The sequence below is a fragment of the Vigna unguiculata genome, chromosome 11 (genome assembly GCF_037176805.1).
Source record: "Vigna unguiculata cultivar grain cowpea cultivar isolate G323 ecotype 2 chromosome 11, ASM3717680v1, whole genome shotgun sequence".
Classification (NCBI taxonomy): Eukaryota; Viridiplantae; Streptophyta; class Magnoliopsida; order Fabales; family Fabaceae; genus Vigna; species Vigna unguiculata.
In genome coordinates this window covers 19,078,512-19,150,600 of record NC_140802.1, presented here as the reverse complement: position 1 = coordinate 19,150,600, position 72,089 = coordinate 19,078,512, and the positions used below count along the sequence as shown (strand labels likewise).

Below are 72,089 nucleotides of genomic sequence, written 5' to 3'. Positions count from 1 at the left end.
TGACATACACAAATACACAAACATGTAGCTATCATGCATTTAAACTCATGGATTTGAGGCTCAAAGACTAAGCATCAAAAGACATGTTATCTAACCACATTTAGGAGGAAAAGAGTCACAAAACCGAAGCCAAAATTGCCACAACAAAACCTGAAAACGTTGTTTTTCGTATTCTCGGCAGCTCTGACCTTTGCTCACTCATTTGATCATCACTCTCTCCACAAAACTCCAAATGCGTTAAATCTATTTTTGTTGGAAACTAGACTCACGGAGCTTTCTTTTGATATAAAGAACGTTACTTTTGGACCACTGAGCTAGCTGTAGTATTGTTTTCAAAAACGCACACGTTGCTGCCAGCACTGTTTTTATGTGGACCATTCAAAGATAGCTACACAAGAAAAGGTTAGAACATGAAAACACCATATTCAAGGACAACCAAAGCTCTAGATACCAAATGATGAAGGATTATGTTGTTTTCTTTTAGATTGTTGAGTATGGTGTGAATTGATTAAGAAAGCTAAGTGAAATCCCCATTGGACATTAATATAGCAAGCTATCTAGATGTGAAGGTTCCTTTCACAAAGCTCTAGAAAAGAAGATGATGGATTGATTCAAAACAAAAAGGAAATGAAAAACACATAAACCATAGAAAACCAAGAACAATTAAACGAAGAAGAAAACATAAAATGGAAAGAAAAGATATGATAAAAAATATGAGAAGCACGCCACTACAAGGCTAGGCTAGAAGCCATGGAAACCTTGAAGATGAGTGGATGTGTGCCGCCACTTGCTATGCAAGATAAGGCTTAAAAGTATCACTCCCAAGGGAGAAAACTCTCACAAATGGTTGAGACACAAGAGTGTTTTTACTTTAAAATGTTCAACCCTTTTACATGTCTAGGAGCACCCCTTATATAGAAGAGCTTAGGGGCCTCTAAGCAAATAAAAGATACCTAAGGATGTCTCTACAAAAACCTAACCCTAGCTTCTAGAAACTAGGTCAAATAAGGTTACAAAAATGAGAGACAAAAGAGCTAACTATGGTGTGTGCAAGGCTAATTTCGTTCTAGAACAAAAGGAGACAAAGAATGTGTCTCATATGTCTCCAAAAAGTGGCCAAAGTGTGCTAAAAACAAAGGAGACCAAAGGTACATAGGTACACTTTCTTCATTCCTTTTACTTTATGATTTATGCCTTTGCTTTACTTTCTCCTCCACATCATTTATGTTCCCCAATCACCATGCGCCACCTAGCATTGCTTTCTTACTCCTAATTAACCTACAAAGCAAATAAACATAGATTAGCATGTTGGCTTAAGTCAAGTCAACTATAGTCAAAAAGTCAAACCTAGTCAAAGGTCAACAAGTCAACTAAAGTTGATTCAACTAAGTCAACTTAGGGAAAAAATAGCAAACACAAATGAAAGGGATGAAGGATTAGTGAACTTCCTTTCTAAACATGCTTAGTCTTCTTAAGCATTTGCCTCCATCCTTGGTTGGGGTCAATCCTTCATCAGTTTGGCCCCTCAAGCCCAGTTTCATCTGGCCACCCCAAGCCTAGCTTTGTCTAGCCTTCAAGCCCACATTGATTGAAAAATAATTCTTCTATTTTTTCATAAAGCTTAAGTTGGAGACAAAAGAATGTGGTTGTAAATGTTGTTACTAAAGAAAAAAAATGATAAAACCTATGGTGTAAAGTCTTCCCATTAGCTTATTAGCAAAATACCCTAGGGCAATCCTTTCCATTTTACCAACGCTCAATAGAACAAATGCACCAAAATCACGTTTTTATACGATGAATCTAGACAAGGGCAATTTTTTTGTCCTCGTATCAAGTTTATCCTCCAACTTCATAAGTCTGCTTGTGTAGAATAATACAATTACATTATGATTTAAGTTATACCATTCATTTTCGGTCTGCTAGGGGATCACATGATGTGTCGAAAGGAAATATTAAGCAAATGGTTTCTTGTGTTGACATTAGGTGTTAGGATTTGTTATGGCCTTCATCTTGTCTTTTAAGATGGCGAAGCAACATTCAGATGGAGTCGATGATCGAGGAAACAAAATGATTATAAATGCTAGTAAAAAATAATAACAAAAATATTAATAATAAAGAGAGGAGGGAAGTAATAGAAATATAAGGAAATGGAAAAGACAAAATTGCCATAGGGAAATTTTGGAAAACAAGGTTAATTGGAATTCATTCATACATTAATGCATCTATGCATTCTTTTTTTCTCAAATATCAACTTGGTTCTCACGGGGTGATAAGTCCTTTTTGGAACCCTCTTCACAAAGTGGTAACAAACTGTTATTCTATATCGGCCCTCTGCGAGGCAATGGTCAAGCCTAGGTTTTCTTTTGGTATCTCGGCCCTCTGCAAGGCAATGGTCGAGCCCAGGTTTTCTTTTGGTATCTCGGCCCTTTACGAGGCAATGGTCGAGCTCAGGTTTTCTTTTGGTATCTCGGCCCTCTACGAGGCAATGGTCGAGCCCAGGTTTTCTTTTGGTATCGCGGCCCTCTATGAGGCAATGGTCGAGCCTAGGTTTTCTTTTGGTATCTCGGCCCTCTACGAAGCAATGGTCGAGCCCAGGTTTTCTTTTGGTATCTCGGCCCTCTGTGAGGCAATGTTCGAGTTCTCTCTTTTTTTTTCATTTTGAAACCCAAACGAAATTAGTGTTTTTATCTTTACTTATCTTTTACTACGATAATATAAAAATTTCACTTTCATATTATCTATTCAAATCTAAGTAAAGAGGGGCAACTGTCAACACCTAATTTCATCCGGATAAATGCATTTGTTTGGTTAAAATAATAATAATAATAAGAATATAAATAATATATAATATAATAATAATAATAAATAAATAATATATATATATATATATATATATATATATTTGGATTGATGGTAGGTTTTTTTAACTTTAATTCTACCACGAGAAAAAAGAAAAAAAAAAGAAAAAAGAAAAAAACCAAGAGAAGGAGAATCTAATTTATTATCACATTCTTTTTGTGAGCCCAAATGTTTTACATATTTTCACACCCACTGTTCGCTATTTACACTCTCCACATGACATGACAGAAGAGGATGTTTCATAATTTCTGTTTTTAGAAAAGGGTATAATATTAGGAGCCATTTTTTATAATAATTTGAATAAATATCTTGTATTTACACTTATGTTTCTTTTTCCGTTGTCAGTCGGAGAAGATATTATTTTCATTAGAAGCAAAAAATATTTCCGATAATAATGCTTTTAGAAAATGGTACGATTTTAATATTTAGAAGAAAGTACTCCTGATAATAATTAGAATCAATTATATGAATAATATGTTATGATTACGATCTTTATGTGACAGAAAATATGATTCTAGTAATTACAGGCAATATTTCGTTAATAATTATAATCAATACAGTGGATATGCAATGATTTAATAAGACCAATTCCTTCCCCATATATTTTTTTATAATTAAAGACTAAGATCTCAATCGTACCACAAGGGACCTATATAAGCACAAAATTTCTCTAATGCAAGGGACAAAAAAAAAAATCTAAAAAACCCTATCTTTTTTTTATTATAGAGCCCACACATAAAAAGGGATCACCTTAAGGTAAATTTTCTTTGCTCCTAATGCTTTTCATGATTCTCTTATAACATCACATATATGATCGTTTGAATTGTTGTATGATTAAATGTGTTCGGGGTCCTCATGTAAGATGATTTTGGGTTTATCATTGATGTGTTCAACCTTTCTCTTTTCCTTTATTTTTTTATCTTGGTACTTAAAAAGGTGTTTTTCGTAGACTTTAGCTCTCTAAAAATAATAATAATAAATAAATAAATATAATAAAAAATTATATTTTCTTTTATATAAGTTGTGAATGTCATGTCAAGTCTCGGACTTGCTTGATAATCAATACACTCTTTTATAGGCTTTTAATTCTTTTTTTGAAAGAAAATTAGAAATAACAAAAAATAAAAAAAATTATAAAATCATCTTAAATATCATGTCAAATCTCATATTTGCTTGATAACTAAATATTTATCATGTAAAATCTTGGGTTCTCTTGATATTATTAATAAAATATACATATACATAAAAATCTAGAAAATTAAAAAAAACAAAATAATAATATCAAACAACAAATTTTTTTATAAAGAACTACGTTATCCCTGATTTTCCAAATGGAAATACGTAGGAGCGAGGTACAATCCTCGTCGGGCCTAAAAAATTAAAAAATTAATTTTGTTTGAATCTTTAATATTTTTGTATGTGTTTTTTTATTTTGTTTGATTTTTTTGGGAATAACAAATATTCTAAACATCAAAATTATACTTTTCACACTTAATTAAAGAGGGAATCGTCTTAAGACGGGTGTTGTGGGGTGCTAATACCTTCCCCACACGTAACCGACTCCCGAACCCAAATTTGGTTTCGAAGACCATTGTTTTAAGGTTTTTCTATACTTTTCCATAATAAACTATGGTGGCGACTCCTCTGTACTATTTAAAATTATTTTCGTCGTCCCGCCGCGATCTTAGTTGCGACATTTAATAACTAGCTTGGAAAAACTAGAAAAATTTGAGAAGCACTCTAGGTCTAAAGATGGAACAATCTCTCCCCAATGTGAACATTGCCTAGGACAGCTAGAAAAGATAGAGTATTTGATGAAAACTCTCTCAAAATTCACTCTAGAAAGATCAAACCTAGATGTTGTGTTAGGATCTGATGAGTTCAAATTTTTGCCCTCATTTAATATTTAAATTTGGGGATTTAATTGAATTTTCTGTGCTTAAAGATTGATTTAATTAGGATTTGTGATTATTGGATTTATTGAGTAAGTTTGGTAAAAGGGGCGTAAAAATTGATTTTAGTTGCATAAAATATTATTGGATATTCTAACGTTTGTTAATGCAGCTGGAATTTATTTTTGGTCAATTAATAGTGTGATTTTAAGTTACAAAATAAGTCCAAAATCAAGAAATTCTGAAAAAGAATAAATCAGGAGCTAAATGCACCCCCAGATTTTATTTGCACACTCCTGCAAAGTGGACCACCAAAAACCCTGTTCTGCACCCCCAGTTTTCACTAAGTTGCACCCCTCCTACCACTTAAACTCCACTCAACCAGATTATGCCATGTGGCAATCCTCACCTTTTAAAATTAGCCAACCATAAGCTGCCACGTGTCATAATCCTCCACTCACCAAATTGACCACTCAGATCTTGCCACGTCATCATCTTCATCTCCCAAAACCCTAACCCTAATTTTCTCCTCTCTTTCCACCCTCCACGGCAGCCGCCGCCGCCAACCTCGCCGACCACCACGCCGCTGCAACAGATCCGCCACTGTTCCGTCACCACCTTCACGCCAAAAAACGCAGGAGCAACAACCAGAACATCAACAATCTTGCCGGCCACCGCACCACCATCTTCGTCCGCGACCACCACGATTCTGCAGCACACACATCTCCTCGCCGCGCCACCACCATCTTCCTCCATTCGCGGCCGTCACAGAACCTCGCGCTCACCACGAATCGCGCACCACCTTCACCTGCAACAACGTCACGCCGCCACCGCAGACGTGCCACAACTTCGCAGCTCCACAACGCCACCTCCATTCTTCATCGCAGATCTGAAACTCCGGCGAGCTCGAACCAACGAAGCTTCCCTGTGACGCACCTGCAACCATCCGCGAACCCAGATTCCGCGAGCAGCGCCGCCTCCATCCTCTCTGCGCAGCCGTGAGCGAGAACGGCCATAACAGTAGCGGAAACCACAACCATTGCGACGTAGCAGCGAACACATCCAGAAGCAACACCACCACGCCGGAAATCTAACCGCCGCGCCGTCAGCCGCGCCGTTGCAGCACCTACAAGCCTTCGTGAAACCCTAAACGCAGCAAACCCTAGTCTGGAGAGAGAAAGTGCACTCTGTGCCACGTGTCAGTCTCTCAATGGACACTGAAATGGTCAAAACTGGTCAACTCTGGTCAACTGGTCAAAGTCAGCAGTCAACTCTGGTCAAAACTGCAAATATGGTTAAATGAGAAGGGCAGAATTGGAAATTTGACAGCAATTAAGTTGCTAATTAATTAAATAAAAATAAAAGATTTTAGCAACTGACAGATAAAGCCCAAAGTCCAGTGGAAGCCTATATAAAGAGACTTAAGGGAGCAGAACGACCGACATTTTACGACTTACAATTTACAGCTGACAACTTAGACACTTAGAACTCTCTGGTTTTGGCAGATACCGTCTCCACCACATCTCTCATTCTTTCTTTTATTTTCTCTTCATCATATTATCATGTATTCCATCAAAGCCATGGAGGGCTAAGCTTTAAGGGTTGATTCCACTGTAATTTCTTAAATGGATTCTGAGGTTAGATGAATTTATATGTTTTGTTATTTTGATTATTGTTGTGGTTTTTGTTTATCTATGTCCTTTGCTTCTTAATCGAATAGAAAATAATGATTTTAAATCTACATGCATGCTAATCATATGAGTTAAAAGGTTTTTAAATAAAATTGAGACTTTACTTTGATTTTGTTTAGAAACTTTCATTTGATTAAATAAGTTTTTGCCAATAATTGAGACTTTAATTTGATTAGAGGTAATTACTTTAACTAAAATTAGTCAAGACTTTACTTTGATTAATTAAGTTTTCTATTTGGTAAAGAAACAAAGGAATAGAGATGATTAGGCATAGTAAAATTAATTGAGACTGTACTTTGATTGAATTTACTATGGACAATCTAATAATTCTCACTTTTAATTGAGACTGTACTTTGATTAAAAGTGAGGATGCCAACAAATGAATTAAGTCTTTACATTGATTTATTTGTAAATCAACAACAATAATTAATTTAACAATAATCTCTAGATAACCAATGAAGAATCTTATTTAGGAAAAAGCAGTGGAATTGACCTATTTACTATTACTGTGTTTACAATCTTCCGTGTCATTTTCTTTGCATATCAAAACCTCCCTATTTTTATAGTTGCTAGTTTTAAATTGCATTTTTGAGAATCAAATATTTGAGATCAATTCCGTATTCGTTGTGAGACGACTCAGGGTTATCTTAACCCTAACTATTTTGTTCACTACTAACTGGCAATACTGAAGTTGCTAAAGTAGTGGTAATTTGATCGCCTAACGACAGCGATATCAAATTTGGCGCCGTTGCCGGGGAGTACGGTTAGTATTTCTTTTATTTTGATTCTGTTTTTATTTATTTATTTATTTATTTATTTATTTATTTTATTTTATTTTTATTTTTTTATTTTATTTTTATTATTTTTATTTATTTTACGCATATACGTTTGATATAGTTTGTTATTTTGTAGTATCTAGTTTTCTGTTAATATATTTCAAGCAAAGTTCTATTTTTGTTTTGATTAAGAATTTCTTTTAAGAAATTTTTGAGACTAGTTTGGAAAACTCTGTCTAGGAAAGACTTGGTATTTAAGTTGTCCACTGTGACGCACCTCTCTTTCCTGGGAGTAGACCAAACGACATCTTAACTCATTTCTTTCTTGAAATCTTTCTCCAAAACAAGAATAGGAAGAAAAAAAAAACACACAAGGAAACACTTTCAGGTGGACTTGCATAGTGCATGACTCGGGCCAATCCGGGTCAATTTTATCAACTTGATTCAGAACTTGAAAGGAACTTGCGTAAATCACGTAGGAGACTTGAACTCAGGTGTTCTACTGAAGGAGCACCATCATCATCTGAACCTACCACTGAAAGTGTACCGCTAGAATCACCACCAGAAATTCAAGAAGATAGAATGGAAGAAAGAACAATAAGAGAGTTGGCTTCACCGGATGCAGCAATTACACAAAACATGTGCATCCAATATCCAGATGGAGAATGTGAGCTTAAGTCTGGGTTAATCTATCTTTTACCCAAATTCCATGGATTAGCAGGAGAAGACCCATCACACACCCACACTTATCCTTTTGCACTCCTGGGCAAAATTGAATAATTTCAAAACTTTTTTCTGAGGTCTTTTATTCCATATTTTCAGTGGATTAAAGAAATGATTACAAATGGAAACAGATCAATCTTCTAGAAATCATGTTGTCATGCACAAACAAATGGATAAAATTCTGTTTTTCACACATGAGTTAATCTTTTGAGTTTACAAGATAATCAACTATGAAAGAGAAACACTCAAGTCAAATGTATATTTTCTCACTAAGATTCGCTCAAGTGTTTTGGCTTGTGTTTTCACTCAAAATACCCATGCAAGTAAATACTCTCAATGCTTAGCAAGACTCTAATATTCACAACGTTCAGAAAACATGCATTCAAAAATCATGAGGACTTTTCACAGGTTATAATGAGGCCAAGGCAAAGGTAGGAAAAACTTTAGGATTTGTGTGTTTTTGAAATAGTAGGGAAGAAAGAATTATGGAGCATAGTTTCAAAATCAATCCTTACTTCTTTTTTTCTCTTTTATCCTTTGTTTCTCTTTTTCAGACAACAATCATTTTTCATTTCAACACTCTGTCATCAACAATTATTTTCCTTTTTGCCATTTTTACAACTTTGTGGGGGAAATACTCACCCCCACACTTTATTCCTCAACCAATCTCAACATAATCCACTAGCTCCTTCTTTCTCCCTAAGGACAAACATGGTCTTTTTCTTTTTAAGGTTTAACAGTATGCTCAAAACAAGAAAAAGAGGTTTAAGCTCAAGGGGCTACCAATGGATCAATGTCATGGTTAGCTTATTTGGCCAAGTAGCTAAAAACAAGAAATGCCTCAGTCATATCAAATCATGCATGTTCACCTAAGATGCAAAACAACAGAATCAAGCTAAACATTTGAGTATCAACAAGACATGAGCAAATCACACAAGAAAAATAGGAATGACACACGGTAGTTCATCCTTACAATAAAGCTCAAAACTCACAAGGTCAAAAACTCTTTCACAAAAGATTTATTCTAGAAACTCTCAAATCAACTCAATCAAGTAAATCACAGAATCAATCCATTCATAGCACATGACTCTTATTTTCCCAGAATTATGACCGTTCCTATTAGTAAATCAAATCCAAAAATCCAATGTCAATATGTTTTATTGAAAACAGAAACTTTTTTTTTTTAAATAAAAACAAGCAGAAAACAAAATTAGAAAAGGAAAAACAAAACAAATAGAAAACGAAAACAGAAAAGGGGGAAAATCTCCCCACACCCCCACACTTTATCCATGCATTGTCCTCAATGTATTCAATATGTATAAAATGCAAAGAAAAAGTATGAAGTGTACTTACCTCCTCAAGGTGGAAGGTATGAGGGAGAAGTCAAGTTCATCCCATCCATCGTCTTGTTCAGCATATCTTGATTTTCATTGAATATCCGAAGACGATGCCCATTAACTTTAAAAGTTCTTGCTGAAGATTCTTCCTTGATCTCCACTGCTCCATAAGGGAAGACTTCTGTAATAATGTATGGTCCTTCCCAAGTAGAACGCAACTTACCACTCATGTGACCAAGCTTGGATTTGTATAGTAACACCTTCTGGCCTACCTTGAAATCCTTTCTAGCCATAAGCTTTTGGTCATGGAACTTCTTGGTCTTCTCTTTGTAGAACTTTGAATTTTCATAGGCTGCAAGCCTAATCTCCTCTAATTCTTGCGACTGAAGTTTTCGCTCATTTCCTGCTTCTTCCAAATCCAAGTTGCATGCTTTCACGGCCCAATAGGCCCGATGTTCAACCTCCACAGGTAGATGACAAGCCTTTCCAAAAACCACCCTGTAAGGTGACATACCTATAGGTGTTTTGTAGGCTGTCCTGTGTGCCCAAAGTGCTTCATCCAATCTTGTGGCCCAATCCTTTCGACTAGGCTTCACTACTTTCTCTAGTATCTTTTTAATCTCTCTGTTAGAGATCTCTGCTTGTCCATTGGTTTGGGGGTGATATGGTGTAGCAATGCGATGTGTCACCCCATACTTCTTCAACATGTTCTCAAGTAGCCTATTACAGAAATGAGTCCCCTGGTCACTGATGATGGCTCGTGGTATCCCAAATCTGCAGAAAATGTTAGACCTGACAAAACTCATAACAACTCGAGAATCATTAGTCCTAGTAGCTATGGCTTCCACCCATTTGGAGACATAGTCTACAGCAAGCAAAATATAAGAAAACCCAAAAGAAGGAGGAAAAGGACCCATAAAATCAATACCCCAAATATCAAATACCTCACAATACAGCATGGGTTGTTGAGGCATTTCATCCCTTCTTGTAATGGATCTGGCTGCCCTTTGGCACTGCTCACAATTTTCATATACCCTCTGTGCATCTTTAAAAATAGTAGGCCAATATAATCCACAATCCAACACCTTCCTACCTGTTCTTTGTGTGCCATAATGTCCACCAAAAGTAGACGAATGACAGAACTCAAGCACATGAGGTATCTCGATATCTGGAACACACCTCCTTATGACTTGGTCACTACCAATGCGCCATAAGATTGGGTCTTCCCAGATGTAGTACTTTGCCTCACTTTTTAGCTTGATTCTTTCATATTTGGAGAAGGAAGGAGGAATAGCAGAAACAACCAAATAATTAACAATGTCAGCAAACCAAGGTTCAGGAAACATACCTTTCACAGAAGTTAATGCTAGGAGGACTTCATCAGGAAAGTCATCCTTAATACGAATGTTATCTTCTCCATTTTCAATCCTGCTAAGATGATCGGCTACTAAGTTATGTGCTCCACTTCTGTCTAGAATCTCAATGTCAAACTCTTGGAGCAGTAGCATCCATCTGATCAACCTTGGTTTCGAATCTGCTTTCTTCAGAAGGAATTTTAATGCTGCATGATCAGTATAAACAATTACCTTGGAACCAAGTATATACGGTCTGAATTTGTCCAAGGCAAACACAACAGCCAATAATTCCTTCTCAGTCGTGGTGTAGTTAGCCTGCGCTGTGTCCAATGTTCTGGAAGCATAATATATCACATGTGATAGCTTCCCATCTTTTTGTGCAAGCACCGCTCCTACTGCAAAGTTTGATGCATTACACATCAACTCGAACGGTAATGTCCAGTCAAGTGGCTGGATGATAGGAGTGGTGGTAAGCGCCTTTTTCAATGTATCAAATGCATCTTTGCACCTCTCTCCAAAGTCAAATACTACATCCTTTTGCAACAAGTTGGAGAGAGGGTTGGCTATCTTGCTGAAGTCCTTGATAAACCTCCTGTAAAATCCTGCATGTCCAAGAAAAGATCGAACCTCTTTCACAGAAGAGGGGTAAGGCAATTGTGAAATAATATCAATTTTAGCAGGATCTACAAATATACCATTCTTAGAAACAACGTGACCTACAACTATACCTTGTTCCACCATAAAATGACATTTTTCAAAATTTAGAACAAGGTTAGTTTCTTCACATCTCTCCAAGACTCTAGCAAGATTAGACAAGCAATGATCAAAAGATGAACCATATACACTAAAATCATCCATAAAAACCTCAATACAATGCTCCAACAAATCTGTAAAAATACTCATCATACATCGCTGAAATGTTCCAGGAGCATTGCAAAGGCCAAATGGCATTTTCCTATAAGCATACGTACCGAATGGACAAGTAAAAGTAGTCTTATGTTGATCCTCTAGGGCAATACAAATCTGAAAATACCCAGAGAATCCATCAAGAAAACAGTAATGAGACTTACCTGCCAATCGATCTAACATCTGGTCCATGAATGGTAAAGGAAAGTGGTCCTTCCTGGTTGCCTGGTTTAGTCTTCTATAATCAATACAGACCCTCCAGCTATTCTGAATACGAGTAGGAATCAACTCGTTCTTCTCATTCTTGACCACGGTGATCCCAGATTTCTTGGGGACCACATGTACAGGACTCACCCAAGTGCTGTCAGAAATGGGATATATAATACCTGCTTGTAGCAACTTGGTGACTTCTTTCTTCACAACCTCCATCAACTGAGGATTCAGTCTCCTCTGAGGTTGCCTCACTGGCTTAGCATCCTCCTCTAAGAGTATTCTGTGCATGCAGAAAGAAGGACTAATACCAGGAATATCTGCCAAAGTCCAGCCTATTGCTCGCTTGTGATCTTTGATAACCTGCAATAGCTTTTGTTCCTGCTCGTTATTAAGCAAGGCAGATATAATAACAGGGAGTTTTCCATCCCTCTCAAGATAAACATATTTCAAATGAGATGGTAAAGGTTTCAACTCCAAAATGGGTGGTTGTTCCACAGATGGCAACATTTTACTGCCTAAGGTAATTTCAGCCACCTCAGCATCACACTTGGACGCCACAGAGGTATCAAATAGTGACACCGCGTCCTCAACATCACCTGTTTTGCAATTTTCTCTTTCGTCTAAAATTGAGCCCGAAACATTCGAAAAAGAAAAATCCAAAGAAGAAGAAAAACCAGATAAAACGTCCAAAAGTCCAAAAGCATAATTGTTCACTACATTACTCAATAAATCAATACAAAACAAAGAATGGTCTTCAATTGGGTGCTTCATGGCTTCTAGCACGTTGAACTGCACCTTCTCATCTCCTATCTCCATAGTCAAGGATCCTGCATGCACGTCTATCTTGGTACGTGCTGTCATCATGAATGGTCTTCCCAAGATGATTGTGGTTGAACTCATTCCTTCATCATCCTTCATATCCAAGATGTAGAAATCTGCAGGAAAAATTAACTTGTCCACACGGACAAGCACATCTTTTAGCACACCTGCAGGGTTAACTGTGCTACGGTTGGCCAACTGAATGACCACACCAGTAGACTTAAGAGGTCCAAGATGAAGTGAAGTAAAAACAGATAAAGGCATTACATTAATGGAAGCTCCTAAATCTAACATAGCATTGTCAAACTTAGTACTACCTATAATGCAGGGAACAGAAAACATACCTGGATCCTTACACTTTTGCGGCATTCTGACTGCAGGCTTCTTAATTAAGCTAGAGACATTTCTTCCCATGTTCACTACCTCTTTGTCCATAATACTCCTTTTATGTGTACATAATTCTTTGAGAAACTTGGCGTATTTAGGAATTTGTCTCACAGCATCCAACAAAGGAATGTTTATCTCCACTTTCTTGAAAGTATTCAGGATTTCTTTGTCTAACTCCTCCATCTTTTTAGTTTTTGGTTTCAAACGGTTTGGATAGGGAGGAGGAGGAGAATAAGGAGAAGGATTTTCAGAGGAAGTATTAGGGGATACCAACCTGGAGTTATCACTGGGTGTAGGCATCTCAGATGTTGCTTGTGTTGCTTCATCTGATCTTCCTCTTTCATCATTAGGTACAACTTCATTGTCCTTATCTTCATCTTCTTGGGCATCCCCAAGACCTTGTATTTGCTTACCCGATCTTAAAGTAATAGCACTTACATTTTGCGGGTTGATTACAGTTTGTGCAGGCAAATTGCTCGAGCCTTGTTGAGACTTCATCTGATTTAACTCATTTGCCATTTGTCCAATCTGATTTTGCAAATTCTGATTGGTTGCTTCCATTGTCTGTTTCAACTCATTGATTTGTCCCTTGATCATGTCAGCCATCATTTTCATCATTGCCTCCATGTTTGAATCACCAGAGGTTGCCGCTGGTTGTGGTTGTTGCCTCTGTTGAGGTGGAACATAGACTTGTTGGTGTTGAGGTTGTTGATTTCCCCATTTCTGGCTGGGATATTCCTTCCAATCTGGGTTGTACTTGTTGGAGGACAAATCATGGTTGTATTGCTGCCGAGGTGGTCTATTATTGCCATAGATGTTTACAGCATATGCCTGAGGTTGTTCATTGTCTAACGTCCCTGTCTCTTTTAACATAGAACAAGCCTTTGTAGGATGATTAGTAGAAGCACAAATTCCACATAAAGTAGAAGGGATAGGCTTTTTCTATAAGTCTGTCAAGGTCCTTACCATGGCTGCTAAGTCATCCAACTTCCCTTCTAATTTCTTGTGATCTGCAACATATGAAGCTTCTACTCCATGGGTTCCTTTCAATAGAGTTATAGAATTACTCCTTGTGGAAAATTGTTGATGGTTCGACGCCATAGTTTCAATCAATTGTCTTGCATTTGTTGGTGTTTTGTCCACCAATGACCCTCCACTTGCAGCATCTATCATTTGTCTATCCATGATACTCAATCCCTCATAAAAGTATTGAATGAGGAGATGCTCGTTTATTTGGTGATGAGGACAGGAAGCACATAACTTTTTGAATCTTTCCCAATACTCGTGAAGACTTTCTCTTTCTTGTTGCCTTATCCCATAAATATCTTTACGAATAGCAGCAACTCTAGATGCTGGAAAAAACTTTTCCAGAAATAATCTTTTCAGAGTCTCCCAGGTATTGATGGATCCTGGCGGAAGGCAGTATAACCAATTCTTAGCGGCATCTTGCAATGAGAATGGAAATGCCTTAAGCTTGATATGTTCCTCTGTCACTATTGTAGGTCTCATGGATGAACAAACAACATGAAATTCCTTCAAGTGATGGTATGGGTCTTCTCCTGCTAATCCATGGAATTTGGGTAAAAGATGGATTAACCCAGACTTAAGCTCACATTCTCCATCTGGATATTGGATGCACATGTTTTGTGTAATTGCTGCATCCGGTGAAGCCAACTCTCTTATTGTTCTTTCTTCCATTCTATCTTCTTGAATTTCTAGTGGTGATTCTAGCGGTACACTTTCAGTGGTAGGTTCAGATGATGATGGTGCTCCTTCAGTAGAACACCTGAGTTCAAGTCTCCTATGTGATTTACGCAAGTTCCTTTCAAGTTCTGAATCAAGTTGATAAAATTGACGTAGATTGGCCCGAGTCATGCACTATGCAAGTCCACCTGAAAGTGTTTCCTTGTGTGTTTTTTTTTTCTTCCTATTCTTGTTTTGGAGAAAGATTTCAAGAAAGAAATGAGTTAAGATGTCGTTTGGTCTACTCCCAGGAAAGAGAGGTGCGTCACAGTGGACAACTTAAATACCAAGTCTTTCCTAGACAGAGTTTTCCAAACTAGTCTCAAAAATTTCTTAAAAGAAATTCTTAATCAAAACAAAAATAGAACTTTGCTTGAAATATATTAACAGAAAACTAGATACTACAAAATAACAAACTATATCAAACGTATATGCGTAAAATAAATAAATAAAATAAAAATAAAATAAAATAAATAAATAAATAAATAAATAAAAACAGAATCAAAATAAAAGAAATACTAACCGTACTCCCCGGCAACGGCGCCAAATTTGATATCGTTGTCGTTAGGCGATCAAATTACCACTACTTTAGCAACTTCAGTATTGCCAGTTAGTAGTGAACAAAATAGTTAGGGTTAACATAACCCTGAGTCGTCTCACAACGAATACGGAATTGATCTCAAATATTTGATTCTCAAAAATGCAATTTAAAACTAGCAACTATAAAAATAGGGAGGTTTTGATATGCAAAGAAAATGACACGGAAGATTGTAAACACAGTAATAGTAAATAGGTCAATTCCACTGCTTTTTCCTAAATAAGATTCTTCATTGGTTATCTAGAGATTATTGTTAAATTAATTATTGTTGTTGATTTACAAATAAATCAATGTAAAGACTCAATTCATTTGTTGGCATCCTCACTTTTAATCAAAGTACAGTCTCAATTAAAAGTGAGAATTATTAGATTGTCCATAGTAAATTCAATCAAAGTACAGTCTCAATTAATTTTCTATTCGATTAAGAAGCAAAGGACATAGACATGATTAGGTATAGTAAAATTAATTGAGACTGTACTTTGATTGAATTTACTATGGACAATCTAATAATTCTCACTTTTAATTGAGACTGTACTTTGATTAAAAGTGAGGATGCCAACAAATGAATTGAGTCTTTACATTGATTTATTTGTAAATCAACAACAATAATTAATTTAACAATAATCTCTAGATAACCAATGAAGAATCTTATTTAGGAAAAAGCAGTGGAATTGACCTATTTACTATTACTGTGTTTACAATCTTCCGTGTCATTTTCTTTGCATATCAAAACCTCCCTATTTTTATAGTTGCTAGTTTTAAATTGCATTTTTGAGAATCAAATATTTGAGATCAATTCCGTATTCGTTGTGAGACGACTCAGGGTTATCTTAACCCTAACTATTTTGTTCACTACTAACTGGCAATACTGAAGTTGCTAAAGTAGTGGTAATTTGATCGCCTAACGACAGCGATATCAGGATCTCAAAGGAGTGTTGATGAGTTCAAATTTTTGCCCTCATTTAATATTTAAATTTGGGGATTTAATTGAATTTTCTGTGCTTAAAGATTGATTTAATTAGGATTTGTGATTATTGGATTTATTGAGTAAGTTTGGTAAAAGTGGCGTAAAAATTGATTTTAGTTGCATAAAATATTATTGGATATTCTAACGTTTGTTAATGCAGCTGGAATTTATTTTTGGTCAATTAATAGTGTGATTTTAAAATATTCAAAGTTACAAAATAAGTCCAAAATCAAGAAATTCTGAAAAAGAATAAATCAGGAGCTAAATGCACCCCCAGTTTTTACTTGCACACTCCTTTTAAAGTGGACCACAAAAACCTGTTCTGCACCCCTAGTTTTCACTAAGTTGCACCCCTCCTACCACTTAAACTCCACTCAACCAGATTATGCCATGTGGCAATCCCCACCTCTTAAAATTAGCCAACCAAAACAAGCCACGTGTCATAATCCTACCCTCACCAAATTAACCAATCAGATCTTGCCACGTCATCATCTCCTCCATCTCACACATGAAACCCTAACCCTAGTTTCCTTTCCACCCTCCACAGCAGCCGCCGCCGCCAACCTCGCCGGTCACCACTGAAACTCGCCGAAAACTGCAGAACCACCGCGACGCAGCACCTCCATTTTCTCTCCATCATCTTCTTCGTTCACGCATCCATCAAAGCACGAGTTCTTCCATCTTCTCGCCACCACCATCTGCACCACTGCACCTGCAAACGCGCGAGCCACCAGCGAGTTCTTCTTCCTCGCGCACAACAATGGCAGCAGCTTCCGCAGCCATCGCACACCACCACGCCTCCGCGAAGCTTGTTCCGCGAAGCTTCTTCATTCGCGCCACCACAGACCGCAATGCGCCACCATTGTTGCACACCGTGTACCAGATCGGAGAAGAAGAGTTCGTCGAAAAACGGCAGCAGCCGCCGTTAGTCGCGCAACCAAGGAGAAGAGTGTGAGAGTGAAACCTTAATTCTGGAGAGAATCTGCACTGCCACGTGTCAGCATCTGATAGGCAGTCAACTGGTCAAACTCTGGTCAAACTGGTCAAACTCTGGTCAAATTCTGGTCAATTTGGTAAAAATGCTTAAATAAGAGGGGCAGAATTGGAAATTGGACAGAAATTAAGTTGCTAATTAATTAAATAAAAATAAAAGATTTTAGCAACTGACAGATAAAGCCCAAAGTCCAGTGGAAGCCTATATAAAGAGACTTAAGGGAGCAGAAACGGGGGACTGACGACTGACAGCTTACAGCTTAGACACTTAGAACTCTCTGGTTTTGGCAGATACCGTCTCCACCACATCTCTCATTCTTTCTTTCATTTTCTTTCTTTCATATCATCATGTATTCCATCAAAGCCATGGAGGGCTAAGCTTTTAGGGTTGATTCCACTGTAATTTCTTAAATGGATTCTGAGGTTAGATGAATTTATATGTTTTGTTATTTTGATTATTGTTGTGGCTTTTGTTTATCTATGTCCTTTGCTTCTTAATCGAATAGAAAATAATGATTTAAAATCTACATGCATGCTAATCATATGAGTTAAAAGGTTTTTAAATTAAATTGAGACTTTACTTTGATTTTGTTTAGAAACTTTCATTTGATTAAATAAGATTTTGCCAATAATTGAGACTTTAATTTGATTAGAGGTAATTACTTTAACTAAAGTTAGTCAAGACTTTACTTTGATTAATTAAGTTTTCTATTTGGTAAAGGAACAAAGGAATAGACATGATTAGGCATAGTAAAATTAATTGAGACTATACTTTGATTGAATTTACTATGGATAATCTAACAATTCTCACTTTTAATTGAGACTGTACTTTGATTAAAAGTGAGGATGCCAACAAATGAATTGAGTCTTTACATTGATTGATTTGTAAAACAACAACAATAATTAATTTAACAATAATCTCTAGATAACCAATGAAGAATCTTATTTAGAAAAAGCAGTGGAATTGACCTATTTACTATTACTGTGTTTACAATCTTCCGTGTTATTTTCTTTGCATATCAAAACCCCCTATTTTTATAATTGCTAGTTTTAATTGCATTTTTAAGAATCAAATATTTGAGATCAATTCCGTATTCGTTGTGAGACGACTCAGGGTTATCTTAACCCTAACTATTTTGTTCACTACTAACTGGCAATACTGAAGTTGCTAAAGTAGTGGTAATTTGATCGCCTAACGACAGCGATATCAAATTTGGCGCCGTTGCCGGGGAATACGGTTAGTATTTCTTTTATTTTGATTCTGTTTTTATTTATTTTATTTTATTTTATTTTTTATTTTTTTTATTTATTTATTTTACGCATATACGTTTGATATAGTTTGTTATTTTGTAGTATCTAGTTTTCTGTTAATATATTCCAAGCAAAGTTCTATTTTTGTTTTGATTAAGAATTTCTTTTATGAAATTTTTGAGACTAGTTTGGAAAACTCTGTCTAGGAAAGACTTGGTATTTAAGTTGTCCATTGTGACGCACCTCTCTTTCTTGGGAGTAGACCCAACGACATCTTAACTCATTTCTTTCTTGAAATCTTTCTCCAAAACAAGAATAGGAAGAAAAAAAAAACACACAGGGAAAGACTTCCAGGTGGACTTGCATAGTGCATGACTCGGGCCAATCCGGGTCAATTTTATCAATTTGATTCAGAACTTGAAAGGAACTTGCGTAAATCACGTAGGAGACTTGAACTCAGGTGTTCTACTGAAGGAGCACCATCATCATCTGAACCTACCACTGAAAGTGTACCACTAGAATCACCTCCGGTGATTAACATATCTTCTGATCCATCACCTGAACCAGAATTTCAAGAAGATAGAATGGAAGAAAGAACAATAAGAGAGTTGGCTTCACCAGATGCAGCAATTACACAAAACATGTGCATCCAATATCTAGATGGAGAATGTGAGCTTAAGTCTGGGTTAATCCATCTTTTACCCAAATTCCATGGATTAGCAGGAGAAGACCCGTACCATCATTTGAAGGAATTTCATGTTGTTTGTTCATCCATGAGACCTACAACAGTGACAGAGGAGCATATCAAGCTTAAGGCTTTTCCATTCTCACTGCAAGATGCCGCTAAGAATTGGTTATACTGCCTTCCGCCAGGATCCATCAATACTTGGGAGACTCTGAAAAGATTATTTCTGGAAAAGTTTTTTCCAGCATCTAGAGTTGCTGCTATTCGCAAAGATATTTATGGGATAAGGCAACAAGAAAGAGAAAGTCTTCACGAGTATTGGGAGAGATTCAAAAAGTTGTGTGCTTCCTGTCCTCATCACCAAATAAACGAGCATCTCCTCATTCAATACTTTTATGAGGGATTGAGTATCATGGATAGACAAATGATAGATGCTGCAAGTGGAGGGTCATTGGTGGACAAAACGCCAACAAATGCAAGACAATTGATTGAAACTATGGCGTCAAACCATCAACAATTTTCCACAAGGAGTAATTCTATAACTCTATTAAAGGGAACCCATGGAGTAGAAGCTTCATATGTTGCAGATCACAAGAAATTAGAAGGGAAGTTGGATGACTTAGCAGCCATGGTAAGGACCTTGACAGACTTACAGAAAAAGCCTATCCCTTCTACTTTATGTGGAATTTGTGCTTCTACTAATCATCCTACAGAGGCTTGTTCTATGTTAAAAGAGACAGGTACATTAGACAATGAACAACCTCAGGCATATGCTGCAAACATCTATGGCAATAATAGACCACCTCGGCAGCAATACAACCATGATTTGTCCTCCAACAAGTACAACCCAGATTGGAAGGAATATCCCAGCCAGAAATGGGGAAATCAACAGCCTCAACACCAACAAGTCTATGTTCCACCTCAACAGAGGCAACAACCACAACCAGCGGCAACCTCTGGTGATTCAAACATGGAGGCAATGATGAAAATGATGGCTGACATGATGAAGGGACAAATCAATGAGTTGAAACAGACAATGGAAGCAACCAATCAGAATTTGCAAAATCAGATTGGACAAATGGCAAATGAGTTAAATCAGATGAAGTCTCAACAAGGCTCAAGCAATTTGCCTGCACAAACTGTAATCAACCCGAGAAATGTAAGTGCTATTACTTTAAGATCGGGTAAGCAAATACAAGGTCTTGGAGATGCCCAAGAAGATGAAGATAAGGACAATGAAGTTGTACCTAATGATGAAAGAGGAAGATCAGATGAAGCAACACAAGTAACATCTGAGATGCCTACACCCAATGATAACTCCAGGTTGGTATCCCCTAATACTTCCTCTGAAAATCCTTCTCCTTATTCTCCTCCTCCTCCCTATCCAAACCGTTTGAAACCAAAAACTAAAAAGATGGAGGAGTTAGACAAAGAAATCCTGAATACTTTCAAGAAAGTGGAGATAAACATCCCTTTGTTGGATGCTGTAAGACAAATTCCTAAATACGCCAAGTTTCTCAAAGAATTATGTACACATAAAAGGCGTATTATGGACAAAGAGGTAGTGAACATGGGAAGAAATGTCTCTAGCTTAATTAAGAAGCCTGCAGTCAGAATGCCGCAAAAGTGTAAGGATCCAGGTATGTTTTCTGTTCCCTGCATTATAGGAAGTACTAAGTTTGACAATGCTATGTTAGATTTAGGAGCTTCTATTAATGTAATGCCTTTATCTGTTTTTACTTCACTTCATCTTGGACCTCTTAAGTCTACTGGTGTGGTCATTCAATTGGCCAACCGTAGCACAGTTAACCCTGCAGGTGTGCTAGAAGATGTGCTTGTCCGTGTGGACAAATTAATTTTTCCTGCAGATTTTTATATCTTGGACATGAAGGATGATGAAGGAATGAGTTCAACCACAATCATCTTGGGAAGACCATTCATGATGACAGCACGTACCAAGATAGACGTGCATGCAGGATCCTTGACTATGGAGATAGGAGATGAGAAGGTGCAGTTCAACGTGCTAGAAGCCATGAAGCACCCAATTGAAGACCATTCTTTGTTTTGTATTGATTTATTGAGTAATGTAGTGAACAATTATGCTTTTGGACTTTTGGACGTTTTATCTGGTTTTTCTTCTTCTTTGGATTTTTCTCTTTCGAATATTTCGGGCTCAATTTTAGACGAAAGAGAAAATTGTAAAACAGGTGATGTTGAGGACGCGGTGTCACTATTTGATACCTCTGTGGCGTCCAAGTGTGATGCTGAGGTGGCTGAAATTACCTTAGGCAATAAAATGTTGCCATTTGTGGAACAGCCACCCACTTTGGAGTTGAAACCTTTACCATCTCATTTGAAATATGTTTATCTTGAGAGGGATGGGAAACTCCCTGTTATTATATCTGCCTTGCTTACTGACGAGCAGGAACAAAAGCTATTGCAGGTTATCAAAGATCACAAGCGAGCAATAGGATGGACTTTGGCAGATATTCCTGGTATTAGTCCTTCTTTCTGCATGCACAGAATACTCTTGGAGGAGGATGCTAAGCCAGTGAGGCAACCTCAGAGGAGACTGAATCCTCAACTGATGGAGGTTGTGAAGAAAGAAGTCACCAAGTTGCTACAAGCAGGTATTATATATCCCATTTCTGACAGCACTTGGGTGAGTCCTGTATATGTGGTCCCCAAGAAATCTGGGATCACCGTGGTCAAGAATGAGAAGAACGAGTTGATTCCTACTCGTATTCAGAATAGCTGGAGGATCTGTATTGATTATAGAAGACTAAACCAGGCCACCAGGAAGGACCACTTTCCCTTACCATTCATGGACCAGATGTTAGACCGATTAGCAGGTAAATCTCATTACTGTTTTCTTGATGGATTCTCTGGGTATTTTCAGATTTGTATTGCCCTAGAGGATCAACATAAGACTACTTTTACTTGTCCATTCGGTACATATGCTTATAGGAAAATGCCATTTGGCCTTTGCAATGCTCCTGGAACATTTCAGCGATGTATGATGAGTATTTTTATAGATTTGTTGGAGCATTGTATTGAGGTTTTTATGGATGATTTTAGTGTATATGGTTCATCTTTTGATCATTGCTTGTCTAATCTTGCTAGAGTCTTGGAGAGATGTGAAGAAACTAACCTTGTTCTAAATTTTGAAAAATGTCATTTTATGGTGGAACAAGGTATAATTTTAGGCCACGTTGTTTCCAAGAATGGTATATCTGTAGATCCTGCTAAAATAGATATTATTTCACAATTGCCTTACCCCTCTTCTGTGAAAGAGGTTCAATCTTTTCTTGGACATGCAGGATTTTACAGGAGGTTTATCAAGGACTTCAGCAGGATAGCCAACCCTCTCTCCAACTTATTGCAAAAGGATGTAGTATTTGACTTTGGAGAGAGGTGCAAAGATGCGTTTGATACATTGAAAAAGGCGCTTACCACCACTCCTATCATCCAGCCACCTAACTGGACATTACCATTCGAGCTGATGTGTGATGCATCAAACTTTGCAGTAGGAGCGGTGCTTGCACAAAAAGATGGGAAGCTATCACATGTGATATATTATGCTTCCAGAACATTGGATACAGCGTAGGCCAACTCCACCACGACTGAGAAGGAATTATTGGCTGTTGTGTTTGCCTTGGACAAATTCAGACCGTATATACTTGGTTCCAAGGTAATTGTTTATACTGATCATGCAGCATTAAAATTCCTTCTGAAGAAAGCAGATTCGAAACCAAGGTTGATCAGATGGATGCTACTGCTCCAAGAGTTTGACATTGAGATTCTAGACAGAAGTGGAGCACATAACTTGGTAGCCGATCATCTTAGCAGGATTGAAAATGGAGAAGATAACATTCCTATTAAGGATGACTTTCCTGATGAAGTCCTCCTAGCATTGACTGCTATGAAAGGTATGTTTCCTGAACCTTGGTTTGCTGATATTGTTAACTATTTGGTTGTTTCTGCTATTCCTCCTTCCTTCTCCAAATATGAAAGAATCAAGCTAAAAAGTGAGGCAAAGTACTATATCTGGGAAGACCCAATCTTATGGCGTATTGGTAGTGACCAAGTCATAAGGAGGTGTGTTCCAGATATCGAAATACCTCATGTGCTTGAGTTCTGTCATTCGTCTCCTTTTGGTGGACATTATGGCACACAAAGAACAGGTAGGAAGGTGTTGGATTGTGGATTATATTGGCCTACCATTTTTAAAGATGCACAGAGGGTATATGAAAATTGTGAGCAGTGCCAAAGGGCAGCCAGATCCATTACAAGAAGGGATGAAATGCCTCAACAACCCATGCTGTATTGTGAGGTATTTGATATTTGGGGTATTGATTTTATGGGTCCTTTTCCTCCTTCTTTTGGGTTTTCTTATATTTTGCTTGTTGTAGACTATGTCTCCAAATGGGTGGAAGCCATAGCTACAAGGACTAATGATTCTCGAGTTGTTATGAGTTTTGTCAGGTCTAACATTTTCTGCAGATTTGGGATACCACGAGCCATCATCAGTGATCAGGGGACTCATTTCTGTAATAGGCTACTTGAGAACATGTTGAAGAAGTATGGGGTGACACATCGCATTGCTACACCATATCACCCCCAAACTAATGGGCAAGCAGAGATCTCTAACAGGGAGATTAAAAAGATACTAGAGAAAGTAGTGAAGCCTAGTCGAAAGGATTGGGCCACAAGATTGGATGAAGCACTTTGGGCACACAGGACAGCCTACAAAACACCTATAGGTATGTCACCTTTCAGGGTGGTTTTTGGAAAGGCTTGTCATCTACCTGTGGAGATTGAACATCGGGCCTATTGGGCCGTGAAAGCATGCAACTTGGATTTGGAAGAAGCAGGAAATGAGCGAAAACTTCAGTTGCAAGAATTAGAGGAGATTAGGCTTGCAGCCTATGAAAATTCAAAGTTCTACAAAGAGAAAACCAAGAAGTTCCATGACCAAAAGCTTGTGGCTAGAAAGGATTTCAAGGTAGGCCAGAAGGTGTTACTATACAAATCCAAGCTTGGTCACATGAGTGGTAAGTTGCATTCTACTTGGGAAGGACCATACATTGTTACAGAAGTCTTCCCTTATGGAGCAGTGGAGATCAAGGAAGAATCTTCAGCAAGAACTTTTAAAGTTAATGGGCATCGTCTTCGGATATTCAATGAAAATCAAGATATGCTGAATAAGACGATGGATGGGATGAACTTGACTTCTCCCTCCTACCTTCCACCTTGAGGAGGTAAGTACACTTCATACTTTTTCTTTGCATTTTATACATATTGAATACATTGAGGACAATGCATGGATAAAGTGTGGGGGTGTGGGGAGATTTCCCCCTTTCTGTTTTTGTTTTCTATTTGTTTTGTTTTTCCTTTTCTAATTTTGTTTTCTGTTTGTTTTTATTTAAAAAAAAAAAGAAAAAAGGTTTTTGCTTTCAATAAAACATATTGACATTGGATTTTTGGATTTGATTTACTAATTGGAACGGTCATAATTCTGGGAAAATAAAAGTCATGTGCTATGAGTGGATTGTTTTCTGTGATTTACTTGATTGAGTTGATTTGAGAGTTTCTGGAATAAATCTTTTGTGAAAGAGTTTTTGACCTTGTGAGTTTTGAGCTTTATTGTAAGGATGAACTACCATGTGTCATTCCTATTTTTCTTGTGTGATTTGCTCATGTCTTGTTGGTACTTAAATGTTTAGCTTGATTCTGTTGTTTTGCATCTTAGGTGAACATGCATGATTTGATATGACTGAGGCATTTCTTGTTTTTAGCTACTTGGCCAAATAAGCTAACCATGACATTGATCCATTGGTAGCCCCTTGAGTTTAAACCTCTTTTTCTTGTTTTGAGCATATTGTTAAACCTTAAAAAGAAAAAGACCATGTTTGTCCTTACCTTAGGGAGAAAGAAGGAGCTAGTGGATTATGTTGAGATTGGTTGAGGAATAAAGTGTGGGGGTGAGTATTTCCCCCACAAAGTTATAAAAATGGCAAAAAGGAAAATAATTGTTGATGACAGAGTGTTGAAATGAAAAATGATTGTTGTCTAAAAAAAAAAAAGAGCAACAAAGGATAAAAGAAAAAAAAAAAGGGGGGATTGTTTTTGAAACTATGCTCCATAACTCTTTCTTCCTTTCTATTTCAAAAACACACAAATCCTAAAGTTTTTCCTACCTTTGCCTTGGCCTCATTATAACCTGTGAAAAGTCCTCATGATTTTTGAATGCATGTTTTCTGAAAGCTGTGAATATTAGAGTCTTGCTAAGCATTGAGAGTGTTTACTTGCATGGGTATTTTGAGTGAAAACACAAGCCAAAACACTTGAGCGAAACTTGGTGAGAAAATATATATTTAACTTGAGTGTTTCTCTTTCATATTTGATTATCTTGTAAACTCAAAAGATTAACTCATGTGTGAAAAACAGAATTTTATCCATTTGTTTATGCGTGACAACATGATTTCTAGAAGATTGATCTGTTTCCATTGGTATTCATTTCTTTAATCCACTGAAAATATGGAATAAAAGACCTCAGAAAAAAGTTTTGAAATTGTTAAATTTTGCCCAGGAGTGCAAAAGGATAAGTGTGGGTGTGTGATGAGTTCAAATTTTTGCCCTCATTTAATATTTAAATTTGGGGATTTAATTGAATTTTCTGTGCTTAAAGATTGATTTAATTAGGATTTGTGATTATTGGATTTATTGAGTAAGTTTGGTAAAAGTGGCGTAAAAATTGATTTTAGTTGCATAAAATATTATTGGATATTCTAACGTTTGTTAATGCAGCTGGGATTTATTTTTGGTCAATTAATAGTGTGATTTTAAAATATTCAAAGTTACAAAATAAGTCCAAAATCAAGAAATTCTGAAAAAGAATAAATCAGGAGCTAAATGCACCCCCAATTTTTACTTGCACACTCCTTTTAAAGTGGACCACAAAAACCTATTCTGCACCCCCAGTTTTCACTAAGTTGCACCCCTCCTACCACTTAAACTTCACTCAACCAAATTATGCCATGTGGCAATCCCCACCTCTTAAAATTAGCCAACCAAAACAAGCCACGTGTCATAATCCTACCCTCACCAAATTAACCAATCAGATCTTGCCACGTCATCATCTCCTCCATCTCACACATGAAACCCTAACCCTAGTTTCCCTTCCACCCTCCACAGCAGCCGCCGCCGCCAACCTCGCCGGTCACCACTGAAACTCGCCGGAAACTGCAGAACCACCGCGACGCAGCACCTCCATTTTCCATTTTCTCTCCATCATCTTCTTCGTTCACGCATCCATCAAAGCACGAGTTCTTCCATCTTCTCGCCACCACCATCTTCACCACTGCACCTGCAAACGCGCGAGCCACCAGCGAGTTCTTCTTCCTCACGCACAACAATGGCAGCAGCTTCCGCAGCCATCGCACACCACCACGCCTCTGCGAAGCTTGTTCCGCGAAGCTTCTTCATTCGCGCCACCACAGACCGCAATGCGCCACCATTGTCGTACACCGTGCACCAGATCGGAGAAGAAGAGTTCGCCGGAAAACGGCAGCAGCCGCCGTCAGTCACGTAACCAAGGAGAAGAGTGTGAGAGTGAAACCCTAATTCTGGAGAGAATCTGCACTGCCACGTGTCAGCATCTGATAGGCAGTCAACTGGTCAAACTCTGGTCAAACTGGTCAAACTCTGGTCAAATTCTGGTCAATTTGGTAAAAATGCTTAAATAAGAGGGGCAGAATTGGAAATTGGACAGAAAATAAGTTGCTAATTAATTAAATAAAAATAAAAGATTTTAGCAACTGACAGATAAAGCCCAAAGTCCAGTGGAAGCCTATATAAAGAGACTTAAGGGAGCAGAAATGGGGGACTGACGACTGACAGCTTACAGCTTAGACACTTAGAACTCTCTGGTTTTGGCAGATACCGTCTCCACCACATCTCTCATTCTTTCTTTCATTTTCTTTCTTTCATATCATCATGTATTCCATCAAAGCCATGGAGGGCTAAGCTTTTAAGGTTGATTCCACTGTAATTTCTTAAATGGATTCTGATGTTAGATGAATTTATATGTTTTGTTATTTTGATTATTGTTGTGGTTTTTGTTTATCTATGTCCTTTGCTTCTTAATCGAATAGAAAATAATGATTTAAAATCTACATGCATGCTAATCATATGAGTTAAAAGGTTTTTAAATTAAATTGAGACTTTACTTTGATTTTGTTTAGAAACTTTCATTTGATTAAATAAGTTTTTGCCAATAATTGAGACTTTAATTTGATTAGAGGTAATTACTTTAACTAAAATTAGTCAAGACTTTACTTTGATTAATTAAGTTTTCTATTTGGTAAAGAAACAAAGGAATAGACATGATTAGGCATAGTAAAATTAATTGAGACTGTACTTTGATTGAATTTACTATGGATAATCTAACAATTCTCACTTTTAATTGAGACTGTACTTTGATTAAAAGTGAGGATGCCAACAAATGAATTGAGTCTTTACATTGATTGATTTGTAAAACAACAACAATAATTAATTTAACAATAATCTCTAGATAACCAATGAAGAATCTTATTTAGAAAAAGCAGTGGAATTGACCTATTTACTATTACTGTGTTTACAATCTTCCGTGTTATTTTCTTTGCATATCAAAACCCCCTATTTTTATAATTGCTAGTTTTAATTGCATTTTTAAGAATCAAATATTTGAGATCAATTCCGTATTCGTTGTGAGACGACTCAGGGTTATCTTAATCCTAACTATTTTGTTCACTACTAACTGGCAATACTGAAGTTGCTAAAGTAGTGGTAATTTGATCGCCTAACGACAGCGATATCAAGTGTACTTAATAAAGAGGGAATAGGTTACAATGGCAAATTTAATCCATTAGGCACCGGAAATTTTCTAAATATGAGTAAAGCAACATCTGCTATTTGCTCCTACTATTCTAAATTTGGTCATGCATCAAATTCCTACTATTTTAAAAATTGTGGGGTTTCTAAAGGAGAGTGCAAATGGGTACCTAAAGGATATCTTACAAAGCCAATTAATAGTCATGTTACAAGAGGTGATAATAACAAAGGTCAAATTTTAGGCATTGCCAAGGTGAAAAGTGCCTCTTCCATTGTGATCAAGAACAATTGTTGGTTGAAGTACTCCCATATTTTGAATTTACTATATGTTTGTTCACTAAAAAGGAAGTAAAATGTGCATTTTTCATATTTCCGCATAAATTAATCAATTAGAATAGCTTCAAATTGATTAAAATTGATTGTTGTTGTGATTGTATGTTTTGAGGGCTTGATTAAAATTATGTGCCTTGATTGCTACTAAATCACCTTTTGTTGAGATGCATGAGTTGATATTATACTATGTTTTGATAATGTGAGTGAAATTGCGTACCCTTATTGTTATTAAACCACATTCTGCTGATTTATATTATGTGTTTTACTTGCTAGCTAATCCATTAGGTAATTCTCTAATCGATTATTGTTTTCCTGTTATGGCTCATTTGCTTCTGAATAATACATAATTCATTAGATTAGTCATCTACTAGTATTATAATCCTTAACTGATTGTATGCACTCTGATGTCTTCATACTTTGCACTCTGATACTGCACTACTTAATTGCTCATATGATTTATGCCTGTATGCACTCAGAGATACTATTGTTGGATCTACTCATGCAATCAATACTTGCTCATTGGTTTATGCTTGTTTTGTGTGCTGTTTATCTTTGCTGCTTGTATTTGGTACTTATGTTTGCCGCTCATACATATCATTTCACATATGCTTAACCCCTGCTGCCATGAATAAACTGTTATACTCTATGAGGTGATCTTAAATGTTACTACTCTTTTTGCTAATGTCCAAAGGGGGAGAAAGGTTGTTTTTTTGTCTCTATGTTGCAGGACACATTTTGGCCATCATAAAAAGAAGGGGAGATTGTTGAAAGGGGGAGCTTGTTCAACTCAAGTGAAGATGGTTTTGATGATGTCTAAGGCTATGCATCATGTGCATCACTGGTTTAGGCTTAGTCCTCATTTTCTATCTTTTGCATTAGGTGTTATAGATCAAGTATTACATGTAAAACAAGTTTGCATCAAATTGTGTCAACCATGAAACTCTTGAATGTGAACTCGTGAATAGATTAGCTACTTAACTAATAGATTAGATGAGGGCACTGCATTGATGCAGTGAAAATACACTCACGATAATCTATTAGGTAAATTCCTAATCTATTAGTCACTGCAGCAGAACTCTGGTATAAAATTAGTTTTGAAATCATTTTTAAAGATGGAGAGAAAACTAACTGAATTACTGAATTACGAATTGAGAGACTGTTTTTCTGAGATCTATAGAGTTCTTGTGCTTTCTTGAGAGATCATTCAAGTGAACCTTCAAGAAGATTGATGGTGGATTCAACCTTGATGGGTCAAGCTTGGATCTAGGATCAAGTGAAAAATCTACACATCCACTAGGTGTATTCGTTCCTATTCCTTTCTTATTGTATTTCTGTTTACAATTGATTCACTGTGTGAAATGAAGGTCTAGGTGCAATTAGGTGGATGCATTGCATCTAGGGGGAGTTCTTGATTTGTAGATCAAGCTCCTTAGTCTTTAGGGTCTTGAATTGTATAGATGCTCTTGTAATTCTTGTATCTCTATTGATTTAGTGAAATCCTCCTAAGTGGGTTGCTTAGGAGAAGACTAGACGTATTGAATCGAACCAGTATAAATTGTTGTGTTCTTTGTTTCTCTCATCTTTTATGCCTTTCTTGTTGGCAAAAAGAAGGAAGTCAAGTGATTTTGAATGATGATCAAGATGAAGACAAAGTGTTCAATTATGCAAATGTTATCTTGTAAAATAAAATAAGTGTATTGTAGAATAGTTTAATTAAACTTAGAATCAGCAGCATGGCATTCGTCTTTCTAGAAGGTTTCTTATTTTTAGAAAAACTACAGTGATAATCGATTATCACTATTGATAATCGATTATCTGTGCAGAACTTGTATTTTTCGAAAACCTACTGGAATAATCGATTATCTCCTGAAATAATCAATTATCTCCTGAAATAATCGATTATCCTGTTCAAAATTTACTTTTCAGGAAACCTACTGGAATAATCGATTATCGTTGGCAGTTGAAACATAAAGATTCAGTTTTTAACTTAAATTTCGAAAACCTACTGGAATAATCGATTATCCTTAGTGATAATCGATTATCCTTGGCAGTTGGAACATAACGGCTCTATTCTTAAACCTAAATTTCGAGAACTCTATTTAAGGAACTGCAGTTCAACTTCAAAAACACCTTTTTAAGATTCAGAGTTCTTTGGCTGTGACTGCAAAGTGTGGCTCTGTGAGATTCTTAAAGAAAGCTTGAAAAACCTAGTGTGAGTGAGCGATAACTTTTTCTAAGTGAGTTCTTAGAAGATTGAGTGTTGTGCTGTTGCTAGGAAAGCTGGTCCTCCTCTGTGAGATTCAGGGGGAGTTTTGTTCATATCTTGTGGTTGTTCAAGAGAGGTGTTTTCTAATCTTTTCTCTCATATAATCTGTTGTAATTTTGATTATTATAGTGATTGAGTTAATCTCCTTGTTTAAGAGATTAACAACTGGACGTAGGGTCTTTTGATCCGAACCAGTATAAATATCAGTGTGCTCCTCTTCCCTTAAACTCTTTATTTATCTGCACTTGCATTTAAAGTAACTATTACTTTAAGTTAATTAATTAAATTTTTTGAGAAAAATTTTAAAACCTGTCAAGAATTTTAAAAATCCAATTCACCCCCCCTCTTGATTTTTGACCATTGTTTAGTCATTCCGCTGCGCGATACCAACATTTCTCAATTGCTTTACACATTTCATTAACACAGAACTATAAAACTGATTATTTGGAGTATAAAGATTAAAGAAACTTTCAAGATTCATTTAAAATCAGTAAAAGATTCAATAACCAATTCACCACTATCTTAGTTGAATATTAGACATATTTGTTTTAACATCATGATCAAAATGAAATTGCAGCACACATGTAATGGCATGTTAAACACTGTGAATAAAACTTTGACACATGTTATGGTGCAATTACGCAATGTCATAAATATCTTTTAAAAGACCTTGTTCACACTTAGTGACATAATATGATATATTTCCATGGTTTAATTATATAATATATATGCAAACCAAGAGCAACAGTCAAAACATACATTCAAATAAAGTCAAATCAAGCATGCATTCTCAAATAAAAATAACCTTTATTTAATTTCTCTTCCCAAATAATTAATTTAAATGCAAAATCCTTGGCATTTTATCTCTAACCCTCACGATAATTAATTTACGCTTCTAAGTTAATAAACCACAATTAAAAATAAAATTAAACTAGGTTTAAAGAATTTCAAATGGAGAAGACTTAGGAGATGCCGCTGTTGAACAAGGAAGGCAGAATAGTTTTTAGTAATGAAATTAGCAAAAAAAACAAATAATTATTACAAGAGATAATTTCTCTCATAAAATTTATAAATTAAAGGTTTAAATTTTTTTAACAAAGTCACTAATAAAATGGACTCCATTACTATTTGAAGAATAATAAGTATAGAATCTTATAATTAAATATTTTTTTTATATAAAATATATATTTTTAAATTGGAAACCATGTGAATTAGAATTTTCAATATTTTATTCCCTAAAACATATTTATTTACATTTTATCTTCAATATTATTTTAATTGATATTTTAAATATTTTTAAATTTCTCTTTTAATATATTAACTCGTTGTTTTTTATCAAATTCCGTATGACTTTAATTCTTTTGTATTACATTTTGATTTCAACATATTAATAAATGTAGAGTTAAAAATTTGATATATGTAAAAATAACTAAAGATAAAAATATTTATTTGAGAAGGTTACACCGTATTACAAAAAAAATAGTACATAAAAAAAAACATAAAAATTAAGGAAATTTATTTATTTTATGGACTTTGTTTAAAATTTATGAATGTTATGTATTGTATTTTATTTGAATTTACAATTAAAATATATTTTTAAATATTCACTTTTATTTTATTTTAATACCCGCAAGTACCCGTGTAAATATTAAAAAATTATGCAAGTACCCGCATAACGGATACCCGACAAATATAGATACGAGTACATGACACATATTTATCCAACGGTTAAGGTATGAGAGAGCTACTACATGTACTTTACCTGCCCGCACCCCGTTGACATCCCTAGTTACAATCGAAAACTTTTCTCATGATCCTTCTTAATTCTTAATTAAAGATTTTATTTCATTTTAACAACTCATTAATAAAAGATTTATTTGCCATTTGAAATAATTTATATAGGCGTATAATTTTATATTTCAGTAATATTTTTATTATAAATATATTTTTTAAATTACTACTCAATGAAGTATAATTTTTACAGTTTTTCTCTCTAAAAAGTATTTATTTACATTTCTTCTTTATTCTTATGTTAATTATTTTAATTAATATTTTAAATATTTCAAATTTCTTTTTTCGTATATTAACTCATTGTTTTTCATGAAAATCAATGTAATTTTAATACTTTTGTAATACATTTTGTTGAAGAGGAGTTGAAAAATTGTATATAAAAATAACTAAAAATTATATATTTAATTCAAAAGGTAATTTTAATATTATTATTGTGGATTTAAAAAATCATTTTGGAGATGAGGACCATTTGGGTCAAATATGAGAACAAATAATCATGTATGTAATTTAAATTTGAAAAGCCAATTAGATTTTATTTTTAGTTTTTGGTATGGTTTAACCATTATTGTTTATATTGTTAGGAGTCAAATGAAACTTAAAGATAACATTTTTCTTTATATTCTACTCAAAATTAAGGTGTCCAAAAGTTATGTCATTCTTAATTATATCAGTTATGCATATTAATGTTTTATTTTTTTTCTAAAGTTTAAAATGGTTGTTTTATATCCAAATGTTTGCCCATGTACATGTAATGTACAGGATGATAATTTTTTATATTGTATAGTATCTGTTAGTTAGTTTTTTTTATTTGTGTTCTAAATTGATATTCTATCCACTGTTTCTTCTAAAAAAGGATTTATATTTATACAAAAAGAAGAGTAATAAATGTGTAGCAAACAATAAATAAAGTCAAAATTGACTTGATTTGAATTAAATTTAGCAAATATATATGATAAAATAATTTAATTTGTTAAAAATTTAGTATAATTTGTTAGAAAAAAAATTAAATAATAAACTGATTGTAAATGAAATTCTTTGAAAAAAATGAAGTAAAAAATCAAATATATAATAAAATTTTCAAAAGAAATGAAGTTGATGTAGTCCAACATTTTAAGTTTTTCTCTTAACGGAATATTTTTTTAAGTTTACAAATTCATATATTTCATTCACACCCTTCTCTTATTTAAATACTGTAATGAAAAAAAGTGAAAAGTATATAAAGATGGATAAAAAAAATAATAGAAAATGTTTAAAAATTCATATTTAAAATTTAACTTAAATGTTTTCAAAACAGTGAAAATCACATATCTTATTCTCAATCCATTTATATTTATTTTCATTACTTTATTTGAACATATATTATAAATTAGAAAAATGTGCTCATCATATTTTTTTTGTTTGTTTGTTTTACTAGAACGTGCATATATGTACATAGTTAAACAGATTTTAATATTTAAAGGATTTTAAAAATAAGTTTTTAAAATATAGATTATATTTTTATTTAGGTTAGAATCTATCTATTACAATAGTCTTAATATTTAAAATAATTTTAAAATATCTATTACACTTGTCATTTGAAGAATCAATTAGTACAAAATTCTTTTATTCTTTTATTTATTTTCAATTGTTGGATTGAATTTTTTTTTTCAAGGAAGTATAAAAATTCTTAGTGAAATTTTATAAAAATTTTAAAATACAAAACTTATAAAATTAAAAAAATTCAAATTCAAATTCAAATTAGATAATTATTTGTTGATGTTATTATTGATTTAAATTAAAGTTAATAATTAAAAAAATAATTACTTAGTAATAAAATTTTAGTTTTGAAAATTAGTAATAGATGTGTAGCAAACAATGAATAAATTCAAAAAATGACTTGTCTTGAATTAATTTTAGCAAATGTATATGATAAAATAATTTAATTTGTTAAAATTTTAGTATAATTTGTTAGAAACATAAAATTAAATAATAAACTAATTGTAAGGGAAATTATTTGAAAGAAAATGAAGTAAAAAATTAAATATATAATAAAACTTTGATCATCATCAGGTAGAGCCGTCAAAATGGGTTATAACCCGCGAGCCAACCCAGCTCATCACAGGTTCGGGTCGGATTGAGTTGAAAAAAAATTATAAATTTCAGTATGGGTTAAAATTGAACTTGCCCACTAAAAACTCGGCTCATTCGGGTTGAACCCGTGATGAGCCAGTTAGCTCACCAACCCGCCAATAAATTTTAAATATTAAATTAATATATATATATATATATATATATATATATATATATATTATATATTATATATATATATATATATATATATTATATGTATATATATTATATATATATATATTATATTATATATGTATATTATATATATATATATATATATTATCTTATATTATATATATATATATATATATATATATATATATATATATATATTATATGTATATTATGTATATTATATATGTATATATTATGTTATATATATACATATATTATATATGTATATATCATATTATATATATATATATATATATATATATATATATATAATATTTTGTAGATGGGGATAAAGAAGATGCTTCAAGAGATGAAAATGTTGTGGATTTATCTATTCAAGATTCTAATATTATAGTTTGATAAGTGATAATAATGATTTGATGTTAGATAGTAATTTATATTTTTGTAGTTTAACATAATTTGGGATTTTATTTGGATTGTATTGAAGTTTATTTATATTTTAATCGGAATTATAATTTAGTTTTCTTGAGATTGAAGAAAAAATATTGTGTTTCTTTTTTTTAATTATGTGAGCTAGTAAGCCAACCCGTTTAACCCGCCAACCCGTGGTGGGTCAAGTCGGGTTCTAATTTTTTTGGCTTGCTAATAAATGAGCCAGATTGGGTTGATCCACTAAGTGGCCAACCCGTCGTGAGCCGAGCCGAGTTGGGTCGGGCGACCCATTTTGATAGCTCTATCTAAACTCATCCAAATCTTTTATAATTGTCTCTTTCTTTCTACACTAGCAGAAAAATATTTTTTAGTCACAATTAAATAGAGTCGGTAATAATGAAACGATGCTATATTTTAAGAAAGAGAAAAATTATAGGATATTTCTAGTCGGTTTAAAACTGACGGTATCATCTTATATGATATTTACTACTATTCTCATTATGAATAGTAAACCAGTGGATAAGTAATATCAAAAGGTGGAGCAGATGCCTACAGAGATTTTTGGAAGCCACGTTCGCTTCTCGTCCGCACTCCTATTCCTTCAAAACATTTTCTTTTCTCGTCGTAAGCCATGCATTCTTCGGCAGCATCTTATCTTCTTTTCTTCAAAGTTTTTTCTCTTCTCCTCGAAAGCCATCTTCTCTCTACGGAAGTTATTTTCCCACGTAGGTCATTTTCTTCTCTCTGTAATATGATTTTCTCTTCCCGAAGTTATTTTTGTTTGAAGTCATTTCAAATTCATTTTGTTTTGAAGTTTCAAATACTCATAAACCCTAATTTCAATCACTGATATGAGTTTTTGTATTGGTTCAAATTGATTTTCTTCATTGCATGTTTTCAATGTCAAGTTCCTCACATCAATCCCTGCCAAATTTAAATATTATTTTCAAGTTTCTCCATTCTAACATGTAATAGTTTAATAGGATCAGCTATAATGAATTTATCAAAGAAGAAAAATCATACATGTATGAATCTCCTTTGCTTTTCCAATTTTAAACTCTCTTAAACTGTTATTTTTTCTTAAGGATATCATGTTATGATGTTTGGTTGAAAGTTGGATTGGAAGCGATATTTGATCCTTTTAGAAGTCTGTTTCCCATGGTTCTAGTTCCAACAATAAAACAGAGATCGTTGTGTTAGCACCTAAGGTAAATTCAACTTTAAAATATATTCGAAATCTCTTACACTTGTGCACACACAATATAAGGGTCTGTAGATGTTTAAACTCTGATAGTACTTGTTGTCAATGTTCTTCGCTTCTTCACGCTAAACGATTACGATAACTTATTTTCCTGTGTGCTTCATAGATATGAAGATAATATTCTAACTTATGTATTTTTGTTCTGGATCATTTATATATTCAAAGAAGAGCAAAAACATGTAAAAGATGTTTGTTACTGATTGATCTTATATACATGTTCCTACAATCAAAGGTGAAAACTATTGTTATATAGGTGTTTGAGAATTTATGTTTCACTGGATTTCATGGATATGTTGTTAAAAAATTCAAAATTTCTTATAACAAACCAATATGTTAATGCATTCTCATTTTTTGAACTTGATCCTCCTTTATTTAGTTTGGGCCTCAAAATTAGTTTATGCTTACTTATGTGTGCTATTTTGGTCTTATCGCTGGTCAGTACATGATCTTTGACTCACACTCCTCACATTTGGGATTGCACATCTCAATTAGATTTGTAAGACTAGACATCTACCATACAGGTGATCTTACAATGACCCATTTACAAGTGATCCAATTGGTTTAATAACAACCATTAGGATAAAATTTTGATGTTGTGTATGTATTAGAATTTTGGTTAAGGCCTTACTAGAAATTTAAGATATAGCCTAATTAGAATATGGGGGATGCCTTAAAAAACTAGAAATTTAGGTTTGAGTTTGTGTTAATTTGAGGTTAAAGTTGGAGAGCACAAAAGAATTTTGAAGGGAATAATTTCTTTGTTCTTCATTTGGTGCATCGGAATTCATGAAGGCACTCATCCAAATTTTATCCAAACATGACAATTAAAGTTGCCCTACGCTTACTATGAGGTGAATTGTGGCAAGTATTGAGTGCATGAAAGTGTTTATGTATCACGTAAGCTTGGCATTATTTTCCTTGTGAACCAATTCTTTCTATATTTTTATTTGCTAAAATCCACATGGTTTATTTGACAACTTTTTTTGACGTAGGATTTGGTAGTCCAACTATTGAGATGCCAAATAATTTTGTTCACTTTTTCTTATTTCCTTAAACCAAGATAGATGAGTTACATGATTGCATTGTCATTTGGTCATTTATCACCACCAAGATTTCTTTTATGTCAAATACCAAGGCTCATTTCATTTTGAACAATTTTTTTTCTATATTTTTTGTTTCATCATCATACGTTTTACAAAAACTTAATTTTTTTTCTATGTAATTACTGCGAGAAGGTTGTATGTCACTATTTAAATGTTTCAAATCTTGGTCTTCTTTTATATAGTGTTCTTTTATTCCTTGCATAAAATAGTAGTACCAAACCTCATTATTCACAACATATTTCTAGGTTGGTGGTTGTATGCTGATTAATTTTCCATCATTGTAGATTTATTATGAGACAATGGGCCTTTGATATCTGCAGAGACTCAGGAAAGAAAATTGATGCTTTGGTTGCAGAGATAGGAATTGGAGGATCAATAACAGGTGCTAGAAAATTCTTCAAGCAGAAAAATCCAAACATCAAGGTATATTTTTTTATAGTGCATAATATGCTAGCAGTGATCATGGGATAGGTTTTCTTGTGCTAACTTTACAATTTCTTCTTCGTTTCCCCCAACTATATGGTGTGGAACCAGCTGAAAGTGAAATTTTGAATGGAGGAAAGCCAGGTAATTTTACCACCTTTCACCAATTTATTTGATCTAGCATTGGTGAGTCTGCTATACTGCACTTATGTATTCTACTTGTGTACTTTAATTTATGTTACTATTGTTTCTTCAAGTATAAAGTGTTATTTGAAGGTTGAAACAATAGGGTTCTTTTTTTTACAGTTAGTTGCTCTGGATTTTCTTTTTTTCAAAAGGTCTTAATATTTTCTTTTTTTCAAAATTTTCTTAACTTTAGGGACACCTTATAAAGAACCCTAGCATGCTTCTAACAGGGATAAACGTGTTGGTTCATCTATAGCACAAGTGAGGATTATTTGTGTTCCAAAATATAGAACACAGTTCACACAAAAAAATTGAAAAGCAAAGAGATAACGGTATGCTTGAAAATGATCGAAGATTTCCTTTTTACCCACTAATGATCAAGATGAATGAATTATGTAACCTTTACTTTATGGCAATTTTCACTTAATTAAAAATTATAACGAACTTTTTTGTTCTTTAAAAAGGTGTATGATTCTCATTACTTGGAAACACCGGTAGCAAAAACAATTTAACATCAGAGCTTGGAAAGACCTTGTTCATGGCAAGCTTTCTGTTAGAAAAGACTAGTTAGGCTTTCATGCAGAGAACAAAGTTCTCCCAAACACTTCAATCAAACATGGTTTTTAGAAACAACTTACTCGCTGGTCTAACCATAACAAGTCTCTGCATTCCTCAAGTACAACGTATAATAGTATATTTATAACTCTACACTGATAAAATCACGAGATTTGTTTATTTCCTTTTCACATAGAATTTAACCAGCTGCTTGTAATAAGAGAATTGTTACCTTTAACTGTGGATACTGATTAAGAAATTAAAATAATGAAATCGTATATACTAGACAACAATCAAGAGAAAATATACCATTACATTCTTTTGATAAAACTCATTTTTAATTCCTCAAGAAATTATATTGGTATTGGTTATGTAAGTGATTTGGCATCACTAAGATTGGTAATTCCTTAAATGTTCTTTTGTCTAATAGGTCACCTATTGTTTGGATTTCAGGATTTCCAAGGTGTTGGAGCTTTTATATTTATCTAGACGTCTCATATTGGTGATTTGGGACTTACACTTACAAGAGCAGATCGTGTGATCGTGTGATTGTTGTTGATTCTACTTGAAACCCAATGTGTGTTTTGAAGCACTTTAAATTTTTTATAAATTTGTTGTATAATATACAAAAAGAAGTAGCATTATTGGTATTTTCTAATTTAGAAATTGTTATCCACTTAATTGTTTTCTACTATGTCAGTAAATAAATATTATTTGAACACCTTTGACATGTTTGATAAATAGATTTTAGGTTTTTTGTTTTTTTATTTTAAAAAAAATATGACTTTACCGGCGGTTACAACTGTAGCTAAGGTATTAAATATAATTATTTTAACCACCAAGTACTAAATATAATTTTTGTAAAATTCACTTGGATACAACAATCGCTAAATTTTTAAAATTTTTGAATTTACTGACGATTACAATTGCCGCTAAGTATTAAATATACCTTTTTTAAAATTTACTTAACGGTGGTTAAAATCGACTTTAATATTTTTGCTAGCGGTTATAATTAACCAACATTATGATGCTTTGTGACGTCAAATTCCGTGTCAGTTATTTAATTGACGAAAAACAAATAGTGATGGTTCAAACCGCCACTAAATTATATATCAAACTGACATTAAAATTTAAGATTTTAGGAGTGTTAGGTAAAAAATAATTATAATAACCGCAGTTACAAGGGAGAATTTTTCTCTTGATCCTTCTTAATTCTTAATTAAAGATTTTATTTTATTTTAACAACTCACTAATAAAAAATTTACTTGCCATTTGAAAGAATTTATATAATTGTATAATTTTATAATTCAATAATATTTTTATTATAAATATATTTTTTAAATTATTACTCAATGAACTATAATTTTTACAATTTTTCTCTTTAAAAGGTAATTAAAAAATATTTTAATTAATATTTAAAATATTTAAAAAATTTCTTTTCATATATTAACTCATTAGTTTTCAAGAAAATCAATGTGATTTTAATACTTTTGTAATACATTTTGTTGAAAAGGAGTTGAAAATTGGTATATAAAAAGAACTAAAATAAATATATTTCATTCAAAAGATAATTTTAATAATATTATACTGTGTATTAAAAAAATCATTTTGGAGATGGGTAACATTTGAATCAAATATGTAAATAAATAATCATATATGTAATTTAAATTGGAGAAGTCAATGAGGTTTTATTTCTATTTTTTGGTATGGTTTAACCATTATTTTTTATATTTTTAGAAGTTAAATGAAACTTAAAGATAACATTTTTTCATTATATTGTACTCAAAATTAAGGTGTCCAAAAAGTTATGTCAATCTTAATTGTACCAATTATGTATCATTAATGTTTTATTTTTTTTTAAATTTAAAATGGTTGTTTTAATTCCAAATGTTTGTACATGTACATGATGATAATTTTTTTATATTCTATAGTATTTGTTAGTTAGTTTTTTTTTTTACTTGTGTTCTTGATTGATATTGTATCCATTGTTTCAGTTTGAGATAGGGGTGAGTATGGATTAGATTTTTAATGATAAAATCCACATACAGTTTAGATCTAAATAATTGGATTAGATTTTCAACCTAAATTCATTTCTTTAGCAAAACTAGTTTGGATTTCTTTAAAATCCAGATCCAAATATTTGGATCAAGATTTAAATCCAGTCCTAATATTTGGATCAAGTTCAAAATTCATAATCCATTTGGTTCTTTCCACTTGCATCCTAGTCCATCTGAGTCTTCGGGCCCGCTGTGCTCGTTTGGGTAATCGGGCCAGGCGTGCCCGTTCGGGTCATCAGGCCCACCTAGCCCATTTTGTTCTTCGATCTCGTTTGGCCCGTTCAGTTCTTTGGGCCCATTTGGCACGTTCGGGTCCTCGGGCCCACCTGACCTATTTTGGTCATTAGGTTTGCCGGACTTGTTTTGGTCACCGGGTTCTCTTGGCCCGTTCGGGTCTTCGGGCCCGCTTGACCCATTCGGATCTTCGGGCCCGCCTGGCCAGTTCGGGTCTTTGGGCCCGCCTGGCCCGTTCAGGTCTTCGGGCCTGCTTGACACGTTAAGATCTTCGGCTTGCTTGGCCACTTCGGGTCTTCAGGCCCGCCTGACCCGTTCAAGTGTTCGGGCCCGCCTGGCCCGTTCGAGTCTTCGGGCCCTCCTGGCACGTTCGGATCTTCGGGCCTGCCTAGCCCGTTAGGGTTTTCAGGCCCATCTTGACCCGTTCAGGTCATTGGGCTCGCTTGGCCCGTTCGGGTCATCGGGCCCACTGGCCCGTTCAGGTCATCGAGCTCACTCAAATTTTCCTGGTCGTTGGGCCCATTCGGGTCATTGGGTTGTCCCAAATTTTCTGGGTTGTTGGATGTTTTGAAGGCAAAATGGAGGGATTTCTGAATGAGGATGTCGTTAGGCCGTTCTAACACGATGCCAGCACCGGCACCTTTCGGATTTGAGGAACCATCTACATGAAGTGTCCACTAGTTCTCTGTGGGTGTTTGTTGGAGGTCATTAACAAAATCCAGGAGGCACTGGGCTTTGATGGGGCCATGGGGTTCGTAACGAATGTTGAATTCCGATAGCTCGACGGCCCAGGATGACATTCGTCCTGCTAGGTCCGGTTTTTGCAATATCTTTTGGATTGGGTAGTTGGTTTTGATGGCGATGCTGTGGTTTTGGAAGTCTGGGCATAGGTGGCGAGCTGCGTGGACCAAGGACAAGGCTAACTTCTCCACCATTTGATATCTGGTTTCAGGATCTTGTAGCGTCCTGCTAACGAAGTAGACAGGATGTTGCATGCCTTTTATATCTTGGACAAGCGCGACACTAACGGTGTGGTCGGTGGCAATGATGTACACTAGTAGGGGTTGGCGAGTGTCCGGCTTGTGGAGGATAGGTGGTGAGCTGAGAGTGGTTTTTAGTTTTTAAAATATTTGTTCACAGTCATCTGTCTACGTGAACCGGGCGGATTACTTGAGGAGTTAGACTATAGGTTGGGTTTGCTCCGCCAATTTTCTTGTTTGTCGTCATCAAAGACTTAGTGTTTGGAGTTGTTTTTAAACGATTAAAGATATTTGAATAATTTCAAATTACAGATATCATAGGCATAGAAAACATGTAAGTTAAAAGTTGATATATTATTGATTTAGAATTTAGATACACAATAATTTGCAATTATATTCTTTATTGCTAAATAAAACACGCTTTGTATGGTTCCTGACTAATGTTAATGCACTTTTCAGACTCTGTATGTTATTATTTCCTAGCAGCATGTCAAATACTTATATATATATATATATATATATATATATATATATATATATATTCTCCTGTTATATATATTTAACTCCAAGACCAATCAACCTGAGTACCCTTGAAATATAGTTATACTAGTTTAGTTAAATAATTAAAAAAATATTTATTACTTTATACTCTACGTACTTGTATTTTATATTATATAAAAAGAAACTTTGATAAACATTTCATGCCCTTCTTATGAGTCCACAATAAAATATGTGTTTCTTACATATTTGGAGTTTCTCTATACAATGAGGCCCTTAGGCCATGGCATAATCTAGTGAACTATGACACAATCTTTCCTTTGTAATTGATTTTTTATGATGTTATAATGAATTTCTATCTTATTATTCTTGCAGGTACTAGCATTTCATCATTTGTTTGGTATTTCTCCTTTGTCCGTCTATTTCCATTACCCATTTTCATAATAGTTAGTTATTTATTCATTTTATATTATTTATTAGCAGTATATTTCATCTGGTGGGATACTATAATAGTATATTTATGACATGAATGGTTCTAGTTGAAACAGGTGAATTCAAATGAGTGGCACTTAGATACTTCTATTGCAGTAGGGAATCTTGTCCTTTTCTTTTCTTTTCATTCCTTTTTATTTTATTTTTCCTTAATAGTATGTTGTCCTAAATTTTGTGTCGTTAATTTTTGTGTGTATGTAGTCTTAGATCACAAGTCTTAACCGTTTGTGGCATCTGTAGGAGAGAAAGCGTGGAGTATTTCAAGTTGGGTGATCTTTGGAATTACTATGACGAATGGAGTGCTTATGGAGTCGGAGATCCCATCTCCTTGACTAGTGGTGATCACCAGATATTCACCACCAACAGTTTCAGGTAGAATACCATGAATTAAATCATCATAACTTGTTTACCATTTTGAGCTTCCACCATGAATAATACTTAGTTCTATGCACAGCTTGAAGAAAAATTAAATTGAAACAGTGAAAAAGAAAATCTGATTTTGAGTTTTCTAATAGAGTGCACCACCATTTGGGTGAGATAGATAATGTTAATTTGATATGGTCAAAAAGATAGGCGAAGCAAGCTTGGGAGATGCATTTTCTGTGAATCTATGTGAGTTGTTTCTTGAACTATCCGACAACATCATTTGTAAATGTGCTCTTGGACAGAAGTACACTAACAACATGGTCAAAGAGCTTGCAAGGAGGTTGATGATTCAACTTGCAGCTGACACTTGGGGATCTGATATAATCATCTAAAATTGCAAGCACTGTGTGTAGGATTCTTCTGGTATTTTCTAGGACAATGATAGTTTAGGGATCTCCTTGTTTTATTGAGTTAAGGGCCTTTACAGTGGTCCTCCAAGTGACCCAAACTCAAAGTTGATCACCTTTACCCCTGAAGCATGAGAAGGCAAGCGTTTAATTGTTTGCATACTGCAGTTGAATAGCGAAGCATAAGATGCATAATTTTCTTTGTTGTTATTGTCAATATAGTTCTCTCTACATTTGTTTTCTTCTCTCGCAATATAGTTTCCAATCGGTGGAGATATCTAAGAAAATTCTCCCTGCATGTGTTCCCACTTTGTTGGAAGTCATGCGAGATCCACATGTAGTTGTAGACGGTTTTACTTATGAAGCCGAGGCTATACAAGGATGGCTTAATGGTAGTAATGACAACTCACCAATGACTAATGATAAGCTTGAGCCTCACAATCTTGTTCCCAATTATGCTCTTCATTCTGCAATCCATGACTGGCTTCAAAATCGTCAAAATATGATGTATTTTGTGACAGTTTTTAACCATCAAAATATGATGAAATATAAATAAATTAGACTACATTTTGTGGCGATTTTTAACCGCTATTATTTTTTTCTTCTGACAATACCAACAGTTAGAATATTTTTGTCACAATCTATTTTTGACATTCGTAATTCTGACGGTTATTTAAACCGTCAGAAATGTCATTTGTGACGGGTTTTAACCGCTAGAACTTGTAAATGGTTTTACTTATGAAGCTGAGGCTATACAATGATGGCTTGATGGTGGTAATGACAACTCACCAATGACTAATGATAAGCTTGACCCTCACAATCTTGTTCCCATTATGCTCTTCGTTTTGCAATCCATGACTGGCTTCAAAACCACTTATCTAGTGCTTTTCTCCCATTTTAATTGAATTGTATATCTACTTTTTATAGACATATCTAGGAAAGAAAGTTATCATTTCATTTTGTTAGCTTGGATCAGGTTCTTCAATCACAATTTATACCTATCGTCTTGTATAGGTTAGACAACAACATGAGTATCCTACAATAGTTCTGAAGTACACATTATATAAGATATATATCAGAACGACTCTTTATGTGATTATGTTTATTTTTTGGTTAGTTCTATATAAGGAAATTTTGATTCATGTGAAGGAACTGTCTAAATTCATGTGAAGGAAATTTTAGACATTTAACACCATTTTTTGTTAGTTTTTCTATTAATTTAAACTTTTTATATTTAATTATATTTTAAATTTTAACAATATTAAAATATAATTATTTTATCATTTAATTGTTTTTTAACTTTTATTCGTGAACATTACATAAAATATTAAACATAGCAGTAATATTTATGAGCATTTTTATTCTTTAAATAAAATAAAATTGTATTGAAGGTTATCATGTCGAATTTGATTTAATATCATAATTAATAATAAACTTTTACGATATTCGATGTATATTAATTATCCTTAACTAGTGTCCTAAAATAAAAGTCTTTCGCATCATGAATTTCTTCACATCATATATATATATATATATATATATATATATATATATATATATATATATATATATATATATATATATATATATAATAAAATAATAATAAATAAAACAAAAAAATGTCACGTGATCGATTTCTAAAGTCTGTGGTACTGCATTGGTATTGATAGTAATAACAGTGCATTATTCAGAATAGGCTTTGTATTGACAGTAATAATGGTGCATTTCATGGTATTGGTAGTACCAATCTTAATAAATGTAATATATGTGTATGAACAAACCATTGGAGCCTCTTGAGAGTGAATGCACATTAGTGGGAGACATGAGTAAATGGGAAAGAGAGAAATGGAATATTAATGAAAGAAGAAAAGGTAGCACGTCTTTTTCTTATATAGACACAAACATAAAGAGAAAGAAAAAACTTAAACTGAACCTAATTGTGTAACAGAAATACTATCACTACTAAAAATTCTCGTATTACAGGGAAATTTTCTTGCAAATTTGTAACAAAAATTTGCAAGAAAAGATTTTTTCCTGCTATTTTTTCTACGAATTTTAATTAGCAGGTAATTCCTTCATGGGTCATTATTTTCTACAAAATTATAAAATTCGCAATTTCTACAAAATTTTTTACAAATAGTTTTTTATACAAAATATTTTGTAAAAAAATTGGCAGCAATTTCCTACAATTTTTTTTTTCATAACAAAATTTATAAGTATTTCCTGCAAAAAAAAAAATCAAAACAAAATTGGCAGGAAATATGAGTTTTTTTAGTAGTATAGGGACAAACTCCTCTTGATCGTTGAAAGGGAATTTAGGTTGTATATTTTGACAACCAACGATGCATATTGCTTTAAGATAGAAGAGCGAGAGTAGGTTTCGTTTTTGGTATCCTATTTGTTCAGAATGACCATTGGCAACACGTATTAAAAAATGTATTTTATCTGGACTAATTTAAAGAACCAATACCATGAAATGCATCGTTATTACTGTCAATACAAAGCCTATGTTCTGATTTTAGCTTTACAAGAAATCTGAACAATGCACCGTTATTACTATCAATACCAATGCAGCACCACAGGCTTTAGAAACCGATCACGTGACATTTTTTTTATTTATTATTATTTTATTTTATTTGTTATATATTTGATGTGAAGAAATTTTTTCAATCAAATTTGTGTATTCAAAGATTTTATTATATTGTATTATATCTTTATAAATTAAATACTTTATTGATAAGTATCGGTAAACTATATAGTGACTAATTATTTTTTCATTAAAATTTGTCACTATTCAAAGATTTGATTGTATTGTACTATAACTTTCCACCAATCTATTTTAAGCTTCCATACCACATAAAATCTCATCATAAAAAAAGTTTGAATTTATAAAACAATGAATAAGTTAGACTCCCAAAATTAAGTTAAATGATATCAAATATTTTAACATTCTTTAACATTGACCTGACCCTTGGAGAAGGGGGTCTTCTTAAAACACATACCAAATTTTTCACTCATCATCACCTTATTAATATCTACTCTATTGTAATGAAAAAAACAAAGTGAGTTTGAAATTCAGAAAAAAATTGTGTTCTTAATCTTTCAGGTACATTTTACTCTCTTACCCTTCTCTTATTCCACCACCATATATAAATTCTCTATTTTTTTATTTATCAACAAGAACAAATATATTAATAGGAGCAATAACATTGCTTTAACCTAAATACAAAAAATAAAAAATAAAAAGAAAAGGAAAAAAAATCATCAAGAACATATCTAAACTATACATCTTTCTCTACAAATCAAGATTAAAACATAGATGAAGTTGTGGTTAGTGAGGTGAAATAAAAAATGTTTAAATTCTTGTATATTTTAAATCGAAAGAAATGAAAAATTTGTCATTACGTCTTTTTTTTTTCATGTTTTAAATTTTCATTTTGCATATGTTAGAGTATATTATAGAGTGGAGTTAAATATGTTTTTGATCTCTTAACTTTTTAGTGAAAATTGAAATTGGTCCCTTTTTGAAACTTTGACCCAATTTAGTGCCTCAACCTTAGAAATGCATGAATTTAGTCATTTTAACCAAATTTTGTTAAGTTTATTTGACGTTTCAATGTTAACTATTTTACATTTGAGTTGTTTATACTATTTTACATATTTTCGCTTTAATGTTAACTAAGAAGCACATTTGAAATGTCAAATAAACTTAATAAAATTTGGTTAAAAGGATTAAATTCATGCATTTCTAATGATGAAAGATTAAATTGGTCCAAAGTTTCAAAGTTTGGTTAATTCTAATTTCCGGTATAAGTTAAAAGACCAAAAATATATTTAATTTTTAGAATTAGAGTGTGAAAGTTATCAAAAGTGGAAATTTTAATTGACGGTGATGAAATTCTTTTTTTTTTCAATTTGTGTGTTTGTTTCTTGATTTCATGTTGCATTTCGCATAATAAAATAAAAAACAGAAGGCACAGAGTAACCACATCATTAGTATCATATCATCAATCAAAGTTCTTGCCTTCAACACATACATACTTCAAAGTAAAGAGAAGATTCCAAGAGTAATTTAAATTTTTATGATTTATTAAATAAAGGGGTGACTCTCTTACCACGTAAGTTTGTTATTACATATATAATAAATAAATGTATTAAAATTTTTAAAATAGTGAAAATAAATAATGAGATAAAAGAACGTAATATAGAATATATACAAATATAATATGTAAAACAAAAGTTTGTGCCACGACCAAATTGGTTTTGAAAATCTGAAACTATTCATGTACCCATGGGCAGTAGTGGAACTTCATGCAATATGTTGGGGGTGTCAAAATTTTGGTTAAATTATTCTTTGGTCCATTTTTTTGTCTAAAAATATCATGTTGGTCATCTAGTGTTTTTTAGTTTCAATTTGGTCTCGATTTTATAAAAATTAATCCAATTTTATCTTTTTCGTTAAATTTCTTGAAGCGGAACAAAAAATTTTCATTAAAATTGATATTACAATTATGCCAATTACACCCACAAAGCAAATCATTCACAACTTCAGTTTTGATGAAAAATTCTTGATTTGATTCAGTAAATTTAACAAAAAAGGACAAAATTACATAATTTTAAAAAATTCGGACCAAATTGAAATTAAAAAAAAAAACTAAATGAGTAACTTAATATTTTTGAACGAAAAGAGGAACCAAAAGAGTAATCCTAAAATTTTTTTATAAACTAGTTAAAACATTGTATTTACTTTTTTTATGATAATAAAAATTAATAAAATTACAATTATTATTATTATTATAATTGTAAAATTAGATATAAATAATTTTTATAATTTTAGTATAATTAATTTTCATTTATAATGATTCAATTTTAAAAAATAAAAATGATTAAATTAAATAAATAACAATTTAAAAAATAATATTAATAAAATAATTATTTTTATTTAAAAAATGTTTAAAAGATTAAATTGAAAAATAAATGTAAAAAAGAAAACTTTTTCTTATATATAAATATAAATGTATAAATATTTATTAAAATATTAAATTTGAAAAAATTTATTTAAAATCATATATTAAATTATATAAATGTAAAAAAAGAAAAAAATTGGGGTTCATGGCCCCCTTAGTTCCAACGTTGTTCCGCCATTGCTCATGGGCATCCATTCTAACATTAGGGGATGCTTTTTCTTGTAAAGTCTAGAGAGTAAAAAGCTTCTTTTGTAAATATTAAGAAATAAAAAAAATATAAATGATCAAAGTGAAAAAATATTGAATTAAAAAGAAATCATATTCTTTTGAAAAAATAAAAAGATTTTGTTATTTAATTTGATAAAATTCAAAAAATGTTACTAAATAGAATTTCCAAATTATTGTATGTTTCAAATAATCTTAGAATATATATAAAAAAAATAGTAGTAAAATAATGATTTAAAAAATGAAAATAATATAATATAAGATAAAATAAAATCTCTTAATTTTAAAAGTCAAAAGTAAATTAAATATTTAAAAATATAATTATAAAATCTCTCATATGAAATTCAGTTTCTTCACTTGTTATACATATATTATTTCTAATGGTTTTGTTTTTTTAAATCACCACTTAAAACTTTTGATTGCTTGATTACACGTGAGATGCTCTTATTAGTGTTGGTTCTACAGTGAGTACTCATTAAAGTTCCACATCATATAATATAATGAGTAATGTAGCAGAAAAGTACTATAGAAATAAATAGTTTTTTTTTAGTTATCACCACAACATAATATATCATTTGAACCTATGAGAGACTTGAATAGTTGTGTGGTATTAAAAGGGTTGCAATTTTGTCCAAAAAAATTGCATGAGAAGTATGACTTTTGTCCAAAAAAAAATACACGATAAATGTTTGTAGTTTTGTTCACAAAAAAAAATTCTATGAAAGTTTGAAGTTTTTGCAAGAAATAAAAAAAAATGAATCTAGTAAAACTTTTTGTGACTATTTTGCTTGAAAAGATTATTTTCTTATTGCATGATTACCAACAATTGACAATGGTAGTTGAATTAACGGACCTGTAAACAAGGTAGGATAAACCTAGTATGGGGATGTTTAGGGTGTAGTAATATCTATATTAACCTTCCTTCTTATTATCATAATAATGTGGACTGAGATGATGTGTATCAAATATGTGTTATGATCTCGCATATGGATCCTGCATAGAATCATAAGCATAACACCACACACCAATATAGATTCCAATACCAAAAGAACAAGTCATGTCAATATAATTATTCTTGCTATCGTGATAGGTTCTTACCATGCAAAAACTAAACAAGACTTAAGCAACACAAAACCATACACAGATAGAATTTCATTCTGAACCTATTGTAAACAAAGAACATTACATTCACGTCCCCACCCCATCAGATAATATAACAGTCTACTAATACAGGGATAAAAAATGAGTCCACCACCAACCTAAATAGAAGAGCCTAATATCTGCTAAAAGCACAAAGATTGTAAACAGATGGTTGGGCACAAACACTAATCAGAGTATGAAAATAATGCTTTAGGATTTTTGTACACTATCCAAGACCATGATTTAAGTTGGGCACAAACACTAATCAGAGTATGAAAATAATACTTCATCAACATCAACCCTTTGTTTCTTTGATTTCAAATGCACCATATAATGGCCACTCATATACAGTGCCACAATTTGTTGCAATTTTTATTCATACCTTGGAGTTCAAACTGAATGAAGTGTGAAGCTGCTATATTATGATGTACATATAACAGTCCCACCCATAAGTCACACATATCAAAGTTTTAATAAGAAGGTTCTTGTACAGAATAATTAACCATAAAAATATGAAACTTATAGTGTAATTTTCTATTATAAATATGTCTAAATAAGTAATGGAAATAAATACAAACAAATAGAGAGTAAAACGTGTGATTTCTAATACTTTGAAGACATTGAAGTCATAAAACATGAGACTGTTCTTTTCTACCTTGTATTGTTTTGGCCAAAAAAGAAAGATGCAAATTTGAATGGATTTAGATTAGCTTAGATTCACTCGCTTTTTAAAAAAATTGTAAAAAAGTTGTGAGGTCATTGTGCATGTATTTTCTATGGAGGCATGTTTGATTTAGGGTAAAGTTATCATTATGGCAAGAGGAATTTCCACAATAGTTTGTACTAGAAAGTTAGACACATGTTTCCATATTGTCATGCAAGATAAATGTAAAGACAAATTTTCTTTCCTATATAAATTTTCTCCTCTTACATAAATTCAAGCTATGATGACAAACGCCAGCCTTGGCCAAATGCGTACAAGAAGAGTGGTCCTCAACTGTTGAGAGGGCCCAAGCTATTATCTTTTGGGCCAACATTGTTTAAATATTAGATTAGAATTTAACTTTTGGGCTTTGTATTTTGTGCCCAGTAGAATAGGGTTTTCTTTGGACCATGTATTGGGCCTTAGAGGAAATTGGGCTTTAGAAGTAATTTTGGACCAAAAAGGGGAATTGGGCCAAATGGGCCAAGAGTAGTGTGTCTACTCTAGAAAAGCCTAAAAGCTTCTCAAACTTGCAAGCCTCAATTCTTCATGCAAGCCTCAATGGAGACAAGAAGAAGCCATCATGTGGTATCATGAGCCTTGGTTTTAGTGAGTTAAGTGCTTCTTCTCCATTTTTTTTTTCCAATTCCGTGTTGTTCATCACTTCTTCTACTTGTCTTGCTGTTTTTGTTCATTTTATTTTTAGTATTAATGTTTTTTTACTTTGGTTCATCTTCATTTGCTTCATCTTGAACCATCCTTGTGTGCTTTAGGTGTTCTATTTGGTTTCTATCGTTTACTTTTCATTTTAATTGAGTATTTGTTGTTTTTTTGTTCAGTTCATTCTCTTGTTCTTGAGTTTATTTTGATTTTAAGATCCATATGTTTGGTCTAGAGTCATGTTTAGTCCATATATGTCATTAATTCCTTGTTTAGCTTTTAATTTTCTTTGAATTTGTTGGTGATGTGCTGCTGAATTCTGTTTCAGATTTGAGTGCAGTTTTAGTCCTTAAAAATTAACACTCTCTTCTCTCTTTGAGCCTTGGAAATGAACCTTCACATCTAGATAACCTTAGTTATCTTAATTTCCACTGGGAATTTTCCTTGTGCTTGCTTAACATCACCATAAATCACACTAAATTTCCTTTCAATTAATTGTGCTTTGGTGCTTTTTCATTTCTGTTTTTGAGTTCAGATTGCTATTTAGATCTTAGCAATGTCTTAGAGTCAATTTCCATTGTGTTTCATGATCTTCTTTTGATTCCTTTAAGTTTCCTTCTCCTTTGTGCTTTTTGTTTCCATTAAAATGCAAATGATCAAGCATAGTGTGGTGGTGATTATGTTTTGTGGTGGAAACTAGCTGCTGTAAGAGCTATAAAAAGAAAGAAAAAGAGCACAAAAAGAATACAAGCAAGTGCCAAAAAGAATCAAAATAAAAGATCAAAAGAAAGTGGCAAAAGAAGTACACTAGAATCACTACCATCACTTTGTCAGGTTTTACTTATATAGTGCTCTACTTTCTCATTTCTGGTCAATGTGGGACTTAGACTCACACTTGTATTCCTAACACACTTGAGTTTGAGAGCATTATTTTGTTGCATTTTACTGCTGTTCCAGTTTCTGTCTGACTGCACACTGTTTGTATTTGATTTATCATAAACAATTAGCTGGTGCAAATCCAAATCTAATTTTTGACTCTTTTAGCTAAGACATAGACGAAAAAGTGAAAAAAAGAATCATTGAAAAATGTTGAGAAATGAAAAAATGAAAAATAGCTGAAGCTGAGGCCTGAATTCACGTTTTTGGACTGGTAGTGAGTGAAAAATCAAATTTCAGTGCAGTTTTCTAGCTTATTTTGGTTGTTTTTCATCCATTCTAGTGCCATTCATTAGGTAATTCATTTGAGTGCTTATCTTGTTTCTTTACCTTATTTTTAGTTTGTCATTTCTCTGGTAATCCTTTGAGTTTGTCATGGCATTATTCACTTTTGGTTTAGCAATTATAATTTTGTGTTTTTCTTGCTTTATTTCTTGACCTCTTTTGGTTTGGTTTCTATATTTGGTGCATACTTCTTTTTTGAGGTGATCTAATTTTCCTAAGGTAGCATCCTAGGAGGTGGAGTACCTAGTCCCGAAAGAGAATCCTCTTTGGTGAGATCAAGAGGAAGTGCAAGAGTGAAACACTTGTGAGGACCAAGCCAAGAAGACAAAGCCAAGAAGACCTTTTACATTTTGTGCACTTTGATTGTATTCAAATTGAGTTGTAAAATTGTAATGCTTTCCTTCTTGTGTTCATGGCCTAGTTAGGTGTCTTGGGGGAGTCTTAGGTACTAAATCCCATCTCCTAACTAGAACCTCTTCTATACATTAGTGAAGCGCTTTTAGTGGTTAAGTTTGAAGGTTCCAAGTGCCTTCTACTTCTACCAAAACTTAGGCCGCATATAGCTTATAATCTTTCTTGTTTTTAATTTTCTTGTTTAATACTTTAGTGTGTGTCAACTTAGTCTTTGAATTAATTTCATTTAAAAGTTTTGTACAAAAGTTTCAAGTTCCCTTGGCTAGGAAAGACTTGGTATGTAAGCAATCAAAGTGATTCACCTCTCTTTCCTGGAGAAGAACTAAAAGCTTTTGCTATCTACTTCTTCTTTTAAATTTTCTTTTAAAGACCAAAGTATTCTAAAGAAAAAATGTCTCAACCTCCTTCTCAATGTATGAGTGCTTCAAATGAAGAAGAAATAAGTTTGAAACAAATTGCCTTTGATTTGAGAGCACTACTACGTTGGAAGGAAGATGAAATAATTGCAAGGGAAAGGGTAAAACAAGAAAGAGATAGGTTTCATCAACTTTTAGATGAAGAGAGGTGGGGAACAAGAAATATGGAAAGGTTGCATGAGAGGATGAGTAATAGGAGTCAACATTTGTACTCCCACACTCCAACACTAGTCACACACTATGAAGAAGATAGTAGACTAGTTGACAACTTCTATCAATCTCCTCCTCCTCTAAGAAGAGAAAGAAGAGAGCCTAGGGAACCAAGAGCCATTAGAATAGACCTCCCTCACTTTTATGGGAAAGATGATGTTGAAGCTTATCTTAATTGGGAAATGAAGGTTGAGCAACTCTTTGCTTGCCATCAAATAAGTGAGGAGAGGAAAGTACCCTTAGCTACCCTTAGCTTTCAGGGCAATGCTATGTATTGGTGGACTGCCCTCGAAAGAGATAGGAGAATCAATCAAAGTCCCGAGGTCAAATATTGGAATGACCTCAAAGGAGCGCTTAGGAGAAGACATATTCCCTCCTACTATCATAGAGAGCTAATGGATAAGCTCCAAAGACTCCATCAAAATAAAATGAAAGTGAAAGAATATAGACAAAAGATGGAGTTATATATGATGAGGGCTGCGATTAGGGAGTCTGAGGATACCACCATTGCAAGGTTTCTTAGTGGCTTAAGTCTTGAGATAAGAGATAGAGTAGAATTGTTGCCCTACCAAGACTTAAATGACTTGGTTCAACTTTGCATAAAGGTAGAGCAACAAATTCTAAGGAAAATTTTTCGAAATGACTACTCTAACTCTTATACCAAGAAAGAATTCAAGAGGGAGGGTAAGCAAGTCAAAGAGGAACCCTCCAAAAGTTTCAAGGAAAAGGAGAAAACAAGGGTAGGCACATCTTCACACACTCGCACTGGTGAAATCAAATGTTTCAAGTGTCTTGGTAGAGATCATGTTGCATCTCAATGCCCCACCAAAAAGACCATGATCTTAAGGGGTGTGAACCACTATAGTAGCCAAGATGAGCAAGAAAGTGAGAGTGAGACTTCTAGTGAGGAGTCTAATGATGAGTCTAAGGAAATTGCCTATCCCTGTGAAAGAGACCTTATAATGATTAGAAGACTTCTTAGCAACCAACCCATTCCAAAAGAGCCAACACAAAGAGAGAACATCTTTCATACAAGATGTAAAATTTTAGAAAACACTTGTTCTCTCATTGTTGATAGTGGTTCATGTTGCAACTGTTGTAGTACAAGGTTGGTTGATAAGTTGGCTTTGACTATCATTCCCCATCCAAAACCTTACAAACTGCATTGGCTTAATGAAAGTGGGGATTTAACAATCCAACATCAAGTAAAGATCAAGTTATCCATAGGGAAATATGAAGATAGTGTGCTATGTGATGTAGTACCTATGGAAGCTTGCCATGTTTTATTGGGAAGACCTTGGCAATTTGACAAGAAAACCATGCATAATGGTCTTACCAATGAAATCACCTTCACTCACAAGGATAGAAAATTTGTCTTGCATCCTTTATCACCCCCAAGTGGTAGAAGATCAAATGCAAATGAAAAATAAAATAAAGAAAGAAAAAGAAAATTCTACCAACATGCATATTAGTGAAACAACAAGTTCCAATTATCTAGGTAGAAAACACAAGACTTTTGAGTGCCCTAGCAAAAAAGTCATCATTCTAAGGGGCAAAGACATGTGTGAAAATAAGGTCAGGCTTACTTCTTCCTCTAAACGAGAAAAGCAAGACCAAAATAAACCTTGTGTTGAAAAAGGAAATATTTTCAAAGTTATATGGATTCAACATAAGGAAAATAAGAAGCAAAATGAAAAAGCTCCTAAAACCAAATACCTATATCATTCATTTGATACAAGGTGTATGAACAACGGGAGTCGCATTGTTTGGATGTTTACCAGTATAAAATTCATTTTGTTGTTTGGTGTTTGTTGTAGGATGGTCTTTGATCCTAGAGGAGGAAGACACAAGAAGAACAATAATAAAGGCTGTTGTCATGAAGAAACATGTAGATCTGAGGACAGATCCTTCGCAAGAAGGAGGGGATGATGACAAACGTCAGCCTTGGCCAAATGCAGACAAGAAGAGTGGTCCTCAACTATTGAGAGGGCTCAAGCTCTTATCTTTTGGGCTAACATTGTTTAAATATTAGATTAGAATTTAACTTTTGGGCTTTGTATTTTGGGCCCAGTAGAATAGGGTTTTCTTTGGGCCATGTATTGGGCCTTAGAGGAAATTGGGCTTTAGAAGTAATTTTGGACCAAAAAGGGGAATTGGGCCAAATGGGCCAAGAATAGTGTGTCTACTCTAGAAAAGCCTAAAAGCTTCTCAAACTTGCCCTCCAGGGATGAGAGTTAGCTTCCCATGGCAAGACAAGTGTGACTTGCTTAGGTGGGAAGTCACACCTCCCACATGCTCCTTTTTGGCTCCAAAATTCAACTTTCTAGACTCCTTTTTCCCTCCACTTTTTGGAGACTCCTTGGTCTCATTTTAGCCTATAAATAGAAGGCTTAGGAGATGTATTTTTCAGCTTAAAATTGTGCACAAATCTCTTTTGAGCTCACCTTAGAGTAAACTCTTCTCTAGTTTACTCTAGTCTTCCTCCTTAGGAGTTGGCCTCACCTCTCTTAAGAATCCTTTCACCTACACCAAACCAAACACCTTAAGCTTCTTTCCTTCATGCTTCCGCATCCAATACCATCCATGGAGCCTCCATTCCTCATGAAAGCCTCAATGGAGACAAGAAGAAGCCATCAAGCTACCACATTGTAAAAGCATTGACTATTCTATACAAAAGGTAATGAGAATATTATTGGTAATTATATTCATTATTCACCATCACCCACGTACTTATAGTTCTCTCCAATATTATATTTGGGGGCATATAGGAAAGGATCGAGATCATAACACATATTGTGATAGATGATGAGTCATTATTTTCTTCTATTCCACTAGCCTTTGTGCACCCATTAGACAGTTGATTAGTGCTTAATTGTTCATCATTAGAGTGTTTTTCATCTGTTGGGCTTTATTGGGCCACTGTTCCGAATTTGGACTAATTTCACATTATTTGGCCTAATTTTTGTTTTTAATTATTTTTAGGTATTTGGGTGAAGCAATTTTGGAGCTTGGACATTAATATTTAGTTGAAGAAACTTTCCACATCATTGCCACATCATTTCCATGTCATTTCCATGTCAGCAAAGTCAATGGGTCAACATTTGAGGCCTAGAGTGGCATTTTTGTAATTCTGCGGCTCATAATGGCAGTTTTGTAATTCTGAGTGGCATGGGTGATATGACCAAGAATTAGGTCTGCATGAGAAGGGGGCAGCCGCTCCATCATCTTCAACCTCTCTTCAAAACCTCCATTTTCGTTCTCCAAGCTTCCATGGATGCCCACCTTGCGGTTTTTCACGTTTTTGGCTCATTTTTACCGTTTTTATGCATATTTGACAGCACCCATTGAGGGTTTTACGTTTGGAATTCGTTTTCTTGCTTGGACAGTTCGTTTTGTGGGTTTTATTGACTTGGAACAATATCCATTCATGGGGTTTTCACATTTATATATGATAACACCGTTTTGCATTCCATTTAAGCTTTGAAATCTCAATTTTTGCTCTTAAATTGCGTTTTCAGATTTGATAAGTTAGGGTTCTTGGTTCTGATTTTTGTGATTTCAGTTTTGAAGTGTTTAATTACTCATTTCCATGTCTAGCTAAATTCGTGTATTGACTCCTTGATGAAAAATGCAATGAAGCTTTGAGGTTGTGCTTGTTTTGTGAAATCTGCCATGTTTTGTTCTGAATTTGTGGAATGCATGTGGTGAATCTGTCAATGCTTAATTTACAGAGTAATTGCATGTGTTTTGTTTAAGATACGTTCATGCTTAATATATGTAGCTTGGCTGTCACGAGTTTAAGGATGTGTGCATTGCTTAATTGCATAATGAAGCTAGATTGTAATTTTCGCTTAGTGAATTATTATCTAGTGGATTGAGACAAGGCAGGGTTGGTGTTAATTTGGTGGCCTATGATAAGTGAAATTGCGTTTGAATCAGGGATGTCAATACGGTTTTAGTCACTGTAGCATTTAAATTAATCTATTGATTAGCATTCCGAATCTGTCTGCCAACCCCCCCCTGTGTTTTATTGTTGTGTTCATCTGGAAAATTCGCTTTGAATGAAAATATTAGTCGTTGGGAGACGACTTGGTTCACTTTCATGTACTGCATTTAATATGTTTTAATTTGGTGGGGTACGACCTCTATCAAATTTGGCGCCGTTGCCGGGGACCAATCATTTCGTTCATAGTAAAATTTCCAGTGTGTTTGTGTTTTGTGTTTTGGTGTGTGTGTGTAGTTCAAGTGTGGTTGAGTTGGTATATGTTCATTGTGATGTTAATGTTGTGTTAAGTTCAGTGCCTGTTTCCATTCCTGTGTGTTTCTGTGTAGTGTAGTGAATAGTGTCGCGGCGCGCATGAATAGTGTCATTCCGCCGGTTTGCAAACTCAGATTCTCCAGAAAATGCCATTTTCTACATTTCAGCAATGTTTTTTGTGATTTTTCTTCATTTTTTTTACTTTTGAAAAATTGAAAAAAATACTTGTGCTTTGAGTTTTGATCTGATTTTTTTTGTGCTTCTGTTTGACCACTCAAAGGAATATCCTACCAATTTTCAAGTCATTTGAAGGTCGTTTGAGTATACTTGTAGTTATACCCTTTGTTATGCCAATATCACTACAATTAGTGCTTTTTGGTGCATGACTAGGGGAAACCCAAGTGAATTACAACCATTTGACCCTGAAATTGATAGGACATTCCACAGAGGAAGTAGGCATCCTAGGAATCCATCTTTGCATGCTGAATATTCAGTGACATTTCCTGATTCTTCTGATTCTCATCACATTCCTGACACTCCTCATTCTTTGCATTCTGAGCATACTGTATATTCTGAGCATTTTCATACTGATAACATGGCTCAACCTCCTCCACCTCATGAGAGAACCATGAGTGAGCTCACTGCACCAGAGTTCACTTATGATAGTTTATGCATACAATACCCTGAGGAGGAGGTTCCATATGTGTTGAAAACTGGTTTGATACACTTGTTGCCAAAGTTTCATGGTCTTGCAGGTGAGGACCCGTGCAAACACTTGAAGCAGTTTCATGTCATCTGTTCCACCATGAAGCCTGCAGATGTACAAGAGGACCATGTATACTTGAAGGCTTTCCCTCATTCTTTGGAGGGTAATGCGAAAGACTGGCTGTACTACCTAGCACCCAGGTCCATCACAAGCTGGGATGACCTGAAGAGATTGTTCCTTGCCAAGTTCTTTCCTGCTTCAAGGACAACAGCCATACAGAAGGAGATTTCTGGCATCAAGCAGCAATCTGGGGAGACCCTTTATGAGTACTGGGAGAGGTTCAAGAATCTTTGTTCAAGTTGTCCACACCATCAGATTTCTGAACATCTCCTCCTGCAGTATTTTTATGAAGGCTTGCACCACATGGATCGAAATAAGATTGATGTTGCAAGTGGTGGTGCCCTTGGTAACATAACCCCAGCTGCAGCCAGACAACTGATAGAGAACATGGCTTCAAATTCTCAACAATTTGGCACAAGGAGTGATGCCATAGTTGTTAGAGGTGTTCATGATGTAGGAGCAGCCGAGTACACAAAGAAGTTGGAAAGTAAGATTGATGCTCTTACTACACTGGTCAATCAACTTGCTTCCAATCAGAGAGCTCCAGCTGTAAGAGTTTGTGGCCTCTATCAATAGACATCATCTCAGTCCACGTTATTATGATTATGATAATAAGAAGGAAAGGTTAATGTAGATATTAGTACACCCTAAACATCCCCATACTAGGTTTATCCTACCTTGTTTACAAGTTCATTCATTCAACTGAAAGTCCACAAAAAATTATATAAAGGGGGACCTTATTGATACAAGCTAAGATGCATTGTAAGATATCAAGGGTGGTTCAAATGTGAATTGCATTGTTTAGTTCGACTAAAACAGTGAAGTAAAATCCCACAAAAAAAATGAATAAAGGGGACATTGTTAATACAAGCTAAAGTGAATTATGAGCTATCAAGTTTGGTTCAAATGCAAATTGCATTGTTCAATTCGGCTAAGATAGTCAAGCAAACTAGATATACTAGGATTAAAAAACTATTCAATTAAATAAATACACAGTGATAACACCTCAAGAAAACTCAAAGAAAGAAACAATTGGAGAGTAAATGAAAATGAGGACTGATGTGATTGAAGACTTAAGTAGTTGAAAACTTAATTGGAATGAGAAGTAGATGAAGATGAGTGACAAATGTTTCGAGATGAGTAAAAAGGGTTTTGATATGAGTGAAAAGGAGTCACCACTTGAAGCTCACAATCAAGATAAAAATCAAACAAAAAAAAAAGACATGTAGTTTCTGTCAACACCCAATTTCGTCCGAATTATTAAAAAAATTATTTCCAAAATATTAAAAAATAAACAGTAATAAATTGTCTAAAAAATAATAAAATTGATCAAAAAGTGTTTCTTTAAATTTTTCTTTATTTAATTTTATTTTTAAATAATAAATAAAAAAAGATTTTGTTTTAAAATTAAAGATTGAATTAAAATAAAAATAAATTAATTCTTTTTACGTTTTCTTTATTTAATTAAAGGAATGAAATACAGTCTTTGGTTTTGGCTTTTCGAAAAAAAAAAAGTAATTCACAGTTACCATTGCCGATATGAATGTTTGGCTTGCCTGCAGTATCACAGGTTTTAATATTTTATGTGACTTTTTTATTTTTTTAATATTTTTTTATATACTTTATGTTATGCTGGATTTTATAATTAAGAGTTTATTTTTGTCTGATACTATTTTATTTTTATTTATTTTCTAAATTATTAACTTACAACTTCTAAATACCTAGTAATATTAAATAATGTTCTTTTAATATTATCCTCAAATATATAAAATTCAACGATTCCTTCGATTAATTTCTTTTTTTTTATTACAAAATGAATAGGTAGAGTCTGTAGGCTTCTTCTTCTTTTTTCTAAAGTTGATACATTTTCTTCAATTATTATTATTCACTTTTGCATATTAATGTTCTTTCTTCAACTAAGTTGTAGAGAAAGAAGTTCAATTGTAAAACATTGTTTTGACTATTTGTAAAGCATTGGTATGTATTCATTATAATATAATACATTGGTTTTTTTTTATATAAATTTTATTTTATTGATAGAATGTTTTATAAATATAATATATATATATATATATATATATATATGATTAATCAGTTTTCTTAACTGCTCTACGTATCATCAAAAGAAATTAATAAATACACTAATATTCATTGCGCAACAAACTCGGTCTTTGCGCCAAGGAGTGGTAACGCTGTGTTAGAGAGAATGGATACAGTACTGTGAGAAGTAGAGGAAATTTAATATACTAAAGAGAAATTAAAAGTTTTGAAAGGAAGGAACAACCATTTTGAAGGGAGGGGAAGAAAGGAAGAACATTCAAGGGAATAGGATCATTTTTTCAAAAAATTTCATCCTCATATCAACATTAATTTACTCATCTCCTTTTCAATTCAATTGAGAGTTCAATTAAGAGTCATGATCTAAAAAAAGCAATTCGAAAGTGCATTTCAGAGACATTTTTGAGATTCAACAATAAGAATACTTTAGGAAAAAGACAATAAGAATACTTTAGGAAAAGCACAAGGAACGAGAACAGATTGGCAAGTAATAGGTTACACAGTTTTGCTTTCTAATTTGCTACGATGCTCTGTTACATTTTGTGTGGTCATAGAATTGTATGAAATACATATAGAAAGAACAAAATATTGTCATCTTAGGCTTCTAAGTTAATAAACCACAATTAAAAATAAAATTAAACTAGGTTTAAGGAATTTGAAATGGAGAAGACTTAGGAGATGTCGCTAACAAAGTCACTAATAAAATGGACTCCATTACTATTTTAAGAATAATAAGTATACAATCTTATAATTAAATATTTTTTTATATAAAATAGATATTTTTAAATTGGAAACCATGTGAATTAGAATTTTCAATATTTTATTCCCTAAAACATATTTATTTACATTTTATCTTCAATATTATTTTATTTGATACTTTAAATATTTTTAAATTTCTCTTTTAATATATTAACTCGTTGTTTTTTATCAAATTCCGTATGACTTTAATTCTTTTGTATTACATTTTGATTTCAACATATTAATAAATGTAGAGTTAAAAATTTGATATATGTAAAAATAACTAAAGATAAAAATATTTATTTGAGAAGGTTACACCGTATTAAAAAAAATAGTACATATAAAAAAACATAAAAATTAAGGAAATTTATTTATTTTATGGACTTTGTTTAAAATTTATGAATGTTATGTATTGTATTTTATTTGAATTTACAATTAAAATATATTTTTAAATATTCACTTTTATTTTATTTTAATACCCGCAGGTACCCGTGTAAATATTAAAAAATTATGCAAGTACCCGCATAACGGATACCCGACAAATATAGATACGAGTACATGACACATATTTATCCAACGGGTAAGGTATGAGAGAGCTACTACATGTACTTTACCCGCCTGCACCCCGTTGACATCCCTAGTTACAATAGAAAACTTTTCGGATGATCCTTCTTAATTCTTAATTAAAGATTTTATTTCATTTTAACAACTCATTAATAAAAGATTTATTTGCCATTTGAAATAATTTATATAAGTGTATAATTTTATATTTCAGTAATATTTTTATTATAAATATATTTTTTAAATTACTACTCAATGAAGTATAATTTTTACAGTTTTTCTCTCTAAAAGGTATTTATTTACATTTCTTCTTTATTCTTGTGTTAATTATTTTAATTAATATTTTAAATATTTTAAATTTCTTTTTTCGTATATTAACTCATTATTTTTCATGAAAATCAATGTATTTTTAATACTTTTGTAATACATTCTGTTGAAGAGGAGTTGAAAATTGTATATAAAAATAACTAAAAATTATATATTTAATTCAAAAGGTAATTTTAATATTATTATTGTGGATTTAAAAAATCATTTTGGAGATAAGTACCATTTGGGTCAAATATGAGAACAAATAATTATGTATGTAATTTAAATTTGAAAAGCCAATTAGGTTTTATTTTTAGTTTTTGGTATGGTTTAACCATTATTGCTTATATTGTTAGGAGTCAAATGAAACTTAAAGATAACATTTTTCTTTATATTCTACTCAAAATTAAGGTGTCCAAAAGTTATGTCATTCTTAATTATATCAGTTATGCATATTAATGTTTTATTTTTTTTCTAAAGTTTAAAATGGTTGTTTTATATCCAAATGTTTGCCCATGTACATGTAATGTACATGATGATAATTTTTTTATATTGTATAGTATATGTTAGTTAGTTTTTTTTATTTGTGTTCTAAATTGATATTCTATCCACTGTTTCTTCTAAAAAAGGATTTATATTTATAGAAACAGAAGAGTAATAAATGTGTAGCAAACAATAAATAAAGTCAAAATTGACTTGATTTGAATTAAATTTAGCAAATATATATGATAAAATAATTTAATTTGTTAAAAATTTAGTATAATTTGTTAGAAAAAAAATTAAATAATAAACTGATTGTAAATGAAATTCTTTGAAAAAAAATGAAGTAAAAAATCAAATATATAATAAAATTTTGAAAAGAAATGAAGATGATGTAGTCCAACATTTTAAGTTTTTCTCTTGACGGAATATATTTTTAAGATTACAAATTCATATATTTCATTCACACCCTTCTCTTATTTAATTACTCTAATGAAAAAAAGTGAAAAGTATATAAAGATGGATAAAAAAAATAATAGAAAATGTTTAAAAATTCATATTTAAAACTTAACTTAAATGTTTTCAAAATAGTGGAAATCACATATCTTATTCTAAATCCATTTATATTTATTTTCATTACTTTATTTGAACATATATTATAAATTAGAAAAATGTGCTCATCATATTTTTTTTGTTTGTTTTTTCTACTAGACCGTGCATATATGTACATAGTTAAGCAAATTTTAATATTTAAAGGATTTTAAAAATAAGTTTTTAAAATATAGATTATATTTTTAATTATGTTAGAATCTATCTATTACACCAGTCTTAATATTTAAAATAATTTTAATTAAAATATTTAAAGTCTTAATATTTTTAATAATATTTAAAGGATTGGCTTCACTTTGAATTTCCTTCTAAGAAAACACTTCTTACTTGAATTTTTAAACTTTTAATAAAATTACTATTTAAAAGGACTCACTTGTCATTTGAAGAATCAATCAGTACAAAATTCTTTTATTTATTTTCAATTGTTGGATTGAATTTTTTTCTCAAGGAAGTATAAAAATTTTTAGTGAAATTTTATAAAAATTTTAAAATACAAAACTTATAAAATTAAAATAAATTCAAATTCAAATTCAAATTCAAATTAGATAATTATTTGTTGATGTTATTATTGATTTAAATTAAAGTTAATAATTAAAAAAATAAAATACTTAGTAATAAAATTTTAGTTTTGAAAATTAGTAATAGATGTGTAGCAAACAATGAATAAAGTCAAAAAATGACTTGATTTGAATTAATTTTAGCAAATGTATATGATAAAATAATTTAATTTGTTAAAATTTTAGTATAATTTGTTAGAAACATAAAATTAAATAATAAACTAATTGTAAGGGAAATTATTTGAAAAAAATGAAGTAAAAAATTAAATATATAATAAAAATTTGAAAACAAAATGAAGTTGATGTAGTCCAACATTTAAAGTTTTCTTTTGACGGAATATATTTTTAAAATTACAAATTCTTTTGACGGAATATATTTTTAAGATTACAAATTCATATATTTCGTTGGCATCCCTCTCTTATTTAAATACTGTAATGATAAAAAGTGAAAAGTATACAAAGATGGATAGAAAAAAGTATTAGAAAAAAAAAATAACAATTCGGTGTTTTATGATTTCAAATTTTTAAAAATTCATATTTAAAATTTAACTTAAATATTTTCAAAATAGTGGAAATCACATATCTTATTCTCAATCCATTTATATTTATTTTTATTATTGTATTTGAACATATAATATAAATTAGAAAAATGAGCTCATCATATTTTTTTATTTGTTTTTTTTACTAGAACGTGCATATACGTACATAATTAAACAGATTTTAATATTTAAAGGATTTTAAAAATAAGTTTTTAAAATATAGATTATATTTTTAATTATGTTAGAATCTATCTACTACATGAGTCTTAATATTTAAAATAATTTTAATTAAAATATTTAAAACCTTAATATTTTTAATAATATTTAAAGGATTAGCTTTACTTTGAATTTCTTTCTAACAAACACTTCTTACTTGAAGTTTTAAACTTTTAATAAAATCACTACTTAAAAGGACTCACTTGTCATTTGAAGAATCAATCAGTACAAAATTCTTTTATTTATTCTCAATTATAAAAATTTTAAAATACAAAAGTTATAAAATTAAAAAAATTAAAATTAGATAATCATTTTTTGATGTTATTATTTATTTAAATTAAAGTTAATGATTAAAAAAATAAATTACTTAGTAATAAAATTTTAGTTTTGGATATCAGTAATAGATGTGTAGCAAACAATGAATAAAGTCAAAAAATGACTTGATTTGAATTAATTTTAGCAAATGTATATGATAAAATAATTTAATTTGTTAAAATTTTAGTATAATTTGTTAGAAAAATAAAATTAAATAATAAACTAATTGTAAGTGAAATTATTTTAAAAAAAAAATGAAGTAAAAAATTAAATATCTAATAAAAATTTGATCATCATCAGGTAGAGCCATCAGAATGGGTTATAACCCGCGAGCCAACCCGGCTCATCACAGGTTCGGGTCGGGTCGGGTTGAAAAAAGATTACAAATTTCAGTACGGGTTAAAATTGAACTTGCCCACTAAAAACTCGGTTCATTCGGGTTGAACTCGTGATGAACCGAGTTAGCTCAACAACCCACCAATAAATTTTAAATATTAAATTAATATATATATATATTATATATATAATATATAATATATATATATATATATAATATATATATATATATAATATATATATATATATATAATATACATATATATATATATATAGATATATATATATATATTATATATATATATATATATATATATATATATATATCTATATATATATATAATATATATATATATATATATATATATATATATTATATATATATATATATATATTATATATATATATATATAACATAATATATTATATATAATAAGTATATATATATATATATATATATATTATATATATTATATAATATATATATATATATATATTATATATATACATATTATATATATTATATATATATATATATGTATATATATAATATGTATATATATATATAATATATATATATATATATATATATAATATATATATATATATATATATATATATTTTGTAATCGGAATTATAATTTAGTTTTCTTGAGATTGAAGAAAAAATATTGTGTTTCCTTTTTTAATTATGTGAGTCAGTGAGCCAACCCGTTTAACTCGCCAACCCGTGGTGGGTCAAGTCAGGTTCTAATTTTTTTGGCTCGCTAATAAATGAGCCACATTGGGGTGATCCACTAAGTGGCCAACCCGTTGCGAGCCGAGCCGAGTTGGGTCGGGTGACCCGTTTTGATAGCTCTATCTAAACTCATCCAAATCTTTTATAATTGTCTCTTTCTTTCTACACTAGCAGAAAAATATTTTTTAGTCACAGTTAAATAGAGTCGGTAATAATGAAACGACGCTATATTTAAAGAAAGAGTAAAATTATAGGATATTTCTAGTCGGTTTAAAACTAACGGTATCATCTTATATGATTTTTACTACTATTCTCATTGTGAATAGTAAACCAGTGGATGAGTAATATCAAAAGGTGGAGCAGATGCCTACAGAGATTTTTGGAAGCCACGTTCTCTTCTCCTCCGCACTCCTATTCCTTCAAAACATTTTCTTTTCTCGTCGTAAGCCATGCATTCTTCGGCAACATCTTATCTTCTCTTCTTCAAAGTTTTTTCTCTTCTCCTCGAAAGCCATCTTCTCTTTGTGGAAGTTATTTTCCCGCGTAAGTCATTTTCTTCTCTCTGTAATATGATTTTCTCTTCTCGAAGTTATTTTTGTTTGAAGTCATTTAAAATTCATTTTGTTTTGAAGTTTCAAATACTCATAAACCCTAATTTCAATCACTGATATGAGTTTTTGTATTGGTTCAAATTGATTTTCTTCATTGCATATTTTCAATGTCAAGTTCCTCACATCAATCCCTCCCAAATGTAAATATTGTTTCAAGTTTCTCCATTCTAACATGTAATAGTTTAATAGGATCAGCTATAATGAATTTGTCAAAGAAGAAAAATCATACATGTATGAATCTCCTTTGCTTTTCCAATTTTAAACTCTTTTAAACTATTATTTTTTCTTAAGGATATCATGTTATGATGTTTGGTTGAAAGTTGGATTGGAAGCGATATTTGATCCTTTTAGAAGTCTGTTTCCCATGGTTCTGGTTCCAACAATAAAACAGAGATCGTTGTGTGGGCACTTAAGGTAAATTCAACTTTAAAATATATTTGAAATCTCTTACACTTGTGCACACACAATATGAGGGTCTGTAGAAGTTTAAACTCTGATAGTACTTGTTGTCAATGTTCTTCGCTTCTTCACGCTAAACGATTATGATAACTTATTTTCCTGTGTGCTTCATAGATATGAAGATAAATTCTAACTTCTGTATTTTTGTTCTGGATCATTTATATATTCAAAGAAGAGCAAAAGCATGTAAAAGATGTTTGTTACTGATTGATCTTATACCCCTGTTCCTACAATCAAAGGTGAAAACTATTGTTATATAGGTGTTTGAGAATTTATGTTTCACTGGCTTTCATGGATATGTTGTTAAAAAATTCAAAATTTCTTATAACGAACCAACATGTTAATGCAATCTCATTTTTTAAACTTGATCCTCCTTTGTTTAATTTGGACCTCAAAATTAGTTTGTGCTTACTTATGTGTGCTATTTTGGTCTTATCGCTGGTCATTACATGATCTTTAACTCACACTCCTCACATTTGGGATTGCACATCTCAATTAGATTTGTAAGATTAGACATCTACCATACAGGTGATCTTACAATGACCCATTTACAAGTGATCCAATTGGTTTAATAACAACCATTAGGATAAAACTTTGATGTTATGTATGTATTAGAATTTTGGTTAAGGCCTTACTAGAAATTTAAGATATAGCCTAATTAGAATCTGGGGGATGCCTTAAAAAACCAGAATTTTAGGTTTGAGTTTGTGTTAATTTGAGGTTAAAGTTGGAGAGCACAAAAGAATTTTGAAGGGAATAATTTCTTTGTTCTTCATTTGGTGCATCGGAATTCATGAAGGCACTCATGTCAAATACCAAGGCTCATTTCAGTTTCAACAATTTTTTTTTCTATATTTTTTGTTTTACTAGAACATGCATATATGTTACATAGTTAAGCAGATTTAATATTTAAAGAATTTTAAAAACAAAGTCCTAAAATATAGATTATATTTTCAATTATATTAGAGTTTGTTTATTACATGAGTCTTAATATTTAAAATATTTAAAGTCTTAATATTTTTAATTATATGTAAAGGATTGGCTTCTCTTTGAATTTCCTTCTCAATAAAAAAACACAGGTTCCATCACTTTCACATTTTAAAGGATGGACTTGATGCTTCCAATTTTTACAATTAATTAGATTTGACGTATTTTTGTTTCTCTATTTTAGATATAACATTTCTTCATTTTCTTTTTTCTTGGGTATATTTCCTGTTCCCTTATTTAGGACACATAACGGGAATGTAAATTAAACATTTGAATACTATCTTTGTAAATTTTGGCACTCCACGTTAAATGTCCTAAACACAAATACTTGAAACATACGATGATTTTATATTGTGTTAGATGTGGTTGATTTGTATGTTTGTGATTTGAACAGGTGTAATGTTTTGTCAATTATTTGAATATTGTATTCTGAATTTGTTTACCAATTAAGATTTAGAAAATTATATTTGTTTTAGCTTTGCTAGGTATTGTGTAGTTTCGAAACAAAAATGGCCTTTAATTATATTTTTTTGATGTAATAAATTAAAAGTATAAAAATTTGGATAAAATATATAAACCAAAAAGAACAATCTTGTGTTTTATGTTTTCAAAACTTTAGAATATCATACTTAAAATTCAACTTCAACTTCTTCAAAATATTGGAAATGAAAAGTTTTCCTATCTATTCATTTATATTTATTTCCATTACTTATTTAGACCTATTATAAAATAGAAAAAATTACTCGTTTTTTTTTTTTACAAGAATGTGCATATACGTGCATAGTTAAACAAATTCTAATGTGTAAAAGGATTTTAAAATAAAAGATAATTGTTCATAAACTTTCCCTACAAGCCTAAAATATTATAATATAAAAAACTAAAAGAATGAAAATAAAATAATATGAAAAATGAAATTTTAAATTTAAAATTGAACACTAACATAAAATATATAAAAAAATAATAAATAAAACAAAAAGTTGTCACATGATACTGCATTCGTATTGGTAGTAATAAGGATGAATGGTTAGGGTTTCTTGTAAAGCCAAAATCAGAGAATATGTTTCTTATTAACCATAATAATTATACATTTCTTGATACTGGTGATAGCATTGCTTTAAGATAGATGAAATAGTAGGTTTCATTCTCGTTCTTTTAAGAGAAGAGAGAAGGTTTGGTGAGATGAAGAAAAAGTGTTCGTCTTCAACTAACTTATCTATACTTTTATATTGTGTATTTCTTGATATTTGGTTAAGCATGAATGTTGCAAAAGGTTATCGAAAAATCAGAAGAAAAAATTTAATGATGTCGCAAATTGATACTTTAATTTTTATTTTTTTGTAAATTTTTTAGATATTTAACACCAATCTTTGTTGGTTTTTCTATTAATTCAAAATTTTTAAATTTAATTATATTTTAAATTTTAACAATATTAAAATATAATTATTTTATTATTTAATTGTTTTTTAACTTTTATTCGTGAACATTAAATAAAATATTAAACATAGTAGTAATATTTATGGACATTTTTGTTCTTTAAATAAAATAAAATTGTATTGAAGGTTATCATGTCGAATTTGATTTAATATCATAATTAATAATAAACTTTTACGATATTCGATGTATATTAATTATTCTTAACTAGTGTTCTAAAATAAAAGTCTCTCGTATCATGAATTTCTTCACATCATATATATATATATATATATATATATATATATATATATATATATATATATATATATATATATATATATATATATATATATATATATATATATAACACATAAAATAATAATAATAAATAAAACAAAAAAATGTCACGTGAAAAGCCTGTGGTACTACACTAGTATTGATAGTAAGAACGCTGCATTGTTCAGATTTCTTGTAATAATTTGCAAGGAAATATTTTTTCTTGCTATTTATTCTAAGAATTTTAATTGGCAGATAATTCCTTCATGGGTAATTATTTTCTACAAAATTATAAAATTCGCAAGTATTTTCTACGAAATTTGTTACGATAAGTTTTTTATACAAAATATTTTGTAAAAAAATTGGCAGGAATTTCCTACAATTTTTTTTTTCATAACAAAATTTATAAGTATTTCCTACAAAAAATAAATCAAAACAAAATTGGCAGGAAATATGAGTTTTTTTAGTAGTATAGGGACAAAGTCCTCTTGATCGTTGAAAGGGAACTTAGGTTGCATATTTTGACAACCAACGATGCATATTGCTTTAAGATAGAAGAGAGATAGGAGGTTTCATTTTTGGGATCATATTTGTTCAGAATGACTATTGGCAACACGTATTAAAAATGTATTTTTTCTAGACTAATTTAAAGAACCAATACCATGAAATGCATCGTTATTACTGTCAATACAAAGCTTATTTTCTGATTTTAGCTTTACAAGAAATCTGAACAATGCACCGTTATTACTATCAATACCAATACAGCACCACAGGCTTTAGAAACCGATCACGTGACATTTTTTTATTTATTATAATTCTATTTTATTTGTTATATATTTGATGTGAAGAAATTTTTTCACTCAAATTTGTGTATTCAAAGATTTTATTATATTGTATTATATCTTTATAAATTAGATACTTTATTGACAAGTATCGGTAAACTATAAGTGACTAATTATTTTTTCACTAAAATTTGTCTATTTTAAGATTTGATTGTATTGTACTATAACTTTCCACCAATCTATTTTAAGCTTCCATACCACAAAATCTCATCTGAAAAAAAGTTTGAATATATAAAACAATGAATAAGTTAGACTCCCAAAATTAAGTTAAATGATATCAAATATTTTAACATTTTTTTTAACATTGACCTGACCCTTTGAGAAGGGGATCTTCTTAAAACACATACCAAATTTTTCACTCATCATCATTTTATTAGTATCTACTCTATTGTAATGAAAAAAACAAAGTGATTTTGAAATTCAGAAAAAAATTGTGTTCTTAATCTTTCAATTACATTTTACTCTCTTACCCTTCTCTTATTCCACCACAATATATAAATTCTCTATTTTTTTTATTTATCAACAAGAACAAATATATTAACAGGAGCAATAACATTGCTTTAACCTAAATACAAAAAAAAAGGAAAAAAAAATCATCAAGAACATATCTAAACTATACATCTTTCTCTACAAATCAAGATTAAAACATAGATGAAGTTATGGTTAGTGAGGTGAAATAAAAAATGTTTAAATTCTTGTATATTTTAAATCGAAAGAAATGAAAAATTTGTCATCACGTCTTTTTTTTTCATGTTTTAAATTTTCATTTTGCATATGTTAGAGTATATTATAGAGTGGAGTTAAATATGTTTTTGATCTCTTAACTTTTAGTGAAAATTGAAATTGGTCCCTTTTTGAAACTTTGACCCAATTTAGTACCTCAACCTTAGAAATGCATGAATTTAGTCATTTTAACCAAATTTTGTTTAGTTTATTTGACGTTTCAATGTTAACTATTTTACATTTGAGTTGTTTATACTATTTTACATATTTTCGCTTTAATGTTAACTAAGAAGCACATTTGAAACGTCAAATAAACTTAATAAAATTTGGTTAAAAGGATGAAATCCATGCATTTCTAATGATGAAAGACTAAATTGGTCCAAAGTTTCAAAGTTTGGTTAAAAATATATTTCCGGTATAAGTTTGCTGTAGTAGGGATCGATTACAATTTCTGAGTTTGGTGCTGGCCAATTTGGAAAGGATGTCGGCTCTGACATTGTCGGTTCTCGGGATATGTTCGACACGGAGTTGTTCGAAAGTGGATTGAATAACCGCACAGACCAAATGGTTAGGAGGATGGGGACTTTG

The 72,089-nt window shown here is 32.1% G+C and overlaps 2 protein-coding genes across 2 annotated transcripts; both read left to right on the top strand.

Moving 5' to 3' along the window:
- The first annotated feature begins 19,151 nt into the window (after positions 1 to 19,151).
- LOC146881606 (uncharacterized) lies at positions 19,152 to 44,253 on the top strand. Its single transcript, XM_085669258.1, has 6 exons — positions 19,152 to 20,438; positions 20,493 to 21,314; positions 26,393 to 26,785; positions 42,394 to 42,398; positions 43,165 to 43,296; positions 43,956 to 44,253. Exons 1-6 carry the CDS (start codon positions 19,152 to 19,154, stop codon positions 44,251 to 44,253), a joined length of 2,937 nt encoding a protein of 978 aa, XP_085525384.1.
- A 13,796-nt stretch (positions 44,254 to 58,049) lies between these two features.
- Positions 58,050 to 59,313, top strand: LOC146881605 (uncharacterized). The gene is made up of 2 exons (XM_085669257.1): positions 58,050 to 59,083; positions 59,195 to 59,313. Exons 1-2 carry the CDS (start codon positions 58,294 to 58,296, stop codon positions 59,311 to 59,313), a joined length of 909 nt encoding a protein of 302 aa, XP_085525383.1. The 5' UTR covers positions 58,050 to 58,293.
- Positions 59,314 to 72,089: the final 12,776 nt, after the last annotated feature.

Excerpts from the sequence above, each read along its gene's own strand:
- LOC146881606 (XM_085669258.1), top strand. The coding sequence starts at position 19,152 with ATGTGCATCCAATATCTAGATGGAGAATGTGAGCTTAAGTCTGGGTTA. Across the intron at positions 21,315-26,392 it reads ATGCTTTTGGACTTTTGGAC|CAGCCGCCGCCGCCAACCTC; the intron begins GTTTTATCTGGT and ends CACCCTCCACAG. Across the intron at positions 43,297-43,955 it reads TTCACCACCAACAGTTTCAG|TTTCCAATCGGTGGAGATAT; the intron begins GTAGAATACCAT and ends CTCGCAATATAG.
- LOC146881605 (XM_085669257.1), top strand. The coding sequence starts at position 58,294 with ATGACTAGGGGAAACCCAAGTGAATTACAACCATTTGACCCTGAAATT. Across the intron at positions 59,084-59,194 it reads TGCAAGTGGTGGTGCCCTTG|GAGCAGCCGAGTACACAAAG; the intron begins GTAACATAACCC and ends TTCATGATGTAG.